This window comes from Lolium perenne, chromosome 3 (genome assembly GCF_019359855.2).
Source record: "Lolium perenne isolate Kyuss_39 chromosome 3, Kyuss_2.0, whole genome shotgun sequence".
NCBI lineage: Eukaryota > Viridiplantae > Streptophyta > Magnoliopsida > Poales > Poaceae > Lolium > Lolium perenne.
In genome coordinates, this window is record NC_067246.2 from 183,111,621 (window position 1) to 183,183,709 (window position 72,089).

The 72,089-nt window shown below is 42.6% G+C and overlaps 1 protein-coding gene and 1 long non-coding RNA gene across 3 annotated transcripts; both read left to right on the plus strand.

The window, feature by feature from the left end:
* Nucleotides 1-3,719: 3,719 nt before the first annotated feature.
* LOC139838520 (uncharacterized) lies at nucleotides 3,720-7,624 on the plus strand. Of its 2 annotated transcripts, XR_011755612.1 has the most exons (3): nucleotides 3,786-4,789; nucleotides 5,925-6,009; nucleotides 7,386-7,624. It is a non-coding gene; the product is annotated as an uncharacterized lncRNA (long non-coding RNA). The 2 variants fall into 2 exon arrangements; XR_011755611.1 differs by having other exon boundaries at nucleotides 3,720-4,789; nucleotides 5,925-7,624.
* Nucleotides 7,625-15,087: 7,463 nt separating this feature from the next.
* Nucleotides 15,088-39,141, plus strand: LOC127342803 (uncharacterized). Its single transcript, XM_051368810.1, has 36 exons — nucleotides 15,088-15,978; nucleotides 16,618-16,762; nucleotides 17,392-17,664; nucleotides 17,790-17,957; nucleotides 18,042-18,254; nucleotides 18,449-18,543; nucleotides 19,103-19,274; nucleotides 19,402-19,784; nucleotides 20,200-20,323; nucleotides 21,039-21,134; nucleotides 21,220-21,291; nucleotides 21,880-22,017; nucleotides 22,321-22,471; nucleotides 22,554-22,915; nucleotides 24,629-25,059; nucleotides 25,132-25,431; nucleotides 25,567-25,791; nucleotides 25,971-26,061; nucleotides 26,509-26,586; nucleotides 26,752-27,042; nucleotides 27,129-27,326; nucleotides 27,474-27,956; nucleotides 29,166-29,327; nucleotides 29,401-29,730; nucleotides 29,812-29,894; nucleotides 30,503-30,607; nucleotides 30,922-31,153; nucleotides 31,331-31,675; nucleotides 31,762-31,863; nucleotides 34,281-34,424; nucleotides 34,641-34,729; nucleotides 35,088-35,170; nucleotides 35,296-35,411; nucleotides 37,103-37,188; nucleotides 37,981-38,080; nucleotides 38,449-39,141. The coding sequence occupies exons 1-36, from the start codon at nucleotides 15,248-15,250 to the stop codon at nucleotides 38,512-38,514; spliced, it is 7,263 nt and encodes a 2,420-aa protein (XP_051224770.1). The 5' UTR covers nucleotides 15,088-15,247; the 3' UTR covers nucleotides 38,515-39,141.
* The last annotated feature ends 32,948 nt before the right edge of the window (nucleotides 39,142-72,089 follow it).

The window sequence follows — 72,089 nt, forward strand, 5'->3', positions numbered from 1 at the left end:
TTTGCGGAAGAAAACATCAAGCAATTCTTTCGGACTTTTAATAGAATTAGGTGGCAAATTATTATACCAAGTTTTAGCGTCATCCTTTAATGAGAATGGAAATATTTTAGCAACAAAGTAAGTACGCATCTTAACATCATCGAGAAAACAAGCTACTAAGAGTAGATAGCTCACCATGTGTTCAACGACACTTTTTTTCAGTACCACAAAAGGGTGTTTTCTCAACAATAGCTATATGAGATAGATCAAGAGAAAAATCATAATCTTTATCCCTAATGTTTATAGGAGATGTGGCAAACTTAGGATCAGGAGACAGCTTTATATCTAACAAAGCATGTTACGCAAGCAACTTTTTAATTTTTCTTGCATCGTAGTAGCATTGCATTTTTCAATAAAATCATCATTAAGCTCCACATAATCTTCCTCAGGATCATCACTAAAATAACCAAGTTCAGGTGAACTAACAGGTGTAGTAGCATTAGGAGTTTCGGTATTTTCAATTTGTCTAGACCTAGCAATTGTAGCATCTAGAAAAGATCCCAATGAACCACTATCATCAAGCACATCGTAAACATTATCAATATTATGAGAGTGTTCAGATTCAGCAGATGTACCCGCATGCAAAGCATGTGGCGGTGAAACAAGTTTATCAATCACGATGGTGAATCAAGAGCAAGCAGAGGTATTCGAGAATTGTACCTTTTCTTGTAGTGGATGGTAATATGGCGATCTTAGTATCGCGAGGTTTACCCATGATGGAGAATTTGCAGCGAACAATATTAATCCAAGTGAACTTCCAAATAAAGCTATGCTCCCCGGCAACGGCGCTAGAAAATAGTCTTGATGACCCACAAGTATAGGGGATCGCAACAGTCTTCGAGGGAAGTAAAACCCAATTTATTGATTCGACACAAGGGGAGACAAAGAACACTTGAAAGCCTTAACAACGGAGTTGTCAATTCGATTGCACTGGAAACAGACTTGCTCGCAAGAGTTTATCGTAGTAACAGGTTTATAGCAAGAGCAGTAGTGAAATAACAAGAAGCAGAGTAACAGAGACAACAGTAGTGATTTTAGTAAACAGCAGGATTAAAATACTGTAGGCACGGGGACGGATGACGGGCGTTGCATGGATGAGAGAAACTCATGTAACAATCATAGCAGGGCATTTGCAGATAATAATAAAACGGTGTCCAAGTACAAAGCAATCAATAGGCATGTGTTCCATATATAGTCGTGCGTGCTCGCAATGAGAAACTTGCACAACATCTTTTGTCCTACCAGGTGGCAGCCGGGCCTCAAGGGAAACTACTCGGATATTAAGGTACTCCTTTTAATAGAGTACCGGAGCAAAGCATTAACACTCCGTGAACACATGTGATCCTCACATCGCTACCATTCCCTCCGGTTGTCCCGATTTCTGTCACTTCGGGGCCATCGGTTCCGGACAGCGACATGTGTATACAACTTATAGGTAAGACCATAAACAATGAATATCATGATGAAACAATAACATGTTCAGATCTGAGATCATGGCACTCGGGCACTAGTGACAAGCATTAAGCATAACAAGTTGCAACAATATCATCAAAGTACCAACTACGGACACTAGGCACTATGCCCTAACAATCTTATGCTATTACATGACCAATCTCATCCAATCCCTACCATCCCCTTCGGCCTACAGCGGGGGAATTACTCACACATGGATGGGGGAAACATGGCTGGTTGATGTAGAGGTGATGGCGGTGATGGCGGCGATGATCTCCTCCAATTCCCCGTCCCGGCGGAGTGCCAGAACGGAGACTTCTGGCTCCCGCGACGGAGTTTCGCGATGTGGCGGCGTTCTGGAGTGTTTTTGGCGACTTCGACTTCTCTCCGTGCGTTTTTAGGCCGAGGCCGATAAATAGTCCGAAGGAGGGCGTCGGAGGCCGGCCGAGGGGGCCACACCACAGGGCCGCGCGGGCCCCCCCTGGGCCGCGCCGCCCTATGGTGTGGGGCCCTCGGGCCTCCACCTCAATTGTCCTTCTGGCTCCGTTAGTTTCCTGGGAAAATAGGGCCTTCTGCATAAATTCCGAGGTTTTTCCCGAAAGTTGGATTTCTGCACAAAAACGAGACACCAGAGCAGTTCTGCTGAAAACAGCGTTAGTCCGTGTTAGTTGCATCCAAAATACACAAATTAGAGGCAAAACAATAGCAAAAGTGTTCGGGAAAGTAGATACGTTTTGGACGTATCAGTGACACTTGGTTAAAACATATGTATTGCGATGATAATCCAGGTAATCCGAGCTAATTAGGACAAGGTGCGGGCACTATTAGTATACTATGCATGAGGCTTGCAACTTGTAGGATATAGTTTACATAACACATATGCTTTATTACTACCGTTGACAAAATTGTTTCTTGTTTTCAAAACCAAAGCTCTAGCACAAATATAGCAATCAATGCTTCCCTCTGCGAAGGGCCCTTCTTTTACTTTTATGTTGAGTCAGTTCACCTATTTCTCTCCATCTCAAGAAGCAAACACTTGTGTGAACTGTGCATTGATTCCTACATACTTGCATATTGCACTTGTTATATTACTTTACATTGACAATATCCATGATATATATATGTTACAAGTTTAAAGCAACCACTGAAACTTCATCTTCCTTTGTGTTGCTTCGATAGCTTTACTTTGAATTATTGCTTTATGAGTTAACTCTTATGCAAGACTTATTGATGCTTGTCTTGAAGTACTATTCATGAAAAGTCTTTGCTATATGATTCATTTGTTTACTCATGTCATTGACCATTGTTTGGATCGCTACATTCATTACATGTGCTTACAATAGTATGATCAAGATTATGATGGCATGTCACTCCAGAAATTATCTTTGTTATCGTTTACCTGCTCGGGACGAGCAGAAACTAAGCTTGGGGATGCTGATACGTCTCCGACGTATCGATAATTTCTTATGTTCCATGCCACACTATTGATGATATCTATATGTTTTATGCATACTTTATGTCATATTTATGCATTTTCCGGCACTAACCTATTGACGAGATGCCGAAGTGCCAGTTCATGTTTTCTGCTGTTTTTGGTTTCAGAAATCCTAGTAAGGAAATATTCTCGGAATCGGATGAAATCAACGCCCAGCATCTTAGGATTGCACGAAGCTTCCAGAACACCCGAGAGTCGCCAGAGGGGGGCCACAGGGCCACCAGATGACACCCTGGCGCGGCCAGGCTAGGGCCCGCGCCCCCCTGTTGTGTGGCGGATCCGTACCCCCTTCGACGCCGCCTCTTCGCCTATTTAAGCCTCCTCGACCTAAATCTTCGAGACGGAAAAGCCACGGCACGAGAAACCTTCCAGAGCCGCCGCCATCGTGAAGCCAAGATCTGGGGGACAGGAGTCTCTGTTCCGGCACGCCGCCGGGACGGGGAAGTGCCCCCGGAAGGCTTCTCCATCTCCACCGCTGCCATCTCCACCGCCATCTTCATCAACGCTGCTATCTCCCATGAGGAGGGAGTAGTTCTCCATCGAGGCTAAGGGCTGTACCGGTAGCTATGTGGTTCATCTCTCTCCCTATGTACTTCAATACAATAATCTCATGAGCTGCCTTACATGATTGAGGTTCATATGATGATGCTTGTAATCTAGATGTCATTATGCTAGTCAAGTGGATTTTACTTATGTGATCTCCGGAGACTCCTTGTGTAACGGCCCAGGAAAATAACCCTAATAAAATTGCTTGTTTCTTTTCTTTTGTGCATCATCATGTCATCATGCATCATATCACCCATGGTTTCACAAAATGAAAATTATTTTTGTAAACCCTAGCTATTTTCCCCCTCTCATAAGGGTTATATAATAAAACCCCTCCCATGTCCTTTCTTTTAAACAAAATCCTCCTCTCTCCTTTTACTTAACTCCAAAATAAACATCTTTAAATCTTGTACACGGTATTTCAAATTGAACAAAATCAAGTTTAGGAAATATTACCTCTAATTTTCCCTATCCTTTTTGTTTCTTCCTTCCTCTAAAATCTTTCTGTTTGTTTTGGACATATCCTACCAATTTTGAACGGTGCATCCTTGCTCCTTCTTGTCCTCTTCTTGCTTTCGGCCTGCTCCCTCATGTTTTCACCTCCTCATCCAGCCCACCTTGTGGCCTTTCCCTCTTTATCTCCAGCCCCAAGCTGGCCCTTTTCAATCTCCTCCGAAACCCTCTTCTTCCTGTACGGACGAGCATCCGCTCTCCTGCCAGTCGCTGTCTGAGCGATGGGACGGCTCACATGCAGCGCCTCTCTCCCTTATAAGCAACACCCGAAGGCAACACCAACCCTAGCTCTGCTTCCTTCCCCTACCGCCGCCGCTCCCATCCTTTTTCTTTTCCTCCGCTCTCAACGTCGACGCCCAGCTAGTTCCAGCCGTCGGCCTCGCCCTCCAGTCCAAGGTCGCCGTCCGGCTCCCTGCTACGCGTCTGTGTCTCGAAGCCCTGCGACCAAGTTTTTCCCGTGCTCCGGCGCCCTCCATCCGTCGGCATCACGTGCACCAGCAGGCAAGGAGCTGCTTTGTTGATTCAATCTCTTGCAGTGCGTTTCCTTGACATGACCTGAGGCTAACTCTGCTGGTTCGTGACCGCGTCCTTCTCCATCCTGCAGGCACACGCGTGTGCTCCTTCCGTTCCTGGACGGCCGTCGCACTCCAGTGTTGTTCCAGCCACAAGTTCGCCTCCTCCGTCGTCTACCCCCCGGCCAACCTTCGTCCCCGTCGCCACCTCCACCTCGTCGAGCACCCCAGGGTGAGCAGCCCCTTCTACATCTCCCCTGCATGTCCCAAGAAATCTGGTTCGTAGAGATTAAGGAAAACGAAAACCATGTGGATGAAAACGCCCAGCTTTCTGCTTCATGGTGTCAACTTCCGACATAGATCCCCGGCGACACAGAGCGCCCCAGCACGAGTTTCTTGTTTCCTTGGATGCACAACATCACCCTCTTTCTAGTGGTCTTTAAATCATCCCAAACGGTGCAGTATCGACGACGCCATCGTCGTCCAAAGATGGCTCCAGAAAACAGTTTCAGTTCATCTGTTTCTCACCGTGTCGCGTTCCGTTTTTCCGGCGAAGCTCACCGGCGTTCCCGACCACTTCATCACGAGCGAATGGTTCCTTTCGATGCTCCCCACAACCAGCTCCATCTTTGCTTTTGGTTCGCGCAAAACCGTGCCCAGTTTTCGTCACGGTCACGACTTTAAAAACTGTGCATATTCGCTATCTACAGGAACGCGCTGTCACGATCTTCAGTTCGTAGTGTCATATTCAGTTAACTTGCTTGCAACACTATACAACGTCTGCATCCTTTCATCTATCAAATTCGAGCTCACAGCACAGTAGCACCACCTCTGTTCCTTCACTTGACCGGCCTGAGTTCGAATCCTCTTGGTGCGGATTAAAGCCAACCTTTTTGCATTTCCCACTCAGTTTCAGAAAATTTGCACAATCAGATGGTTTTCAAATTATTTCATAATTGCACTTTTACAAATCCAAATCAAACAAACTTTATGTTCATTTTGATCAGAAAAATGCACTGAACATGATTATGCCATTCATTCATCTGTTTGCATCTTGTATCATGTCGTGCTATGATAGTTTGGGCATTTCACCTCACATATATGCGGAGTATTTCGGACACCGACTTGGTTTTCCCAGCTCCGTTTAATATTGAAGTAGCTCACCCCTGCCATTTTATGCCATGCTAATCAACCATTAACTTTGACGGTAGATATGCAACTCCAACCTAATTTGATTGTCCGGTGTTCCGACTCCGATTAATATGGATAAGTTGTATTGCACCATATCTGCCATGTCATGCATATCATCTTGATCATGCCGGTTCTTATTCCGTAGTTGTAAGATTTGCATCCGTTGTTTGTTGTAGCATTTGCTTCTTCCCGGATAGGATCGCGAAGTGGTGTGGTGAGATACGACAAGTTCTCCGGATGTTCCTCGGCAAGCTTTAACAGGCAAGCATTTTCCCCTATACTCCTGCCCCTGCAGAAGTCGCTTACCTATTTTATTTTGCCTTCTCCCTCATGCTATCCTTAAGTTGCGTTCTTGTCACGTGTCCCTTCCACTTGTTACCTCAAGCAGCCTATATTGCCTCCACCAACCTCCTACAGCTGTTGTTTGGTTACAGGGTCAGCCATGCGAGTCGTAGGCTTGCTTAGTACCGTTGTTATATGTTGTCACTATTATCGCTATCGCCACTGTTATCTAGTTGGGTTATATCTGTTGGAGGGTTCCGAGATACATGGTTATGGTTATATCTGTTCGATAAGATCACACCTTACTTATTCATGCTAATAATAAAATTGTTAAGTAGAGGCATCGGTGGGTCAGCTGATCGTTTTGTGACGGCTCACTTGTGTTTCCTAAATATCTTAGGATCCCGAGTTCTTGTTATCTTTTCCGAGACTGAGCGCTCTAACCACACGTGGGTATGCTTCTGGGTCTCCCCTCGACCACTGCCGGAATCTACAGCTTTGTCCAGTGGCCACAACTAGTTTCGTAATGTTTTACCATTTGTTGTTGCGTGCATGCCAGCATGTTACTTATTTACTTTGGGAAGCCCCTGGGTGCCTTGTATCCCTTGTTTCTGGTATGCACGTATAGGTTTGCGGCCTGAGCGTTTATCGCATGCTGAAGCGGGTCATTCGCCCCTGTGTGTGTTCTGACCCTCGGAAGCCGTGCACGCAATAGCTAGGTCCGCTTCGGAGATTCGGCCGGACTTCGATACGGGTTTAACTTAATTAGGTGGCTTCCTGGACATTGCTGTCGTGAAGGAGAGTGCGTGTCGTGATATCCTTCCCTTGCTAGGTTGGATTGATCGTGCGTGTGGGTACATTTGGGCAACCCCTGCAGGGTGTACATCTTATCGATAAGCCGTGTCCGCGGTTATGGATGACTTGGAGCTGTATGACTTGACCATAGACAACTTACACCTGTTGTTTCAATCATAATAACTTGTGTAGTAAGTTAGCACAACTCTAATAATAAATGGTTAAAACTTGACAACCGTGTGAGTGCCTTTGTAAGTACTTCCTTGCGAGGGGGGAACGCACCGGCTGTGTTATGTTTGCAGAGTATAGAACTGTTAGTTTGTGCGCTCTCTCACCTTCTCTGATAGACGACTGTTGTAGAGTGTCTCTATAGGTTTATAGTGCTTGCGCGCTGCCGCTTAACCCCACCATATTGCCTATGACGTTCCTCTTGCGTCCTCTAAGTCCCCTGCGTGCCTCAAGTACAAAGGACGACTGGTTGACGAATGCTTATACGTCTTGAAGTCTTGTTAAGTACGAACCCGTACTTATTGCTGCTTCTACGGGATATAACCGGGCAGGTATGAAGATCGGTACGATGAAGAACGACGCTAGCGAGGTTACCCTTCCGGCTTGGCCTGGGCGGGGTTATGGACGCCACTGGTTATCTTCAGGACTCTTAGTCCAAATTTGTATCTTGTCCGTACTCGGATGTATTTGATCTTCTGTATGATTTGGATCTTTGTATGTATCTATTTGTATCTTGACTCGTTGGAGTCGTTGTTGTAATATATATGTCTCTTGTGGGCTCTATTGTAAACATGTTGTAATGTTACTGCTCGTGATTGATTCCACCCGCATCGCGTGCATGCTTCGGCGTGTACGAGGCGCTTGGTGGTGCGTTTCCTAAAATCGATATCGTGCGGATTTCGGCGGATTCGCTGGGATCCTCATGGTACCGGTTTTGGGGCGTCACACCTTGTCCCACGTGTGTAAAGGTGACAGTGTGTGCACCGTGTGGGTCTCTTAGGCTATATTTCACAGAATACTTATTCACTGTTATGAATGGCATAGTGAGGTGCTTATTTATATCTCTTTATGATTGCAATGTGTTTTGTATCACAATTTATCTGTGTGCTACTCTAGTGATGTTATTAAAGTAGTTTATTCCTCCTGCACGGTGTAATGGTGACAGTGTGTGCATCGTGTAGTACTTGGCATAGGCTATGATTGTGATCTCTTGTAGATTATGAAGTTAACTATTGCTATGATGGTATTGATGTGATCTATGCCTCCTTTCGTAGCATGAAGGTGACAGTGTGCATGCTATGTTAGTACTTGGTTTGGTTATGTTGATCTGTCGTGCACTCTAAAGTTATTTAAATATGAACATCGAATATTGTGGAGCTTGTTAACTCCGGCATTGAGGGTTCGTGTAATCCTACGCAGTTAGTGGTGTTCATCATCCAACAAGAGAGTGTAGAGTCTAGCATCTATTTATTTATTCTGTTATGTGATCAATGTTGAGAGTGTCCACTAGTGAAAGTATGATCCCTAGGCCTTGTTTCCAAATATTGCTATCGCTGCTTGTTTACTGTTTTACTGCATTTGTACTGCCTGAAATATTTCCACCATCAACTACACGCCAGTCCTGGACAACAAAGCACTTTTCTGGCGCCGTTACTACTGCTCATACTTATTCATACCACCTGTATTTCACTATCTCTTCACCGAACTAGTGCACCTATTAGGTGTGTTGGGGACACAAGAGACTTCTTCTTTGTGGTTGCAGGGTTGCATGAGAGGGATATCTTTGACCTCTTCCTCCCTGAGTTCGATAAACCTTGGGTGATCCACTTAAGGGAAACTTGCTGCTGTTCTACAAACCTCTGCTCTTGGAGGCCCAGCACTGTCTACAAGAATAGAAGCTCCCGTAGACATCACTATTCTCATCAAACAAATTTTCAGGAACAATCCAACCAAAATTCTTTTCTAGTGCCTCGCACATTCCTAAGAGTTTGCAAGGTATTGACGTTTTAATATCCCCCTCATAATTAACTTTATTAGTATACTTTTGCCTATCTTTTTCCAGCTTTTCAAGGGTACTAGCAAAATTGGTATAAGAACCAAACATCTTATATTTAGTAAAGACTTTTCTAGCTTCTCTTGCTACATCGCCAAATTCTTTAAGAAGGGTTTCTAAGACAAAATCTTTCTTTTCTCCTTCTTCCATATCACCTAGTGTAAGAAACATATGTTGCATTATAGGGTTGAGATTAACAAATCTAGCTTCTAACATGTGTACTAAAGAAGCAACAGCAATTTCATAAGTAGGAGCAAGTTCTACCAAGTGTCTATCTTCAAAATCATCAACGATACTAATATGAGTGAAAAAATATTCTATATTATCTTTTCCAATGATAGACCCTCGTCCTACCGGTACATCTTTCATAGTAAACTTAGGAGGAAACATGATGAAATAAGTAAAGTAAATGCAAGTAACTAATTTTTTTGTGTTTTTAATATGGAGAACGCAAACAAGATAGTAAATAAAGTAAAGCAACTAATTTTTTGTATTTTGATATAAGAAAGCAAACAAAGCAATAAATAAAATAAAGTAAAGCAAGACAAAAAACAAAGTAAAGAGATTGGAAGTGGGAGACTCCCCTTGCAGCGTGTCTTGATCTCCCCGGCAACGGCGCCAGAAAAAACGTTGCTTGTGGCCAGACAAAGACGCGTCCGTTGGGAACCCCAAGAGGAAGGTGTGATGCGTACAGCGGCGAGTTTTCCCTCAGTAAGAAACCAAGGTTATCGAATCTAGTAGGAGTCAAGAAGCACGTTGAAGGTTGTTGGTGGCGGAGTGTAGTGCGGCGCAACACCAGGGATTCCGGCGCCAACGTGGAACCTGCACAACACAATCCAAGTACTTTGCCCCAACTTAATAGTGAGGTTGTCAATCTCACCGGCTTGCTGTAACAAAGAATTAAATGTATAGTGTGGAAGATGATGTTTGCAAAGAACAGTAAGAACGAATATTGCAGCAGATTGTATTCGATGTAAAGAATGGACCGGGGTCCACAGTTCACTAGTGGTGTCTCTCCGATAAGAAATAGCATGTTGGGTGAATAAATTACAGTTGGGCAATTGACAAATAAGGAGGGCATGACCATGCACATACATATCATGATGAGTAGTGTGAAATTCAATTGGGCATTACGACAAAGTACATAGACCGCTATCCAGCATGCATCTATGCCTAAAAAGTCCACCTTTAGGTTAGCGTCCGCACCCCTTCCAATATTAAGTTGCAAACAACATACAATTGCATTAAGTATGGTGCGCAATGTAATCAACACAAATATCCTTAGACAAAGCATTGATGTTTTATCCCTAGTGGCAACAGCACATCCACAACCTTAGGGGTTGCTGTCACTTCCCCAGATTTAATGGAGACATGAACCCACTATCGAGCATAAATACTCCCTCTTGGAGTTATAAGTATCAACTTGGCCAGAGCCTCTACTAGCAACAGAGAGCATGCAAGATCTTAAACAACACATATATGATAGATTGATAATCAATATAATATAGTATTCCATAGTCATCGGATCCCAACAAACGCAACATGTAGCATTACAGATAGATGATCTTGATTATGTTAGGCAGCTCACAAGATCCAACAATGATAGCACATGAGGAGAAGACGACCATCTAGCTACTGCTATGGACCCATAGTCCAGGGGTGAACTACTCACACATCAATCCGGAGGCGATCATGGCGATGAAGAGTCCTCCGGGAGATGATTCCCCTCTCCGGCAGGGTGCCGGAGGCGATCTCCTGAATCCCCCGAGATGGGATTGGCGGCGGCGGCGTCTCTAGAAGGTTTTCCGTATCGTGGCTCTCGGTATTGGGGTATTCGCGACGAAGGCTTTAAGTAGGCGGAAGGGTAGGTCAGGAGGCATCATGAGGGGCCCACACACTAGGGTGGCGCAGGCCCCTCCTTGGCCGCGCTGCCTTGGTGTGTCGCCACCTCGTGGCGCCACTTCGTATCCTCTTCGGTCTTCTGTAAGCTTCGTGGAAAAATAAGACCCTGGGCGTTGATTTCGTCTAATTCCGAGAATATTTTCTTTGTAGGATTTCTGAAACCAAAAACAACAGAAAACAACAACTGGCTCTTCGGCATCTTGTCAATAGGTTAGTGCTGGAAAATGCATAAATATGACATAAAGTGTGTATAAAACATGTGAGTATCATCAATAAAGTAGCATGGAACATAAGAAATTATAGATACGTTTGAGACGTATCACCGACCACCTCCGGCGCCCCTCGCCCCCTCCCCTATACACTGGCCGCCGCCGAGCAAGCGATAGCTCCGTATGGTGCCCTCCACCGCCATCCACCGTCCCGAGCTCGCGCCAGCGCCCTCCCGTGGCCGTGAATGCTGCAGATGTAGCTAAAGGAGGCACGAGGACCCGAATGATTTTTTATTTAGTCTGTTCGAGGACCTATTTGCAAAAAGGCTACATAATATTGAATGAATGTGTATTTTATTGAATATTGATTTAGTGTGTATTTTATATTTACATATAGTCTATCTTTGTTTAATTATTAAATTAGTGCTAAAATTAATTGAGGTGGTGTCGTCATTATCTCACCTCATACATGTCGTACCAAACAACATCTCATCTCAACTCATACATGTGCTACCAAACAACATCTCATCTCATCTCAACTTGGTTGTACTCATCATGTATGAGAAGAGATAGTTACTCTCGGTTGACCCGGTCTACCAAACAGACCCTGAGTGTCGACGTCCCTCTCGATTGCAACATGAGGTGCAGATCCAAGGTTTTCATCAAACTTAGGCACACTATAAGTCTGATAAAGAAATTACAATTTTATTTTATTACAATAAGCTATGCCGCTTGCCAAAGCAAAGGCACTTAAGGATGGTTGGGTCCGCCACTGGTAACGTGTACTCTCTTCTACGATCATTACGTCCAGGCCAAATTCTATTTGCAAGTACAAACTGTGAAATATCTTAGCGATAGTAAATTCACAATACAGCTATATACAAAACTAGGTCGCTCGGCAGGAAAATACTGTAAAAAAAGTCGTTGGACGAAACTTTTAGTTCCACACCCGTAAGACTGCATGACCAACACGACATAAAAATGGATTATACGTCGGAACTCCTAGTTCTTTTATGGAGGTTTCACGTTAGTCACAATTCTTCAAAACTGCATATTTGGATATGAAAGTTTATCTAGTGCGCTTCTAGTGGATTTTTTAATATTAAATGATTAAGGACAACACGGTTAAGGGACTAATGAGCTTATCTATTTTACATGGGAAAACAATTCGGGACGTTGATTTTACCGGCAGGAAGGCAACACCTCAAAAAGACCAAATACACCCGCAAAAGACTTAGATAGCTTGAAACAAAATTTTATCAGACGTTCTTGAGGACTAAAGGGCAACATTGAAGCATGGTACCGGTTGAAGCATAAAAGACGTAGATGCTGCCCTAAAGCAAGGAGCGTTTCCAGCGTGCTTGAAAACTCGAAGCGGAATCAAGGTGAAGACCATAGTGTCTTATTTTATAGTTTTGAGTTATATAGGAACCATCATACTATTTTTTTTAAAAGGGGATGAAGCCCCGGGCTCTGAATTTTGTCAGTTAAATTATTACATCTCAAACATCACATAAGGTCAATACAGAAATCAACCATCTAAAGATAACAAGCATACAAAAGCTAGACATCTCTCAATCTAGTAGGAACAACCGTACTATTAAGAGATGTTTGATCTTCATGGATGAACACAAAATTTGTGTGCTCAATCCAATCCAAAACATATGCCACAACACCTACATTTCCATTAAAAATCTCTTGAGGTATCAATCTGCTCTTATAGTCTGAGACCGTGGTTTGAACACATGTGGTTGAAGAAGAGGTCGTCAGACTAGTAAACATGTGTTGAGTCTAGTGCCTCATATGGTGGTAAGTTGGTACATGTGAGTTAAAACTTCATGGACATGATTGAAGTCCATGGTGATTGGTGCACAACACCATATAACGAGGACAAAAAACTAAGAAGGTCTAGAAGTAATATTCCTTAACAATCTAAGGCCTTAAGCGACAAAGGTTTATTTTAGTGTGGTGACCTAGGACACCACCACCTGTCCTCAGCTCAAAAATAATAAGAAGGCACACAAGGAGGACAAAAAAGGAAGAAGATTCAGGAGAGACCAGGATGAAATGAATAACAAGAAGGATATATACAAGTACCGAGCCTACGTTGCACAAGAATGGCCCTCTAACTCGGATACCTCATCCTATTCCATCCCCGAGTCTTCATCCTCATCCTCATCTAAAGAACTAGCTTTTTCTCATGTCATTATTACTACTCTTGATAATGCTAACCCCTCATCCGAGGAAACAACTGATCTTGTGAATGAGAATTATAGACAATAAACAATTGTTGAGGCTGGTATCCTCAAGTGTGGCCAAGGGACCAAAGCCCTTCAACAAATCTTGCACACATAATCAAGGTACCCAAAAGATGAAGGCATAAATATGTTTCATGGGGAACAATGGTGTTGGTTTATTCTAGAACCGTGAGCAATATCCCAAGACAAAGTTTGTTCTTGGAAGAGGGAAGACCTTTATGCCATTCTACATGCAAACTCTTCATATCATCAAAATGCATCAAGATTCATCATAATTGATAAGATTTCTCAAATCAGAGAAGACAACAACTATAAAGTCTCTGTAGTACGCGGTTTTCCTAGGGATCGGGGTGAGGTACTTAAAAGGTGTATATGGATAGCGAAATCCCTCATCAACAACCTTGAGTGTAATGCTCTTGTCATGGAACCAAGAAAGTATGGGTTCGTAAGAGAAAATGATCTCAGATTCAAGACTCTTCTCTGAAGAACAACATGGGATGTTTGGCAACAAAGGCATAAATTTTATGCCTAAAGAAGTGGAAGACACACACTTTTGATATGTTTTTTTTCTTCAATGCATCTAGGTCCCATGAAGCACTAAATGTAACATTGATTATCCCCAAGTCTAGGGGTTAGTTGTAGTTGTAGCACCTCTCAATGTGAAAGTAAAGGGCATCAAACTGCAACAACAAGAAGGGTAAAGCCAAATATTTTCTTAAACTAGAGTGTCACAAATCTAGTTTTCTGTGCCCAACGAAGATTGATTTGATGCTTGAAAGTAAAATAGAATAAAAAGTAAATAAATCTCTTTTCAGAGGGGGGCAAATCCCCTAGGATGCAAGAGGATAAGCCAAAAGTTTATCTTATGTAAGAAGGTGGAGCTGGTTCATGGTTTCAGTTGATCTCTCTTTCCAACAATGATGTCATAGTTATGAGAAATAAATCATGCACAAATGTTAATGCAAAACATTCATATGGGAAACATGTCCAAATATCAAAACACACCTGGTATGCTAAGCACACATTGCTAATACTCTCCAAGTAAGTGGATTTCGCAAATTTTGATTTAAGTGATTAAACATATAGTATTGAACTAGTTTTAAGGACATGCTATTGTGAACTACAATACCCATAATGAACACGTCATGTCATGAGACATGTTCTTCTTTCCATTTTCATCCCTAGATTGCTTCTAGCAAATATGTGTTTACAATTTATGTCACATAGCTAATAACATCTATGTTTTAGTACATCTATAACAGACCATGATGGTTCTTGAAGATTGCCATTTTATCATGAATTTATCATGGTAGACGGGCGAACACGCGTCATGTTCTAGTATTTCGTGTAGCTGCTATACAAAGATACTTTTTCAGTAGACATAAATTGATTATCGATTTTGTAAGAAATATTTTCTCCATGTTACAAGAAACAACCGAGAATACCAAGAGCTCATTGATCCATAGGACTTTCAATGCACATGTATATTTTGATTTGTTGAATCTTGTAGCTAGCATTGAAAACTACATTATTTGCGTTACATGTAGAAACAACAATGAAGAAATTGTAGGTTTTGTAGTGGATGAAAGTTTTTTCAAAACAATGCGATGCAATCCTCATGTAGGTACTCTCTCTGATTTAAATTAATTAACTCACCTTTCAAGATACGCATGTATCTAGAGCTAAAATATATCTAAATATATTTATATTATATCTTTGCAAAATTGAGCCAATTAATTTAAATCAGAAGGATTTTTGACAGTTCGAGTCACATCCATCCGTTCATCCAGCCTCACCGAAAAGATTTTGTTTTCTTTCCCCTGCTCTCGTCATCTTCTTCCTCCTCCTTCCCCCAAACCGCAACATCAGCAAACCCTTCTCAAAACTGAACTCCCACGAACCACCGCGCCGCGCTCCAATTCCCGCACGCCGCGCCATGCTCACCGCCAGCTCGTGATCCCTGGCCCCTAAATTCGCACGCCGAGTTCGCCATGGCGGCGTCGGAGAGGGAGGCCGCCCTCCTCGCCCGCGTGGCCGCGAACCACCTCTTCCTCGCGCAGTTCGAGCCCCTGCGCGCGGCTCTACTCAGCCTCCGCCGCCGCGCCGACCCCGATCTCGCCGCTGATTTCCTCCGCGCGGTCGTCGCCTCCGGGGGGCGCGTCCCCGGCGTGCTCTGGTCGGCGCCCCCCGCCTGCCCCTCCCCCTCCCACCTCGCCTGGCTCGCCGCGCTCGAGCTCGCTGCCCTCCCCTCCACCCCCAACCCCGAGGCGCTCCGCATCAAGGCTGAGTTTCTCCTTCTTCTCCAGACCGTCTACGATGACCCCGCCACCGGCGACGAGGCCCGGGGGACGCTCGCTAGGCTGCTGGATTTGGGGGTGGCGAGGCTGAAGCGCGAGGTTGAGAGCTGCAGGGAAGCGACGGTCAGTGTGGAGGAGGTCCCGCTCTCCGAGGAGGTCCCTCTCTCCGAGGAGGATCTGAGGGGGCTGTGGGGAGTGATCCTCGATAATGCCGAGCTGTTTGATGCGCTGTGTGCGGGCGTTTCCAAGCAGATTGGATTGGACGGGGGTTCCGGGGCAAATGTGCTTACGTGGCTTCGACGTAGCTTGCAGCTCGCTCACTTGGACGCCATGAAGGCGCTTGTCGTGGCTGGTGATTTTGAAAGTGCTACAGGGCATCTCCGTTTCCTTTGCTTGGAGAATGGCGTAGATGAGGACAGTTATAAGTAAGTTCTATATCTGCACCCTTTGTTAAATTCGAAATATGAATCCAGCCATGAAGCTGCTAAGTTTGCAAGCTGAGAATTAATGTGCATCTCAACACATGTGGGACATGGTGGGGTCTGTTGTAGCTTTAGATACAATCTGTATTTATAGCGTCAACACCCTTGGTTATTCTTTTTAGGAGTTTAATGAAACATCGAGCTAACCCTTCAGTCAAGGTCCATGTGTATGTCATGGACGCTCCTTAGTACTAGTTCCATTCCATATTAGTATTTCGATCAAAACAGTGAGGCCCTCTACTCTGGTTGCAATCTATGTTTTTACTGAAGTTTGCAATTTACAGATATTATTCTTAAACATGCTTGATTACAGTAAGTCAGTTCAATGGGCACAAGTAATATAAACCTTGGAAGTAACATGACATAGTATTACAGTGTTTAGTGAAGTGCTTGCCACCAGGTGTTATGCAGAGCAGAGTTGTCGATTTTTCAATGTGGCATCACGATATTCGTGTTTGTAGTTTCGATCAACATGTTCAAGTGATTAGCTGTTGGTCTCAGTTCCCCGTCACATTCTGTTTGGTGATAGATCTGGTTATGCTCAAATGTTCGACAAACTTTGAATATGATTTCTTCATACAGGGTTGTCGTAGGAGATCTTGTCAAAAAGGGCTGGGAGAAAGCATCAAATTATTGTGGAACATGGTTTGAATCACGTAATAGAATTATTAAAGTTTATGGAGCAGCTCTTCAATCTAGCAGTCCCCAGCTTGTTCAACTAGTTCAGGTAATTCCAAAATTGTCATTTTTTACTGGCATGGTTCTTCTGTTGAAATTAGCTGCATTTTCAATTTCGACCAGATTGTCCTTCCATGTTGACAACATGTAGCCTACAACAGGGGAGATTTGACTTACTTTTGTGGTGCACAGAAACTCTGGGCCACTTAACACTCTGAATCCCATATTCTGAGCTTATTTCCATCTGTTGCGATTATTTTGTGCTTTAGCGAATGCCCCATTGTACCTTCCCAGGCTACTTCCTTCTCCATTCTGCCTAATAGCATCCACATCTCTTTATCACTTAATATAGGTGCTAAGGTGGACACATCAACCCTCTCTGTAATAACAATTGTAGGTTATACCACCTGCCTTGCACCACTTATATAGACGCCAAGGTGATGCTTAATACTTCAGATTTGATTATTTCGAAAATAATTTTCGGAGAAATAAGAAGCAGCATTGCCGCTTTTTTTTTTTTTTTTTTTTTTTTTTTTTTTTTTTTAACTTGTACTGTCCGATCTTTGGTGTCAATGATGTGGATACCCTAACATGTTGAAAGTACTTAGCATTAATGTATCATACATATTTGGTTTTAGATGGTGGTATCTGGTGCTAATATTTTTTTACTATTACCAGACTGTCCTGGATGACATTCTTTCTGAAGAATTTGAAGATCACAGTGTCTCTGATGCTCATTGGATGCCTGTTCCTTTCAAAAAGTTTCTGGAAACATTGTGGTTGGATAGGGATGCTGATTCAGATGACAGGACCATCTTGACTGAAGCTATCATATCCTGCAAGAAAGATTTGTACCATTATTCCCGACTCTCTGGAAAACATGTCCTCGAAGTTGTTATGGAAACTGCTCTATCATTAATCAAGAGAGAACAACTTCAAGAAGCTGTTAATGTATGTCATCATTTTTCGATGGGATACTGCCAATAATTTATTTTTGGATATGTTATGAGCACCTCAGAACAAATTCTTCTAGTTTTCTGCCACACTAATATTTTCTGGCAACTCGCTTTCTGCAGGTTGTTTCTTTATTTCCCCTTCTGCAGCCATTGGTTGCTGTTTTGGGTTGGGATATCCTGAAGGGTAAGACAGCACTGCGGAGAAAGCTAATGCAGTTGTTCTGGACAAGCAAATCCCAAGCTCTACGACTAGAAGAATATTCACATTATCGGATGCAGACAGATGAGGTACTTTCTTTGCTCTTATATCATCTTGCTTCCGTGGTACTGTTTAGCAAAAAGGGTGAATGATTTTGACTTCCCCATTTGCAGACATCATGCGAGGAGTACTTGTGTGATCTTTTATGCTTTCATCTGGATCTAGCATGTTTCGTTTCCAGTGTGAATTCTGGGCACCCCTGGAATTTGAGGAATTCATTGTTGTTCTCCCAACAAGAGCAAGATTCAGTTGTTAATGCAGAAATATTAGATCCTTTTGTTGAGAACATGATACTTGAGCGGTTAGCTGTTCAGACTCCCATGAGAGTGAGTTCTTTTATATCTGAACTTCGTGGTCTCATTTCTCTATGCTACATGTGGCTATATTTTTATCAGTCCTCTGCACCTCTTACAGTTCTCTAATATATGCATTTTTGTATCTCATTTTGTGTGCAAAAGTAAGATTTTCTTTTATTTTTGATAGCTTGATTCTCTTCGGATATTCTTTTTTTTACTTGCAGGTGCTGTTTGATGTAGTCCCAGGAATAAAGTTTCAAGATGCAATTGAGCTTGTTGGTATGCAACCACTCTCTTCGGCAACTGCAGCTTCGAAGAGGTCACAACCATCTTTTTTTTTGAAAGCATGCATGTATATATGGGTTAAGATAGAAAAAGGTCTTACACCCTGAGGGGAATGACCGACAACAAGTTCTAACAAAACAACAACAAAAACACACTACACAAAAAATGAGAAAACAAGCAACCACTCGAACCAAACACTTTTACAACTGAAAACTGCTTATCTCTCTATCCCCAGCCAAGCTCCAGGGTTTCAGAGTGTTCTTGCAGTTGCATTGCTTGATGAGGCTTGTGAAAGTGTCCTTCACAGCCATCGATGGCATCACTTTTTTAACTGCTATGTTGTATTCTTAACTTCTATGCTTAATTAATGCTTCCTGCTGCATAGGGTCCTGTCTTCTTTAATTTCTGGCCTGAGTATTCCTTAGCTGCCTTATGCTACTTTGCTGATGCCTTAAGCCTTGTTAGAAGATTTCTTAACACTACTATACCAAAATACACAAGAAAATTCTTGGTGTCTATTTATCATTCTGATGAATTGACATTATTTTCTCATGAGCAGTTTGTTTCATGTAGCCTTCTTGTACCTATGACAGGATGCATGACATTGAGCTGATGCACATGCGATATGCTCTTCAGTCAGTTGCCCTTGCTTTAGGAGAGATGGAAAAGTGTGGTGATGGGAATGAGCACCATTATCACATAGCTCTGTCATATTTGAAGGAGATGCAAAATTTTATGGATGCTATCAAAAGCATTCCACGAAAGGTTGGCAGTTCTTTATCATATTGATATTATCTGGACTCGTGCTAGAATGCTAGTCTTGACTCTTGAAATCTTCAGAGCCGTCAATTCCTTACGCAGTTAAGCTTTCATTTGGCTACCCTCTTTGCAGATTTTCATGGGCAGCATTGTACTATCATTATTACATATGGACGACAGTATCAAGTTGCCGCAAGCTGTCCATTCAGACTGTGATAGTAATACTGAACCTGAAGGGAAGAACATGGTGATATCTTTTGTTGGGCTTCTACTTGACATACTTCGTCAAAATGTCCTATTAAAAGGCCCTGATATGGATCAGCTGTCAAGTACTGGTCTGTCACCTGCTGGCAGGCAAGCATTAGAGTGGAGACTCAAACACGCTAGACATTCCATTGAAGACATGGATTGGCGTCTATCTGTTCTACAACGCCTCCCACCTCTGTCTGGACGACAATGGAGTTGGAAGGAGGCCTTAGTTGTTTTACGTGCTGCTCCTTCTAAATTATTGAACGTGTGAGTTTGTCTGTCTCTATACACATGGCACATTGGTTTCTTGCTTTATTTCACCCTGCCCACTTGGTTATGCATCCTAAAGACCAGGCATTGATCTTGGCTCATTACCCAACATAATTGTATGCCTAGTTTTTGCTAGAAGTATCTATGCATGTACATTAGTATCTTATTACATCTTTATTCTCTAAATTAAAGTCGCATGGTGGTAAATGTTGCTAGTTATTTTCTCTGCTTTCTCATGAAGCTTCTGTAGTTATTTTTCTCTTTTTCTCTCTCTCAAGAGAAGAGAGGGAGAAGGAGAAAGAGATGGCGAGGGATCTAATGTAATAACATGCATTGACACTTCTAGCAAACTCTCTCTCTCTCTCTCTAGCACATAGTCTGATGATGAGTTTGTCATTGAATTTCTTCACAGATGCATGCAAAGGGCAAATTATGGTATAGGAGAGGAAGCTGTACAACGATTTTCGTTGCCTGCCGAGGATAAAGCTTCTCTTGAATTAGCCGAGTGGGTAGCTGGTGCATACAGAAGAGCATTGGTATGCTATTTCTTGCGTATGGCTTGATCCCCTTATTATCCTTGCACATTAGCCCTTAGCACATAGAACGTACACTTCCCTATGCTCTCTCTCTCTCTCTCTCTTAGCAGGAAAGTGTGGAAGTGACTGAAGTCTATGATTTTGAAGGGGAAAATACACGATAACCCCCCCAGTTCGCGCGCCTTCTATTATATGCCCCCCTTTGTGTCGCTGACATGTGGGGTCCGGCCCCACATGTCAGTGACACAAGGGGGGCATATGATAGAAGGCGCGCCAACTTGGGGGGGTTATTTTGAAGTGCCTTATACTACCTCCAGTTCATAATAAAGTAGTGACTTCGACTTTCTGTTGATATATATAATGACCAACTTAAATGTTTGACTGCACACGTTCTAGGATGTCACTTCTTCTTTAACCAGACAAGTGCATATTAAACTATTTTGCACTGTAATAGTTGGCAAATTTGGAGTGGCAGATATACAATCTTGTGATCTGTAATCAATCTCCCTGGAGTGAATACTTGATAGTGCCACAATCGAAGGGAAAATGACAAAATGGTTGTGTGCAGCACCTTCGCCTCATTTTTTGCTTTCATCAGAACAATCAAATGATGCTTGATATTATAAAATATTTTCAATTTGTGTCATAATACTTGTTCAGTTATTTTCCTTGTTTTATTGCCTGAAGCTAAGCAAATGCTTTTGGTTTTCTCCAGGTCGAGGATGCTGTAAATCGTGCCACGGACAACACAAGTGTTGCACATGAATCAGATATTTTGTCATTCCGTGCTCAGCTTGGTCCTCTAACTACAGTGAGGATTTCTTATCATGATCTGCATTGGATGTTAATGATATTCATTCGTGGTATTTGACCTGACAATAAATCTGAACTTTCAGATTCTGCTTTGCATTGATGTCGCTGCAACTTCTGCTAGGTCAGGGGATATGTGTCGATTTCTTCTTGATGAGGTAAGCATTGACGGTTATGCATTCCTACATCTTCAAGACTCACGCTTTTAGCACAGTATCTATTTTTTCGTGCATATATCTTCGCTCCCTTCCGTTGTAGAATTTATAGTGGAGAGATGGTTCACCACTGAGAAATTTTTGGCAAGCTTTCCGGAAATATTTTTAGTGGAACGATAGGCTCTCTTATTGTTTTTCCTTGTTTTGGTTGCGTAGCGGTCTTCCGAGTTCAAATTTTTGTGGGTTACGGCCCAGATTGAGTCACTTCCTGCATTGTGAACTTGCGCCAGTAAGAACACTGCCCCCTGTGACCCACATTCCTAGCCACCAGCTTTGACGTCATATGGCCCGTTTTCTCGATCTGCCTGGTGACTGGCTAGAACATTCTTTGTCTGTCTCCATGTTTTGTCTTTTTTATTTGGTACCTGAATTCTTGCTACCACAAATGTTTATGCCATCTATGTAAGTTCTAGGTGTTCAAGGTAGCCAAGTTCAACTTCACAACTTATTGCTATTAATATAGAGTGTGTGTGAACTGTCAATTTTGCAAAGAAAATATGCAAGATGACATTTTCTTCTTCTCACGTACAGGCCACAAGCTTGTTATCTGAAATATTTCCTGGAAGCTCTCCAAAAATAGGCCCGACCTATTGGGATCAGATTCAAGAAGTTGCTATCATATCAGTAGTCAAGCGCATCCTTCAGCGCCTGAGTGGCATCTTGGATCTGGTGAGCTCTTATTTTGCTTGTGCCCATGAAGCATGCACAGATCATTTTACTATAGAACTTCTTCCCCTTGTTTACCATCGTTTATTTCCCGGAGCTTAGTATTCACAAATTTTGACTTACAATATCGGCATTGGAGGATGTGTACGGAAGGCCTCTTTCAGTTCTTTGCATGTTTAATAGGATAATGCAAATATGTAACTAAGAAATGTGTGATTATCATGTTTCTACTGCTCCATGTAACTAAGAAAAACAACTATGTATTTTTTTAATACCAAGAGTGGCATACTTTTTGGTCTCATATAGGAAGGTCATCCATATCTTCAAGTAGTTTTTACCGAAGTGAGTGCCTCTTTGTCAACTGAATCTAGCAGAGTTGGACAAAAGCAACGTCCACTTGGACTCCTGCATCAGATGATTGATGATGCCTTCAAAGGAAAGCGACAATTCTTAAATGGTAATGCCTAGTTTATTCATTTGAACTGTAAATTGTTGTTGCCAGAATGTTCTAGAGGCACTTCTGAACACTTGTGTTTCAGGTAAGCTTCATAATGTTGCAAGAGCTATTGTTGATGAGGATTCAGATAAAACTTACTCGAAAGAAGGTATAAAGTTTGAAAAGAAAGATGTTCTGATGTCTGAAAAAGGTGTAGTCCTTGGTCATGGACTAAGAATCCTGAAACAAGCGTCAAGGACTGACCCAACAGCTTCAAGTGTTCACGAAAGCAGTCCAGAACACAAAGGTTCCACAAATAGATACTTGGGTCCTGTATCTACCAAGCCATCGACATATTTATCAAACTTCATAATATATGTCGCAACCATTGGTGACATAGTTGATGGAGCTGACACTACTCATGATTTCAACTACTTCTCATTGGTGTACGAACGGCCAAAAGATGTAAGATCCTTAACAAGTCAGCTCAAATATGTACTACCTCTCTTCACTATTATAAGACTTATTAGATTTTTTTTAAAAATGCATGTATCTAGACGCGTTTTAGTGTGTAGGCTCACTGATTTTGGTCTGTATCTAATCCATATTGAGATATCTAAAAGGTGTTACATTAGTGAACTACTGAAAATTTGACATGAAAGTCCTTAGCAGTTGTCCTCTTTAGAATGACATTTACTACTTCTGTTTGGAACAGAGTGCTGGTTATAAACTTATAATTAAGCTCTACTTTAGGAGATTCACTCCACCTAGAGATTTATTTAATTTAGTTAACCTAATACTACACTCTCGTAACTCATTCCCCTATTGTTAGGGAGTGAGAATAAGTAGGACGAACTACCTACTTTTGATTTAAGGAAGAGTGAGGACTGGCACCCAAGTGCTCAGCAACCACAATCTTGTCTGTTACCTTGCCACTAGATCATATGGTGCTCCCTGATTACCTATTTAAATTAGCTTGATTCTGTTGCAAGGAGGTATATGCTGTAATATCCATCCAACATGAGGATAACATGTAGGGTCCAGGGTCACAATGCGATTTATGAAATTTTCTCACCTGGTGATCTTTGCGATAGTGCAGTAATTTTAGTTATGGCAAACGCATCTGAGTTGTTATGGCAGTCCATGGTTATGAGTTCCTATGTTTACTGGGACATCTTTGGCCGCAGTGAACCGTTGAGCCTCATGTTTGAACAAACTAAATAAATACTACCTCTGTTCCATAATGTAAGCCGTTTTGGCAAACTATTTTGGTTTGCCAAAACGGCATATATTATGAAACAGAGTGATATTAGTTAGGTATCACTGGGATTTTTTGTGTATGTGGTTAAATACTTAGAACACACATGTTAGTCTATCTTGGCAATGGCCAGCTCTGCTGAATGCGACAATTTCTTCGACAGCACTAATAATCTTATAAAAACCCTGGCTGCATGGTGTAAGTTGTATGGCTGGAGAGAAGGAGCTTCTTAACTGGAAGAAGGTGCTTCAGGGCCTTGGATCATATGCAGTTAGGGATGAAAATGGAGCGGAAACTTTCCGACTTCTCCGTGAAACGGAAACGGAAACAGATTTTTTTTTTTTTGGCGGAAGTGGAAAGAGAAACGGAACTGCGTTTTCTGGCGGAACAGGCACGGAAGTGGAATTTCCGTTTCCAACTAATGCGGAATTTCCCTTTTATGGTCGTTCTGCATGGCCAATCTAGCAGGCACAATATGTGACCTCAAACTGAACTGCCTAAGCAACTCATCCCCTACTCCCCATTACACCGAGCAATCCTGCTTGGGCTGGGAAACAAGCTTGTCGACTTACTTGAATTGGTTTAGTTTTTCTGCATGATTCAACGTCTCTTGGTTCCGGTAATCATCCGCGTTGTGTCCATGTCCGCACCATATTTGGTCCATATCTGTTTTTGAAATTATCTGTTTCCGGGGTTTCTGTATTCGTTTCCGCTTTCGCAAAAAAAATATGAAAACAGACGTGGCACCAGTCAGTTCCCTGTCCTTTTCCGCTCCATTTTCATCCCTATATGTAGTGGTTGTTGCGTTTTATCACTGTTAGGTCTCTGATTTTTTTCACTTGTATGTTCGATCTTCTTATTTTTTTCCATACTGATTCCGAAATTACTCAGGACTCATATGATGATTGTCTGTCATGCAGCTTTTAACTCGTTTAGTTTTTGAGCATGGAAGCACTGACGCAGCTGCGAAAGTAGCTGACACCATGGGCGTCGATTTTGTGCACGAGATAATATCAGCTTGTGTACCACCAGTTCTTCCTCCACGAACAGGACAAGGATGGGCATGCATTCCCATTTTAACCACCCTTTCAAATACTACTTCGGGAAATAGATCATCAGTTCCACATGATTCATCATTGTCTTCTCGTCAGGACCCCCTCTACCCTCTCCAGCTAAATTTAGTGAAGCATTTGGCCCAGTTATCATCAGTACGAGCAGTTTTGGCATGTGTTTTTGGAAGCAGCATCCTATCTAGTGACAATGAATCATGTCCTACTTACGTGAAAGATGCAATGCAAGCAACTGAAGTTGAGAGGTCATTCTATGAATTTGCTCTTGAGCAATCAGAGAGGTAATGAATGGTCTTTTCATGCAATCATGCACCAAACAACTTTAGTTTTTTTATTATCTAAGTTATTTGCAGATATCCAACCTTGAACCGGTGGATACAGATGCAGTCTAATCTTCATCGGGTGTCTGAGTCTGCCGTGACAGTTAAAACTGAAAATGAAGTTGCAGTGCATCAATCCAAAGGAAAATTTTCTATCAAGCGAGCTCGTGAACCTGACAGCGATGCTGAATCAGAGCTTGAAGATGTTGCCATAAATGGCAATGCCGCTTCAAGTACACTAGAATCTCCTGAACATGATGCTAAACTAGAGCCAACAGCTTTTATTTCATTTGACTGGGAGAATGAAGGACCATATGAGAAAGCTGTTGAGAGGTAGTAGGATCTTACAACTTTTGTCTACCATGCTTTTTGCTCTACAATTCTACATACACTCAGAGTTTCTCGCTTGCACTTGGCCATTGCTACTGACCTACTATTGTTATAATTGTATTTGCTTTGTCCTTGCAGGCTAATTAATGAAGGAAAACTAACTGATGCTCTTGCTGTCTCTGACCGCTGTTTGCGCAATGGAGCTTCTGATAAATTGCTTCAATTGCTGATTGATCAAAGTGAAGAAGTAAGTCTAGGCACAGGACAATTCCGCTCATATGGATCCCGTAATTTGGGGAATAATACTTGGCAGTACTGCTTGAGACTGAGGGACAAAAGCCTTGCAGCTCGGCTTGCTCTGAAGTACGTCAAACAATTTCAGTTCAACCTTTTATTAGCACGATAAGCCTTTTGTTTGGCATAGCTAAGGCATTCATTCAGTTTTACTATATTTGACACATGTCCATTTGGATATCTGCATCACAATAGTTTGTTCTGCAGAGATGCATACTGAGTTACTGAGTATATATGATCATTTCTAGGTACCTTCACAGTTGGGACCTTGATGCTGCAACTAATGTTCTAACAATGTGCATCTGTCACTTGCCTGAGAATGATCCTGTACGGAGTAAGGTAGCTTGACTTGCATCCATTTACATTTGAAGTTCATACATTATATCTTGAAAGGTCATATTGTTATTGTGTGCTTGGTCAAGCCATGACTTTACTGGTCTAAACAAAACTTAAGTTTTATGCAAGTCACCTAAAAGATATCACCATCCAAGCCAACACTACCCAGAGCTTGCTGGTTTGTGCTGACACCTAATGTTTAAATGAAACCATATGTTCTTGAGTGCTTAAATTTGTGCGCCATTGCGTCATGTTATGATGTAACATGTTCAACTTCTCAAAACTTAGCATTTATGACCTAGTCTAATATTTCTTGGTTTGTTACATTTAATCAACCACCAATTCCCAGCCCTCTTCAACTCAAATTTGGTTTGCCTATTGTTCTTAATTATATTAATACCTAGTTCCTCTTGGCATCCATCTTTTTTTTCTTGTGTCATTTTGTAACAGGTGCTACAGATGAAGCAATCTCTACAGCGGTATGGTCATATTATGAATGCTGATGACCGTTACACCAGATGGCAAGAGGTAAGCCAATGGCTGGCATATAATTTTGATTGGTTCAGGCCAACCCTCCCTCCCACTATTCTTGATTTTGAGACATTACAGGCTTCAACTGTGTTCCTTATGTGTATGTGCCACTTCTTAATAGTAAACTTTTCCATGTTGGAAGACTGACGTTCATCTTATTAGGTCGAAATCCATTGCGAAGATGATCCAGAGGGCTTAGCACTTAGACTTGCTGCCAAAGGAGCTGTATCTGCTGCTCTACAAGTCGCTGAAAGTGCCTCTCTGTCAATTGATTTGCGGAGGGAACTGCAAGGCCGCCAGCTTGTCAAACTTCTTACCACCGATCCACTTAGTGGTGGAGGCCCAGCCGCAGCATCACGGTTTCTGTCAACCTTACGAGATTCGAATGACGCTCTTCCTGTTGCCATTGGCGCCATGAAGTTATTACCTGACTTGCGTTCGAAGCAGCTTCTTGTATGTTGCCAGATCTGACAACATGAGTTAGTTGCACTAAGCTTTTCTGATAAGTATGAAAATAATACTCATTAATTGTATTTCAGGTGCATTTTTTTCTCAAACGCACAGTTGGGAATTTATCAGATGCTGAGATTGCTCGACTTAATTCATGGGCCTTAGGTCTTCGTGTTCTCTCCTTATTGCCATTGCCATCACAACAGCGTTGCTCTTCTCTGCATGAACATCCTCATTTAATTGTGGAAGTACTATTAATGATGAAGCAACTCGAGTCTGCTTCTTCGGTATTCTTTCTCAAATCTCAACTAATTTTGTGCATGTTGACTCTCATCCCTTGAAATTTTTGTTTTAGCTGCTGCTATACTTGCATTTTGCGTATGTTGGCATGTTTAACCTGCTGCACTAATGGACAATTTTCTTTGCGAATCCAGGTTTTGAAAGAATTTCCATCCTTGAGGGATGACAAGTTAATTATTGCTTATGCTAAGAAAGCAATCTCCGTCAATGTTGACTCTACTACTAGGGAACCTCGACTGACCATCTCTGCGTCACGAGCAAAGCAAAAAAAGGTTGCTGCACCAGCTAAAACAAATTTTGTGCAGAGTTTTGGCAACTTTCAGAGAGAGGCACGCAAAGCATTCTCATGGGTGCCCCGCGATGGTGGTGCCAAAACACCCCCAAAAGATATTCCCCGGAAAAGAAAGAGTTCAGGTTCAGGGGGTGATAGATCCTCTTGGGAAGCGATGCCTGTTGTACAAGAGGAGCAGACACCTACATACCCGTCTGAAGGACAAGATAGACTTCCTTTTGTTTCTGCTCCTGAGGAGTGGGTACTTACTGGAGATCCTGACAGGGATAACACGACCCGTGCATGCCATAGATATGAATCTTCTCCAGATATCACACTATTCAAGGTGTGTCATTTGTGCACTTTCTCCAATGTATCAGGCTTAATTTTCTGTGAATGCTACTGATTTTCAAGTTCTTCTCCTGCATTATTCCGACTTGTCTGTAGTTGCTCTTTTCCCACCTTATGAGTCAAGGGCCTTGCTAGCTGGTACCTTGGAATTATGATGAACCTATCCATATTTCTTGATGGGTTATTTTTAGCAGTTGAATTCGAATTTTGCTAATTGAACTTGGCTTTAGATTAGATTGTTTGCGAAAATGGTTTTATATTTAACATTATTATTTAAAAGCAAACTTATTCCTCAGTTGGTGTTTGGTCAATGTTTAGTTGTGCTTTTATGATTTAGCATGGTTTAGTTTAATTTTGTTCAGTTATGGTTTATCTGATTTGAACCTTGATGTTCATTTTGGTAGTCATAAGATTCATATGGCATGGAAAAACATTAGTTTGATGTAACTCATGCAGTTGATACTATGGAAAAAGCTGAAGTGATAATAAGCATTAAAAGATCAAATTTGAACTCAATATGTACTTGTGTTATGAATATGTTTGTTCAGATAGGTTGCTGGCGTCATTTTCAGTTGTGCATTACTGATTCCTAAATGCCGTTCTTCATAGCTAGTTAGAATTTAGTACTTTCTTTTTACATTTATATGTCTCCAACAAAATTTGTAGTTTGTCCAGCAGTGGGGTAAAGTATTGTTTCAGCCTTGTGCACTGGAAGGGATTTTTGAATCATCCAGGCTTCTAATTCATCGATACCTAACACAGGAGGATAGAGTTGAAGTGAATCTTGAGTACCGAGCCTAATTGCCAGCAAATAATTGAATAACTTTAGTGCTTGAAAGTGAATCCAGAATTTGTGCTCCTTAGTTTGTCAGATGTCAAAGTGGGCAAGATAGTGACTCACCGATATACATGCTAATGTTTTCAAGTGTTCTTTTTTGACTCGTGTACTAGTTCTCTTGTCCATATGGACCGTTACCATGTGTGGCCTATGATGTGACTTGTTCTTCAGACTAGATGATTTAGCAATCTCTCTGTCATATACTTCATTTTTCAGGCATATTGATAAAGTGAGAAGAATGGATGCATTTTTACGATGTTTCTTACTAGCAAATCTTACAAATGGTTTAACTTATAAATTTTATACGAGAAGTAGTTTCATCTTTCTGTTTTCCATTTGTGTAAATTCTTTGCCAATCATTTCTAGGCATTGCTTTCACTGTGCACCGATGAGTTGGTAGCTGGAAAAGGTGCACTTGAATTATGTATGAGTCAGATGAAGGTTGTATTAAGCTCCCTGCAATTGCCTTTGAATGCATCTATGGACAACGTAGCCCGGGCTTATCACGCGACAGAAACTTATGTGCAGGTATGAAAAATGAGTAGCAGTATGGCACTTTTGATTATCATAATTTTGTATATTAATATTAGTGATTTATCAGGCAATATCTTATGCAAAAAATCGTATAAAAAGGCTCATGGGGAGTAGTTATTTGTCAAGTGGCTCTGAAAGAAGTAGAGATGCTGATGATATATCTGTGGACGCTGGCAGTTCAAGCACTGGGAGCCAACATCAAGATGAGCTGTTTGATCTTCTTGCTCAAGCAGATATGTGGCTAGGGCGTGCCGAGCTTCTTCAGAGCCTGCTGGGATCAGGTATTATTGCATCACTTGATGATATCGCTGACAAAGAATCTTCAACTAGTCTGCGTGATAGGCTGGTCAGCGATGAGCGATACAGCATGGCTGTATATACTTCTAAGAAGTGCAAGGTACTGCTTGTTTCTGTTCTATAATTTATATTCTGTCATAACAGTGACGGTAAGGTAATTTAATGACGTGATCATTTTCAGATTGATCCTTTTCCAGTGTGGGTTGCATGGGGGCATGCTCTAGTCCGAATGGAGCACTACGCTCAAGCCCGCGTGAAATTTAAGTAAGGGACATCTCTTTTCTGTTGTTTCTCGTGTAATTGCCTGCCCGCAGAAGAAAGGGAAGATTCGGCTAGAGGTGCAAAATAAATCAAGAAAACAAATACACAAATTCCGCATTTAGAAAAAATAAATAAATTAGAGGATTGAGGAACTAATAATTGTTTCTCATTATTTAGTTCTTCAAAGTTTCTAATTTAACAGTGACCTCGCACTTGTTGCTAAAGCTTTACTAGTACATGATTTCCGATGGAGTGGTATGCCTCTAGTATGTTCTCTTATTATAACCAAGGATATGCGAAGCCCAGTGGTTAATGGAACTTCTTTTACATAAAATTACACATTTATTTCTGCTATCGTCTTTTATCAGTTAAAGTAGGTTAATTATACTCCATTTGTCACAAAATTAGATGGCTAAAACTGTTGCAATCAGATTGTGCATTGGAAATTTTGTAGGAATCGGTAGTTCATACATGCAAACTGTCAGATAGGAGTTTGCAAAAGCTGACCTTGGGGACACTGAGTCTTTGCTTTATGTTTGTTTGGTTAGTCATATAACTTGTTAACCAAGGTGATACTTTTTGTTGTATAAACCTTCATGTTTATTGCACAGGCAAGCTCTTCAACAGTTCAAAGGCGATGCACCTCCTGTTGTCCTCGATATCATTAACACAATTGAAGGAGGTCCTCCTGTTGATGTTTCTTCTGTCCGCTCTATGTAAGGGATTAACATCAATTGGTTTACATCTTTTGGAACATTTAATGAAAGTCATTCTTTCACAGAGCAAAGTACAATTGCATATTATTAACTCAGCAGTTAACCTTAGTTCTTCTATGAGTTGTATCATTAATCTGTTTTAATGTTTAAGGTGGAGAGCTGGTTGATCGTATTACCCCTGATATGAAAACTTACTTGCCAGTTACCTAGCATAGTTAGTTTTAGTTAAATGAAATGTGTTTTTTCTTCTAGTAAAATAAATTTGTTGCTTGGGACGTTGTTTTAAAATAACTGCTACTGAACTTGTATTGCAGGTATGAACATTTAGCAAAAAGTGCAGCAACCATCTTTGATGATTCCCTTTCTGCCGATTCTTATCTTAATGTTTTATATATGCCATCCACATTCCCACGATCTGAGAGGTCCAGGCAATCCAGAGATTCTCTAGATAGCCAAATTTCATCTGCTAGCTCGTATCTTGAAGATGGACCTCGCAGCAATCTTGATAGCATTCGCTATGCAGAGTGTATTCATTACTTGCAAGAAGTAAGATTTGTCCTTCAAATATGCTCTTATGTTTCCTTAATAGCCCAAATTCTGGTCTACAGGATTCGCCCTATAGTTTTCTGCACTTTCTAGACTCTGCAGTTCCACTGCTGTTGTAATTGTAGACACCTTAATTGTCTTCATGTTTAGTAACTAATGTTTTTCTTATACTTGCAGTATGCTCGCCCACAAATGCTTGCTTTCATGTTCAGGCATGGTCATTATGCGGAAGCATGCTCTCTATTTTTCCCATCCAATGAGCCAACCGTAGAAGGGGAAGCATCTTTGTCTTCAGTTCCACGAAGTGATCCTTTAACAACTGATTATGGAACAATTGATGACTTGTGTGATCTATGTCTTGGATATGGCGCTATGCCGGTATTGGAGGATACAATATTGGCAGTAACTCAATCACCGACTTATAATGACACAGCTGTGATTCAGTACATGAATGCTGTTCTCACTCGCATTTGTAACTATTGTGAAACACATCGGCACTTTAACTATCTTTACAGCTTTCTGGTACTGTCATCAATTATTCCTTTGCACCATTCCTTTGGAGTCAGTTTTTGGGCCAATTAATATTTACAACGAAACATGGTGTACAGGCTCTAAAAGGTGACCATGTTGCTTCTGGCCTTTGCTGTATCCAGTTATTCGTGAATTCAATGTCCCAGGAGGAATCTCTGAAGCATTTGGGACACGCCAAGGTATTGATGATTTCATTGTTTATTTTTTGTTATAATGCACTAGTTGGTCTCTGTGCAGTACTGGTATCATTAACAATATAGTTCACTATCGGTAAGTACCAAAGTGTCCCCGTATGGTTCTGTGACCACCATATATACCGAAGTTAATATTGCAATGGCTTCTAGTCTCTATTCTAGAGAAAATCATTTGGCATGATTACATATGCGCTTGAAGTCATGAACTGGACACAAAATGCTACTAGTAGCTCATGATAACAAGCAAGCAATCTGCCAACTGAAAAAGTGAGCCATCTGGGAAATAGTTCTGGACAGTGTCACAAACCACTCAATCATGGTTTTTCGAAGTATTAGGCTTCTAAAAAATAACCATTGATCATTAATTATTGACCAATGACCACAGAGCAGCAACCAGCTATACGACAGTTGGCAGATCCAGTTAGGCAATAACAGTAGAAAGAACCTTTTAGGCAGCTATATTGAAAGTAGCACAAAGTGAGTAGTTTTTTTTTTCCGCGAAAACGCAAAGATAGTGCTAGCGTTAAAGAATTGGGCTGTTAGGGTGGTGCGCGGGGACCAAAGCGGAGTCAGTACGCCGAGTGTGAGTGATGGGCTGGGCTTGATGGGGAGTCTGTGAGGTTGGTTATTTTTTCCTGCAGTTTGTATCGATTTTCGTTTTTTTACCAGAAAGAATGGAGCATAAAAACCGCAGTTCTTTGTACAGTACCAAAAAGGTTTTGAAACCAAGTTGACCGGTTTGGCTTGGTCCCCCCTCTCTCCCTCCCTCCCTCAGAAAGTGAATCATTGGTACAATCATACAGGTGAGTCTACAAAGCCATAGAAAAAGTATGACCATTTGTGACCTAGACAAAAAATGCGAGAAAATGCCAGAAGTGTGTCTTTTCGTACAAGTCACAGGGATCATATTTTTGGATGAATGTTTCCAGGTGCACATGATATGGCATGACTTACATCCATGAATATGTCCACATTTTGTGGAAACTAGTGAAGTGGTTTAGTATGATGGAGTGCAAGTGGCGACTAGGTGCAGAACATCCATGTCTCATGGTTCAACCTTCATGTTATGCCACCTTGAAGAAGCACTGCTTGGACCCTGGGTCATGTCTAATGTGGCGAAAATTCCAATATGAGGCAACAGATTTAGTCATATGAGGGTCTAGAAATGCTAGCAGTCAGTTCAAGCTTTGATGCATGTATTTCTCTTTGCAAATTCTGAGGGTGCACATAGCATAGCAATCTAAAGTTCTCGTTACAGTAGTATCATACTATCATGTTTCTGCGATCTCAATTTGCATTTACTTGAATGATGCTATAAATCTCCATTAAAATGAGTCATTTCATAATTGAATTAGCAGTAGAAGTGTGTAGACGCCATAACAGATTTGACTTCTGTTTTTATTTTATTTTCATTTTTTCTACTGTCCCTCATCACCGCCTTAGCGCCTCCTAGCATACTGCTGCCTGAGCTGAAGTCTCCTGCTTATGTGCTGTTAATATCCAAACCATCATGCCTGCTTGCCAAAGAGATTCTATTGCTTCGGATACCCCGTCTTGAAGTGCACTCTATATTGGTTGCAGCTGAGTGGAGTAAATTTCCCCTGCCAAGTACTAGTGCGCATTCTTGTATGGTGACCGCCACTCCTCAAATTCAGGCTGACTTAATTCACACATAACAACAAGAAGAGTTCTTAGGTCAACTGATGAATATTTCTGGAGATGTTCCTCGTTAGAAAGAACATTGTCAAGCTCGATAATTCAAAACATTGAAGTGTCTGCACCTTTGACATATTGAACGTGTTTCTGACTGTCCCCACCTAAATGGTAGAGAGATGATGGAATGGCAAAACTGAGGAGTGTTGTAACGGAACAGTGGCAAGATTGAGATTTTGACCAGTCAAATGGAAAAACTGTTAAGATCAGTCATAGCAGGAATGATAAAAACCCTACTATCATTTGACAGCATAGTTGCTTTGTAATGCACTGATTTAGGTGACATTACGCAAAACTACTATTTATAGAATAATGCCCAGGGAGATGTGTTGGTCCAGAACTGACTGATGACAGTGAAAAAGGAATCTAATAATAGAAAAATGTTCAAAATAATTTGTGCTCTCTAGAAAATTAGATGTTGAATTTGTTCATAGATATCATGGAACAACTTGCATAAACTTCTTTTGCAGTGAAATACTCCCATGGCATATCTCTAGTTCTAAGTGTTACAGTTGACTACTTTATGTACTGATGTTGTTTAAGCCAAAGTCTTATCTGTACGAGATTCTTTTGGGGTTATTTTGGACCTGATTGTGCCTAACTATTCTACATGGTACTTTTACATGATGATAGTAATTAATAAATAATGGTCTGTGGTGTTTCTTATGCTCAGCTTCTTCTGAATGCAGACACATTTTGAGGAAGCCTTATCTGTACGAGATAGAACAATTGAGGCTACAAAATTGGTATCGCGGACTGCGCGCAATAAGAGTGCATCGGAGAAACTAACTAGAGAGATGATAATGAAATTTTCTACTAGGGTCTCCTATCAGGTTAGTAAATTGTGAAAGCAGATAAATTTCCAGGCGAAGATGACTTATTCTCTTTTATCATTTTTTGTGTACATGTTTGTGGCTGGTTCTCTGGGATCCAGCTGGATATCATTTGTAGACCAACATTCATGCAGACTTTTTTAGCTGTGCAATAATTTGATGTCTGCAATTTTAAAGTTTAATAGGCTAATCCAGTTGCATATGCTGCTATCGTAGATGGATGTAGTGAAGGCCCTGAACAGTGTAGATGGTCCTCAGTGGAAAACCTCCCTATTTGGGAATCCAACTGACCCTGAAACTCTGAGGTTTGTACCTCTCTTTTCCTTTTAAGGCAAAATTTCTTTTAATTGATCTTAGAAGAGGCTACACAGCTTAACATTTTGCTGTCTGAAAGATACTCGTCTCCTGGATGTGTCCAGTTCACATTGCTTGTGTCATGGTTTAGCTTTAAATGTATGTTTATTAAGCTTTTCTAAGAGTCGGTGAAGAGTTATCGACTATACATTGACACTTGCAGTGACTATTGCTTCTTTAATTTATTTTTATCTATTGCATCGGAGTCATTACTGATTTCTCCTTTTAGTTTGCACCAGTAGTTGACTAATCCATTTCTTATTGCCTGATGTACTTATTTGTTTTAATGTAAGCTAGCATTCTTTGCAGGCGAAGGTGCATGGTTGTTGAAACTCTGGCTGAAAAACATTTTGACTTGGCTTATAGAATGCTTCACGAGTTTGATCTTCCAGGTTACTGATATTTCATTCCATTTGCTCTTAAGTTTGCGGAGTTGATATAAAGTTGATTATTTGGGAATGTTGTTTGAGAATAGGATCTGTATACTCGGAATTACTGACTGCCCATTTTTTTTCAGTTGTTGGTATCTATGCCGGTGTAGCAGCATCGCTTGCAGAGAGGAAAAAAGGTGGCCAATTAACGGAGTTCTTGAAGAACATAAGAGGAACCATAGAAGATGATGAATGGGATCAGGTGATGTGTACTATGTTTTTTTTTTTTTGCAGCCTTCAGCTTTGCTTACAGGCTATGAATCTCAGAAATAATAATATATTTTTTCTGCATTTGATTATATTTTGGAAGGGTATTTTGGAAGTTTGATTTTTTTCTTGTTATATTACCTGATCAGATGCTGAGCTAGTATTTAGCCATATATACATATGCACTATGTTGATGCGATATTATTTGTCTATGTAGTTCTCATCTTATCCAAGTGTTTAGATCTGTACACCAACACCAACAAAGCCTTTATTCCCAAACAAATTGGGATAGGCTAGAGGTGAAACCCATAAGATCTAGCACATGGATATCAAGCTTCCACGCGGCTCTTTCCATGGCTAGTTCTTTGGTGATACTCGAGTCCTTCAGATCTCTCTTTACGGACTCCTCCCATGTCAAGTTTGGTCTACCCCGTCCTCTCTTGTCATTATCAGCACGCTTTAGCCATCCACTATGCACTGGAGGCCTGCGCTGAATATGCCCAAACCATCTTAGATGATGTTGGACAAGCTTCTCCGCAATCGGTGCTACCCCAACTCTATCTTGTATATCATCATTCTGGACTCGGTCCTTCCTCGCGTGGCCACACATCCATCTCAACATGCGCATCTCCTCCACACCTAACTGTTGAACATGCCGCCTTTTAGTCAGCCAACGCTCAGCGCCATACAACATTGCGGGTCGAACCGCCGCCCTATAGAACTTGCCTTTTAGCTTTTGTGGCATTCTCTTATCACAAAGAAAGCCAGAAGCTTGGCGCCACTTCATCCATCTGGCTTTGATCCGGTGGTTCACATCTTCATCAATATCCCCATCCTTGTGCAGGATTGACCCCCAAGTATCGAAAGGTGTTCTTCTGAGGCACCACCTGCCCATCCAGGCTAACCTCCTCGTGCCTAGTAGTACTAAAACCGCACATCATGTACTCAGTTTTAGTTCTACTAAGTCTAAAACCTTTCGATTCCAAGGTTTGTCTTCATAGTTCTAACTTCCTATTGACCCCCGTTCGACTATCATCGATTAGGACCACATCATCCGCAAAGAGCATACACCTGGGATATCTCCTTGTATATCCCTTGTGACCTCATCCATCACCAAATCAAATAGATAAGGGCTCAAAGCTGACCCTTGGTGTAGTCCTATTTTAATAGGGAAGTCATTGGTATCGCCATCTCTTGTTCGAACACTTGTCACAACATTATCATACATGTCCTGTAAGCTATATAAATATATAGAATGTTCATACGACATTATTTGACTATGGAGTTCACTACTTATCCAAGGTGTGAGAGATCTGACTTATCATTAGTTCTCACTCCGTTCCATAATGTATGTAAGACGTTTTAGCAAACTATTTCAATTTTCCAAAATGTCTTATATTATGGAACAGAGTGATACTATATAAATGTCACTCTGTATATCCAGTTATATTCCTATGTTCGAGGCTTCGAGCATGTTTCATTGGCCATACAAGAACAGCAAGTCATTACCAGTACAAAATGGGTAGATGATGCTTAGATTTTCTTTTCCAATAGAAAAAGGGATATGCTGTATCATTATCCCAATATATAAAAACTATATACGATCCCTTTTCTGGTTGAGATTACTCTATGAGAATTATCTAGGTGAATGGTCGTCTGATGTATTTGTTCACTTGCTTTTAATAGGTTCTGGGCGCTGCTATAAATGTCTATGCTAACAAGCATAAGGAAAGGCCAGATCGACTTATTGACATGCTAATCAGCAATCACAGGTACTGGTGATGGTGTATTTTTTCATATAGTCCCGCTGTTCACAAATATAAGATGTTTTAGACACTTCAAAATGAACTAGATACACACCACAATGAGTTAAATCTACACGCTAAAAGTAGACTACATACATACAAAAATAGATGAATGTACTAAAAACTAAAACATCTTATATTAGTAAATGGAGGGAGTACATTTTACTAGATGTGATCAGCAATTGCAGTTTAAGTGTTGAATTATGAATTCATTGTTTATTAGTGATTGGACTATGTCCTTTTGCTTTCTTGCCGTTATCATGAAATTTGGTCCTCAAGTAGGGCATGTTAATTGGTGCTGTATGGGAAGTACAGGCAACACCCCCCACCCCCGCCCCCTCTCTTTACTTTTGGATTTCAACTCAACTGCATTTGCACAATATTCATGTACTTTGTGTTTCAACATAACGGCAACATTTGTCTATGCAAAAGAGAAGAGAATGAAATTCATAAGTGTGTCTGCATGCTACCTTTTCCACTATAATCATCGCCAAAAGTCATTATAGCAAGTACATGTAACGAACCCACATCCTCAGAACTGTTACATGCTCCAGCAAGCAGCACATTGGGTGCCTCTTGCATGCTCATGGCAGCCTGTCCATAAGCGTTACCTTAGACATAAACGCACATGATTCTGTACTAAACAACTCTCTCTGACCCTTTCTAAAGTCCATAAGCGTTACCTTAGACATAAACGCACATGATTCTGTACTAAACAACTCTCTCTGACCCTTTCTAAACTGTTTCTAATTTTTACAGGAAAGTACTTGCCTGCGTTGTTTGTGGCCGTCTAAAAAGTGCATTCCAAATAGCCTCACGAAGTGGAAGTGTAGCTGATGTTCAATATGTTGCCCATCAGGTCAGTTATCTACATATGCATTCTATCTAATGAGCAAATGAATTTATATGTGTTCCTTTGCAAGCGTCCATTAGAACCAGAGGTCAATTCTGTAAATAAATGGGAATGTACTGGTTTGGTCCCTTAATGTCAGGATTAGGTCTATTTTGGCCTTGAACTTTCCAGTGTTACTTGATTTGGACCTGTCTTCAAGCCGAACTGTATCCTGAGAAGTTACAACATATAACAGATGTCACCTTTAAATTCGAGGGACAACACACAACATACAACAACCACATGACTGGATCAATGAAAGTGCAATCAGTGCTCCTGCCCCCTTTGCACTTTAGTTTGCTCTGTTTCCTGACTTTTGTGTCCTTTTTTGACAGGCATTACATGCGAATGCATTGCCGGTTCTTGATATGTGCAAGCAATGGCTGGCTCAGTACATGTAACTCAAAAGTGTTCTGACCCAATGGATGCCGAGGAGAATTTTGATCATAGCAAAGAAAACAAAGCGTTGACCTCACTGAACGTAATTCTCCTCTGTGCCTAGCTGGGTTTGTGCGGAGAGCAAAATCAGAACGAGAAGCAAATTACGTCAAGGCGTACAGTTCTTGCTCGTATCAGCGCGTGTACTGCATGCGCAGGTGGATGTGCTGTGTATATATGTTCTTGTGAGTGGCTCTTGATGCATTCATACATGGGAGTGCATGCATGCTTGATGTGATGTAAATTTTGTAGTTCCATTGCCTCCATCGAAGTATGATGGGCAATTCTACAACTAGGGTTAGGCAAACCAGAAAGGGGCTAGTTCTTACTTTAGTGAATGTTTCTTGTAAAAAGTTTTGGCTGATCCTCTTTATTTTTTGCGGGGCAAGTTTTGGCTGAACCTTAACCCCTGACCGTTTGGCTGCTTATATGCTCAGCAGTTCGAAGAAATCTAGGTACATGTTTGTATAGCAAAATAGTTACATTTGAACCGTGCCTGCCATCTGAAGCAGCAGCTGTGAATTCATGATTTTTTTACCACATGAGAAGAAAAAGAAAGTCTCAATATATGGTGTATCAGCTTGTATTTAGTTTGTTTACTCCCGAAGCTGGGATTGACTATACAGTATACTCTATTTCTGTTGGACATGAGCATACTTTGAGAAACCAAGCTTTGAAGTTGTGGCTAGCTATAGCAAAGAAAGCTTGGTAGTCTTGTGATTTGGATCTGTTTTAAAAAAATGTTGGGCTTCCTCGTCTGGAGTGGCACGTTACTGTTTGGCCAGCCCAGTAACTCATTCGTGGGAGGCGCAACTAAGGGCCTGTTTGGTTCTTGCCAAGCCTAACTTTGGCAAGTGTATTGGCAAGAAACACGCCCTAGTAGTTAAGACAAGCCCCTTTTCCTCTCCCTTCCAAGTCACTGTTTGAGAGAGGCGAAAAGGGAGTTCGTCTTCATCCCTCGCTCCGCCGACGGCCGATTCGTCGGTCCCCTCCCTCTCCGGCCGCCGTTGAGGTGGTGGGAGAGTGGGGGGACCCCGGATCCGTGCCTTAGGCGTGTAGATAGTAGGGTTAGGTCTCTGGGCGGCGCTGGAGAGGTGGAGGCTGCGGCGTCTCCGTGGAATAATGGTGCTGGGGTTCGATCCCCACCTCGGCGGCGCTCTTTGGGGTGTCGTCGGCGAGCTTCCAGCTTGGGTCTCGCCGGTGTGGTCCTGGCGAGGGGGGCTTCACCAACTGGCGAGTTTTTGTCCTCCCGGCTTCTTCCTCGTGCGGTCGCTGGTGGCTCCTGCGGCGGCGACGGCAAGCCCGTGGAGGAGGGGCATGGGGGCTTTGGTTTTCCGGGCCCTTGTCGTCCTTGTACAGAGATCGGCTTCGGCCGGAGCAATCTGATGCCGTTTTGTTATGGAGTGGATCTGCGGGAGAAGGTGGCCGTCTGCGTATTCTGCTCCGGCTTTGGCTGGAGGTGGCGTGGGCGTGGCTGCGGTGGCTCGGGGGAGTTCCCCCGCCGATGTTCCTTCATCGTCTTCAAGTCTGGCGTGATTGCCGGATGGATACTGCGGTTCTTCTAGGCAGCTTTGCTGCGGTCGAGCCTTCTGTGGCTTCTAGCAGGTGGTGGCCTCGTCGTCTTCTTCTCCGGCGGCGTCTTGGCGGTGCTGGAGACGGGAGCTGGCGTGCGATGCGGTGGTTGAGTAAGGGGATCTGCGGCGTTTTTTTTGTTTTTTATTTTTTTGATCGGGTCCTTCTTGCTCTTTCTCCAGGACAGATGTGTGTCTGGTTGCTTCTAGAGTTTGGTGGCGTGTGTGTTCTTTGTAATCGTTGCTATCTCTGAACACGTTGCTTTTACCTTAAAAAAAAAAAAAAAAAAAACTTTGGCAAGTGTGGCAGCCACAAAAGTGTGGCTAGGATTTTGGAAGCCACAAAGTGTGGCAAAAGTTGGCAAAAAATTCACTCTATGACAAGTGGGTCATATGATTAGTGAAATGTGGCAGCTCTAAAGTGTGGCAAGAACCAAACACATACCAAATTGCCAAACTTTGGCTTGGCAAAGTGTGGCTAGAAACCAAACAGACCCTAAAATCATGATGGAGGGATGGTAAAAAAGAAGAGGCGACGGGTAGTTTGTGGAAGGAATTCCGGGAGCGACGGACGAAGTAACCTGGTGCGTTCGCCACGCCAACCAAGCGGAAAAGTGCGGTTTTGTTGGGTGGTGGCCTTTGCCTCCCGCTAGTGCGCCACTGGCATGCCAAATTGTGGCGACCGCACTCATCGCGACGCAAATGGCAAAGCTGCTTTGCATCCGCTCCCTCCCTGCCTCAAAAGACTAAACACGGAAAACCAGAGTCCATTCGACTAGTTTTCTTGCCTCAAACAAAAAGAAGAGGCCTTCCTTCTAGAACGAGCACCGCAGCATAAAGCGGGTTTTGTTTTGGAAAACGCTCGTGTTCCCCCGGAGGATCGTGGCTTCGATCGTCCGCCTAGCTGGCTCGCAACGTGGGATACCGAACGGTGGTTGGGGCCCACCACAAGCTTCGACGGACCACCACGCGTCCAGGTGAGGCCAACCTTATCGTTTGAGGAGTATTTTCCTCCATTCGTTCCCCACCTCCTCCCCCATCGCACTCTTCTTCCCCGCACGAGCAGGGCTGGAGCTCTGCGCCGTCCCCCGCGCCGCTGGCCGGCCCAGCTCTTTTCCTCGCCGCCGGTAGGGCGACGCGCCGCCACCGGGCTCATGGCCGGCCTCCGCGCCGCCGCCATCGGTGCGTTCCAAGCCGGCGCGCCTCCCTCTCAACCTCATCTCTGCTCGCCTAGCTCCGGCCACCCTCTCAACCTCGGAGGAATTCTATCTCCGCCGCCGCTGCTACAAGCTGCCAGGCGGTGCTGCTACAATCGCTGTCTGTCTTGCTACAATTGCTTGTGTGCCCTGCTACAAATGGCCGGCGGCGCTGCTACAAGCTGCAGGTGGTGATGCTACGAGTGGCCGGCGGTGCTGCTACAATCGCCTGCTACAAGCTGTCGGCGGCGCTGCTACAGTCGGCCGTCGAGGCTGCTACGAGTGGCCGGCGGCGCTGCTACAATCGTCCGTCAAGGCTGCTACAAGCTGCCGGTGGTGCTGCTACAATCGGCCGTCAAGGCTGCTACGAGTGGCCGGCGGCGCTGCTACAAGCTGTCGGTGGCACTGCTACAAAAGTACGCTGGCTCTGCTACGGAAGGCCGCCATGGCTGCTACACCAGGTCGTCGTCGTTGCTACAAACGGCGTCGGCGTTGCTACAAGTGGTCTTCTCCGACGGCGTCCTTCCGGCGGCGTCTACTCGGCTGCATCCACTCCGGCGGCGTCCTCTCCGGCGACGTCCTCCCCGGTGGTGTCTACTCCGACGGCGTCCACTTCGGCGGCGTACTCCCCGGCGGCGGTGAAGCCATGGCTTTCAGATGCGATGCAAATTTGGGCATGTGGATGGTGGGGACCACCCACGTGGTGGAGAAAAGCCTCCCGTGCATGATGGACATCGGACGGACGCGCGTGACGTGTTGACTTGATCAGACGGCTGGCGATCCGGGGGATCTGATTTCGGATCCCCCGGGGGACGCTCAGCACGCCCACGATACCGTGCGTGCCCGCGCGGCCGCATCGCACCGACGGACGGGCACGTGAAAACAGACCAGCACTTGGTTTCACGCCATACCGGTCATCGTGTTTCGCCCCCTGGTCTTTGTGCGACCAGGCCCGGTTCTGAGATTTGGGGTGCCCGGAGCGAAATTAGATTACGGGCCCCTTAGTGTGAACACCATATTAGGAATTGGTTTTGTATAAAAATTGACAATAATATAATGTTTCTAACATTATAAAATTTATAAACATTATATTAACGTTTCTAACATTATATTAGAAAAAGGCATATGTTAGCTAAAGAAAGAAAAAAGCCCAAGAACAAGCCCACCAAAAAGATGTACGCTTCGGCTGTTCCTCCTTCGTGTCTATGAAACAGCCGCGAGAAAAAGCTTCAGAACTGTCTCTAATGGCACTCTTCTCTTCCAACGCCGCATATGCCATCCCTAGATAGGGCCCCCTTCGTCTCGGGGGCCCAGGGCGGCCGCCCCTCGCGTCCCCCTCCGTTCTATCTAGCTCTAAATTTTGTCCATAAAGAGTGTACTTATATCTTCGTAATGCAATTTAATTGCTTTTCTCTCATCGTACGGAAATTAAACCCAATAATATTAAGCACATGTTCTTCTTATTTTCTATATGCACTTAGCTTATTGGAAATGAATTTTTTTTTAAAGAAGAGATGCACTTCCCAATGTATTTTTTATTCCCTTTTATAATTTATCTTCAAAAACCCGCATGTACACGACGGAGGGAACGCATGGTGGTCAACAACACTGTGTATATGAAGAAAATAAATCCATGCTTGTGGATCTTTCATAAGAAATTTGCCAACTACTCCCTCGTTTAAAAATGCAAGATGTTTTAGGTGCTTGTAATGTATACTAGATATAACCTAAAGTGAGTGAATCTACATACTAAAATTAGACTAGATATAAACTAAAGTGGGTGAACCAAAAAAAAATTGCTTCAATATCTTACATTTCCAAACGGAGGAAGTATAAATCAAAAACAAAAACCTGATCTTACAGAGCAATGCGCACAAGATGCATCAATACCTATATGCTTGGTAGGCTCGTGCATCACCGGGTCACACGCAAAAATGATAGGATCTAACAAATGAGGAGTTGGTGTAGTAGCAGAAACACCCAACATTGTGTTTGGAGAGAAGAAACCCATGCTTTCGGGCTTTCGTGAATTCAGTTGGATATGTGTCCTAGAGGCAAATAATAAAGATGTTTTATTATCATATCTTCAATGTTCATAATAAGTTTATGCCATGCTATAATTGTATTAAGAGGAAACATTGGTACATGTGTGTTATGTAAACAAAATAATATCCCTAGGAAATTAGTCCATTGATTAATAGATGATCAAGGTTTCTGATCATGGAAATTTATGTCAACTGATAATGAAGTCATGTTATTGGATGAATGATGTGATGGACACACACCCAACATAAGTATTAAAATGTGATCTAATCACAAAGTTCAGCATTGCGATAACTGGAAAATATTGTAACCTACTCCTTAGATCGTGCAATCATATCTAATCGAAATCACCGGAGGCTGCCTTGACTTCATCAGCCGTCACACCGTAACATGGTGATCATAAAGGTGTCTATCAGGTATTCTGAAGGGGTAGGTAGAGGCGTATGTTTCAAGAATTGGATTTTTCCATTCGCATATTGGATATATACTCTGGGCCCACTCGGTGATATTACATCCATGAAGCTTGCAAGCATGTGACTAGGTCACGGGAATGTGATATCATAGGAATGAGTAAATGTGCTTGTCGGTAACGAGATCAGACAAGGTATGAAGATATCGAAGATTAGATCTCAGACAAACTAAGGATCATGAGACAAAGGGAATAGTACTCAACGTTTAAGGTTCAAATGACAAGGTTAATTCATGGAAAGCAAAGTGGCCATCATGGGTTTCCAAATCCTGTTATTGGTCATTGATCGAAGAGATTTCTCGATCGTGTCTGTGCATTCCTGAACCGTGGGGTGGCACGCTTAGGTGTATACAATGCTTATGGTTTGATTGAGGATTGTCGAAGTAATAAGAGATAACTCCGGGATTGTTCCGGAGAGGTATCACATGAAGTTCCAGAGTCGATGAATTGTTCGAAGACTTAAATAGCATGTGTTAGTATTTCATTCTGAATTAAATATGGCTAGCCCCTAATGGGATACCATGTGGCGGCCCATTAAGGGGGCGCCAGAAACCCCAAAGGAGAGAGGGGACCGGCGGCCCAAGATGTGCCCCGTCTAAACCCTAGAGGGGCGGCCCCTTGATACGTCTCCAACGTATCGATAATTTCTTATGTTCCATGCTTGTTTTATGACAATACCTACATGTTTTGTTCACACTTTATGATGATTTTATGCGTTTTTCGGAACTAACCTATTGACGAGATGCCGAAGTGCCAGTTCCTGTTTTCTGTTGTTTTTGGTTTCAGAAATCCTAGTAAGGAAATATTCTCGGAATTGGACGAAATCAACGCCCAGCATCTTATAATTCCACGAAGCTTCCAGAACACCCGAGAGGGACCAGAGGAGAGCCACAGGCCCACCACACGTGTGGCCGGCGCGACCCAAGGGGGGGGCGCCCCCCTATTGTGTGGCGCCCCTGTCAGCCTTCTGACTCCGCCTCTTCGCCTATAAGAAGCCCCCTGACCTAAATCTTCGATACGAAGAAGCCACGGTACGAGAAACCTTCCAGAGCCGCCACCATCGTGAAGCCAAGATCTGGGGGACAGAAGTCTCTGTTCCGGCACGCCGCCGGGACGGGGAAGTGCCCCCGGAAGGCATCTCCATCGACACCACCGCCATCTTCATCACCGCTGCTGTCTCCCATGAGGAGGGAGTAGTTCTCCCTCGAGGCTAAGGGTTATACCGGTAGCTATGTGGTTAATCTCTCTCCCATGTACTTCAATACAATGATCTCATGAGCTGCCTTACATGATTGAGATTCATATGAGTTTTGTATCACTATTCATCTATGTGCTACTCTAGTGATGTTATTAAAGTACTCTATTCCTCCTTCATTATGTAATGGTGATAGTGTGTGCATCATGTAGTACTTGGCGTAGTTTATGATTGTGATCTCTTGTAGATTATGAAGTTAACTATTACTATGATAGTATTGATGTGATCTATTCCTCCTTTCATAGCCTGATGGTGACAGTATGCATGCTATGTTAGTACTCGGTATAATTGCGTTGGTCTATCATGCACTCTAAGGTTACTTAAATATGAACATCGAATGTTGTGGAGCTTGTTAACTCCGGCATTGAGGTGCTCTTGTAGCCCTACACAATTAATGGTGTTCATCATCCAACAAGAGAGTGTAGAGTGGTTTTATTATGTGATCAATGTTGAGAGTGTCCACTAGTGAAAGTATGATCCCTAGGCCTTGTTTCCGAATAGAAAAGCTACACCACAAAGATTCATATCTCCCACATCAACTGCACGCCAGCAAGTATTTTCTGGTGCCGTTGCAGGGGAGGACACCGTTTATTTACTGTTCCACTGCATGTTTACTCGCTGCCATATTTTATTCAGATTGCTATTACCACTCATATACATCCATACCACTTGTATTTCACTATCTCTTCGCCGAACTAGTGCACCTATACATCTGACAAGTGTATTAGGTGTGTTGGGGACACAAGAGACTTCTTGCATTGTGATCGCAGGGTTGCTTGAGAGGGATATCTTTGACCTCTTCTTCCCTGAGTTCGATAAATCTTGGGTGATTCACTTAAGGGAAAACTTGCTGCTGTTCTACAAACCTCTGCTCTTGGAGGCCCAACACTGTCTACAGGAATAGAAGCGTGCGTAGACATCAAGCTATTTTCTGGCGCCGTTGCCGGGGAACGAAAAGCTTCCACACAGAGATTTCCTCCCTCGTCAACCACGCGCCAGTTGTAGACAGTCAAGCTATTTTCTGGCGCTGTTGCCGGGGAGGAAAGGTAAAAGGCACTCACACTCCGGTCCCAGGTAACTAAGTTATTTTCTGTCGCCGTTGTAAGTGCTCGAAGCTATTTCCTTTAGATCCTGCAATTGCATCTTTTTGTTTCTTGTTTATCACTAGTTTGGCATAATGGAAAGCAACATGGAGCTTTTTAATCTTTTTCCTGAGTTAAGACATGGATGGTTTGATGCGAAAATTAAAAAACCCATGGAACATATTAGTATGAACACTTTGAATACCATTGTTGCTAATGATATGGAAAATTCTAAGCTTGGGGAAGCTGGTTTTGATGAGCATGATATTTTTAGTCCCCCGAGCATTGAGGAGAAAATTTTCTTTGATGATACTTTGCCTCCTATTTATGATGATTATAATGATAGTAGTCTTTTGGTGCCGCCTGTTATGGAGGATAAATTTGATTATGATTACAATATGCCTCCTATATTTGATGATAGCTACTTTGTTTAATTTGCTCCCACTACAATTAATAGTAATGACTATGCTTATGTTAGGAGTAATGATAATTTTATGCATGAGACTCATGATAAGAATGTTTCATTTGATAGTTGTATTGTTGAGTTTGCTCATGATGCTACTGGACATTATTATGAGAGAGGAAAATATGGTTGTAGAAATTTTCATGTTACTAAAACACCTCTCTTTTTGCTGAAAATCTTGAAGTTGCGCTTGTCTAGTCTTTCTATGCTTGTTGCATTATGCTTCATGAATTTGTTTATTTACAAGATTCCTTTTCATAGGAAGTGGGTTAGGCTTAAATGTGTTTTGAATTTGCTTTTTGATGCTCTCTTTTGCTTCAACTCTTATTTCTTGGGAGTGCATCATTGAAATCATTGAGCCCATCTTAATGGCTATAAAGAAAGCACTTCTTGGGAGATAACCCATGTTTTTATTTTACTACAGCAATTTTGTTTTATATTTGTGTCTTGGAAGTCGTTACTACTGTAGCAACCTCTCCTTACCTTTATTTTATTGCATTGTTGTGCCAAGTAAAGTCTTTGATAGCAAGGTTGATACTAGATTTGGATTATTGCGCAGAAACAGATTTCTGTCTGTCACGAATTTGGGCAGGGTTCTCTGTAGGTAACTCAGAAAAATCTGCCAATTTTTGTGTGTGATCCTCAGATATGTACGCAACTTTCATTCAATTTGAGAATTTTCATCTGAGCAAGTCCAGTGCCTCTAAAATCTTTACGGACTGTTCTGTTTTGACAGATTCTGCCTTTTATTTCGCATTGCCTCTTTTGCTGTGTTGAATGGATTTCTTTGTTCCATTAACTTCCAGTAGCTTTGTGCAATGTCCAGAAGTGTTAAGAATGATTGTGTCACCTCTGAACATGTGAATTTTTGATTATGCACTAACCTTCTAATGAGTTTGTTTTGAGTTTGGTGTGGAGGAAGTTTTCAAGGGTCAAGAGAGGAGGATGATATATGATCAAGAAGAGTGAAAAGTCTAAGCTTGGGGATGTCCCCTTGGTTCATCCCTGCATATTTCAAGAAGACTCAAGCATCTAAGCTTTGGAATGCCCAAGGCATCCCCTTCTTCATCGACAAAATTATCAGGTTCCTCTAGTGAAACTATATTTTTATTCCATCACATCTTATGTGCTTTACTTGGAGCGTCTGTGTGCTTTTATTTTCGTTTTTGTTATTTGCATTCTCTGAATAAATGCTTGTGTGGGAGAGAGACACGCTCCGCTGGTTCATATGAACACATGTGTTCTTAGCTTTACTTTTAGTGTTCATGACAAAGGTTGAAACTGCTTCGTTAATTGTTATATGGTTGGAAACAGAAAATGCTACATGTGGTAATTGGTATGATGTCTTGAATAACTTGATACTTGGCAATTGTTGTGCTCAAATAGATCATGTTTAAGCTCTTGCATCAATACTTTGCACCTATTAGTGAAGAAATACATAGAGCTTGCTAAAATTTGGTTTGCATGATTGGTCTCTCTAGAGTCTGGATATTTTCTGGTAAGGTGTTTGAACAACAAGGAAGACAATGTAGAGTCTTATAATGCTTGCAATATGTTCTTATGTAAGTTTTGCTGTACTAGTTCATACTTGTGTTTGCTTCAAACAACCTTACTAGCCTAAGCCTTGTATTGAGAGGGATTACTTCTCATGCATCCAAAATCCTTGAGCCAAAAACTATGCCACTTGTGTCCACCATACCTACCTACTACATGGTATTTCTCTGCCATTCCAAAGTAAATTGCTTGAGTGCTACCTTTAAATTTCCATTCTTTGTCTTTGCAATATATAGCTCATGGGAAAAATAGCCTAAAAACTATTGTGGTATTGAATATGTACTTATGTATCTTATTTTTTATTAAGTTGCTTGTTCAGCGATAACCATGTTCCTGGGGACGCCATCAACTACCCTTTGTTGAATATCATGTGAGTTGCTATGCATGTTCGTCTTGTCTGAAGTAAGGGTGATTTATCATGAGTTGAATGGTTTGAGTATGCATATTGTTAGAGAAGAGAATTGGGCCGCTAACTAAAGCCATGATCCATGGTGGAAGTTTCAGTTTTGGACAACAATCCTCAATCTCTTATGAGAATATTATTTGTTGTTGAATGCTTATGCATTAAAGAGGAGTCCATTATCTGTTGTCTATGTTGTCCCAGTATGGATGTCTAAGTCGAGAATAATCAAAAGCGAGAAATCCAATGCGAGCTTTCTCCTTAGACCTTTGTACAGGCGGCATAGAGGTACCCCTTTGTGATACTTGGTTAAAACATATGTATTGCGATGATAATCCATGTAAATCCGGGCTAATTAGGACAAGGTGCGGGCACTATTGGTAATCTATGCATGAGGCTTGCAACTTGTAGGATATAATTTACATAATGCATATGCTTTATTACTACCGTTGACAAAATTGTTTATTGTTTTCAAAATAAAAGCTCTAGCACAAATATAGCAATCAATGCTTCCCTCTGCGAAGGGCCTTTCTTCTACTTTTATATTGAGTCAGTTTACCTACTTCTCTCCATCCTAGAAGCAAACACTTGTGTTAACTGTGCATTGATTCCTACATACTTGCTTATTGCACTTATTATATTACTTTATGTTGACAATATCCATGAGATATGCATGTTACAAGTTGAAAGCAACCGCTGAAACTTAATCTTTCTTTGTGTTGCTTCAATGCCTTTACTTTGAATTTATTGCTTTATGAGTTAACTCTTATGCAAGACTTATTGATGCTTGTCTTGAAAGTACTAAAGTCTTTGCTATATGATTCAGTTGTTTAATCATTGTCTTTACCATTGCTTTGAATCGCTGCATTCATCTCATATGCGTTACAATAGTATGATCGAGGTCCTGTAAGTAGCATGTCACTTCAGAAATTATCTTTGTTATCGTTTACCTACTCGAGGACGAGTAGGAACTAAGCTTGGGGATGCTGATACGTCTCCAACGTATCGATAATTTCTTATGTTCCATGCTTGTTTTATGACAATACCTACATGTTTTGTTCACACTTTATGATGATTTTATGCGTTTTTCGGAACTAACCTATTGACGAGATGCCGAAGTGCCAGTTCCTGTTTTCTGTTGTTTTTGGTTTCAGAAATCCTAGTAAGGAAATATTCTTGGAATTGGACGAAATCAACGCCCAGCATCTTATAATTCCACGAAGCTTCCAGAACACCCGAGAGGGACCAGAGGAGAGCCACAGGCCCACCACACGTGTGGCCGGCGCGACCCAAGGGGGGGGCGCCCCCCTATTGTGTGGCGCCCCTGTCAGCCTTCTGACTCCGCCTCTTCGCCTATAAGAAGCCCCCTGACCTAAATCTTCGATACGAAGAAGCCACGGTACGAGAAACCTTCCAGAGCCGCCACCATCGTGAAGCCAAGATCTGGGGGACAGAAGTCTCTGTTCCGGCACGCTGCCGGGACGGGGAAGTGCCCCCGGAAGGCATCTCCATCGACACCACCGCCATCTTCATCACCGCTGCTGTCTCCCATGAGGAGGGAGTAGTTCTCCCTCGATGCTAAGGGTTATACCGGTAGCTATGTGGTTAATCTCTCTCCCATGTACTTCAATACAATGATCTCATGAGCTGCCTTACATGATTGAGATTCATATGAGTTTTGTATCACTATTCATCTATGTGCTACTCTAGTGATGTTATTAAAGTACTCTATTCCTCCTTCATTATGTAATGGTGATAGTGTGTGCATCATGTAGTACTTGGCGTAGTTTATGATTGTGATCTCTTGTAGATTATGAAGTTAACTATTACTATGATAGTATTGATGTGATCTATTCCTCCTTTCATAGCCTGATGGTGACAGTATGCATGCTATGTTAGTATTCAGTATAATTGCGTTGGTCTATCATGCACTCTAAGGTTACTTAAATATGAACAACGAATGTTGTGGAGCTTGTTAACTCCGGCATTGAGGTGCTCTTGTAGCCCTACACAATTAATGGTGTTCATCATCCAACAAGAGAGTGTAGAGTGGTTTTATTATGTGATCAATGTTGAGAGCGTCCACTAGTGAAAGTATGATCCCTAGGCCTTGTTTCCGAATAGAAAAGCTACACCACAAAGATTCCTATCTCCCACATCAACTGCACGCCAGCAAGTATTTTATGGTGCCGTTGCAGGGGAGGACACCATTTATTTACTGTTCCACTGCATGTTTACAAGATGCCATATTTTATTCAGATTGCTATTACCACTCATATACATCCATACCACTTGTATTTCACTATCTCTTCGCCGAACTAGTGCACCTATACATCTGACAAGTGTATTAGGTGTGTTGGGGACACAAGAGACTTCTTGCATTGTGATCGCAGGGTTGCTTGAGAGGGATATCTTTGACCTCTTCTTCCCTGAGTTCGATAAACCTTGGGTGATCCACTTAAGGGAAAACTTGTTGCTGTTCTACAAACCTCTGCTCTTGGAGGCCCAACACTGTCTACAGAAATAGAAGCGTGCGTAGACATCACCCCTCCCCCTCCATTCCTATATAAAGGAGAGGACAACACCTCTCCTTATTCATCCCCTTGGCACTTTGCCTCTCTCCCTCTCTCTCACTCACGTGTGGTTCCCGAGCTTTGTAACGTGGATACGAGGTTGAGAACTCCACCATACGCACACCATCGTGCTGATGGATCCTCGGTACGGATCTGCTTCTTCCGCTGCTTTGTTGGACTGAAGCTCGGGGTACGTCGTCGACATCGTACATGTGTAGAACTACGGAGGTGTTGCCAGTTTTAGCACTTCACCTTGTACATATACTCGACCTTGAGGTCGGCGTCTCCATACATCTTCATCAACAACGTTTCATTCGGAACGTAACACTTTCGTTTGTCAAGGGTATGAACACCGAAACTCCTTCGTTACCTTACATCTACATAGAATAGATCTTTTCTATATCATTCTCATTGGTATGAATTTTTTCTGTTTTTGCTGCGTGACCCTTCAATGGTATCAGAGCGATCTATGAGTAGATGTGTTGCTATGATTAGAACACATGGTATCAGGCATTAATTTTCTAAATGTCACTCGACTCACGTGCACATGTTCGTGTCGTGGCACTATTTGATGAAGCGGCCCCAAACCGATCATATGTGTGACATATGACTTGTACCATATAAGTGGCTGGTGGGATGTATGTCTCTCTTACTTTAGTTGATGCGGCAATTGAAACAGAGGGTCTTGAACAAGGGATTTAAAGCGATAACTAGTCAATCAATGTTGTGTTCCGGAAGTTCGTAGGTAAGAAACAATTTTTTTCGTGATAGCCCAAACAAGAACGTAAATACTGCAAATGATAAAAGTAGAGGAGTCTAACTTTGTTTTGCAGAGGGACGTGACATGATGTGGTCATGGTAAGTTTTATGAATTGTTCAAGGCTGCCAGCATGGAGGCGCCGTGTACCTAGTGCCGTACTGGAGCGCTTGATGGAGATCAAGGAGCAATGACCATATCATGTCACACTTTTAATTTCATATGATGTTATTACTTTATGTATCTTATTTTGCTTGTATTAGATATATGACGGTAACATTATAAGATGATCCCCTCAAATTAATACCAAAATTGTGTTCTTCCTTAGTGTCCACCACCAACAAAGTTCTCCGTTATGAAGCACGTCGTGACGATCGGGTGTTAGACATCTCGGCGTTCGCATACGGTGGCTGAAGCCATGTTACACAATGAAAACACTAAGGTTGCATTAGCGAGCCTAGCATGTGCAGACATGGCCTCAGAGCACAAGTGATCGAAAGGTTAAGCATGAGTCACATAGTTGATGTGATTGATATGTTGATGTCTACCATTGAATCTATGCCATCGGCCGTGATGATGAGGGGTGGTGTAGTGAACTAGGATTGTGTAATCACTAAACAACGATGAGGGGGATATTCGTTTGAGTGGGAATTCTTGTAGTTTATCTGAATTAAACATGAACTCATATTATGACTATAGTATTGATGTACTTTTGCAAATACCATTGTAGATGTCCCACCCCGCCTTCAACCTAGACCAATTCCTTGAGAAAGAGAAACTTAAACTGATGAATCAAACTTCATGTCCTGGTACTGCATCCTGGGGATTCTCGTTGTACCCCACAAGATGACCTATGTACTTGAGGTTGCACTAGGTGACAGGCCCACCGACCGCCTCTAAGGATGAAAGGAACATGTTCCAATCCAAGATGGATGATTCCACTTTAGTCCAGATTGGCATGTGATGAGTGCATTTTTAGCATGTTTTTACGCCATTATTTTATAAAGATATCTCTGAGTACTAATAGGATTTTTCTATTTTACTGCACTACCGCGCCCTTTTATGCTTGTCTACCCAGATAAGACAATGATGAAATATCAATAAAAACTATCATTTTTATGGTATTTTGACGTGATAAAATTATTTAAGCACTTAATTATCCACCTGGGTGAAAGGGGAATGCGAGGACAAGTTCTAGTAGGTTTAGCGGGCATTGGTATGGGGGGAGCCCAGCCGTAGAGTCCGCCCGTACACCGTGCCAGAAGCACCTCCTCGTCAAATACTTTCATCTCGCGTAGACAACAGAGAGATCCGAGACACACAACTTCGAAAAACACACGGGAGCAGCTGCGACGACAGCGGTAGCTGCGGTGAAGATTGTCGCGGCCATCCGCACGAAAAACACCACCCTTGGTGCAGGCACATCCAACACAGGTTCTGGCGCCAATCCAGCTAGGCAAGGTGTTGGTGCAACAAACTAGGGGGTTGCGACTACTAGGCCCATCATGCGTGCTAGCATGCACCGCCAATGAAAGAGCATCCACTCCCAAGCGAAGCGCCACCACAACCACCTCCGCTTATTCATTTTCCATATGACGAGGGTGCTCCTCGGCAGTGCCCACCATGAGGGGCTAAGGGTTGACGGAATCCTGCAGGCTAGCACGAGACATCATATACGAAATAAACGGGGAGAGAGATTTACCCAGGTTCGGGGACCTCGATGAGGTAAAACCCTTACTTCCTTCTTGTTTGATCTTGATTATCGAATATATCGGATTACAATGGGGTAGCCGATAGGCTTCTAAGGTCAACTCACTGAGAGGCAAGGATTCTAGGGTTTGTGCTCTAAGTTGCGGCGGTTCTACGTACTGTTGTTCTGTTGTTTGGCATTCCCTCTCATGCCCTTTATATAGCAGGCCAGGTCCCGAGAGTCCTGTCTGAACTCGACTAGGTTACAATGAAATCTAATCTAGTCTTTCCTTTAACTATGTCTTCTTGCCTTGTTCGTCAAGAATCCATCTTCTCGTAAGTATCCTTTGTTGGAACCAATGTATGATCCCACCCTAGTCTTTGAGCAATCTTCATGGGCCCCTAGTATGGCCAAAGGAGGTAGACTAATGTTGGGTACCCGAAGGGTAATGCCCACATCAGTAGCCCCTGAGTGACTGGACGAAGTAAAGCTTTGGGCAAGGACTATAATTGCCTTCATCCGAATATCCTTAATTGTCGAAAATAATTGAACCTTCTCATTTGCCTTGATGTTGAAATTACTTGGCATCAGGTGCGCGTCCGATGCTCCCGATGGGAGTAGCCCTCGAGTCTAAGGACGGATGCTTGCAACCGTGTGTAGACTCAAGTTGTACTACTCGAAGATTCTGATGTCGATGTTTTCTAAAATTCTTTTGTCATCCGATATGTTTTAGTATATCGGGTCTTCAAAGACTTAGGGTGAAGTCATACAGTCTGATAGTACGTAAGGGATAAAAGTAACGAGCTCAGCCTTATTCGATAAATTGATGATGGTTAACTACCAATGGAAAAACAACGTTACCCTACTCAGAATCAACTCCCCAGGCCCGATCCTGGATCTTCTGGAACCTTCGGGTCTGTTCTTCTTCGGATTCATTCTTTTTATCGGGTGCGCGTCCAGCGCTCCCGATAGGAGTAGCCCCCGAGTCTAGGGACGAATGCTCGTAACCATGCGTAAACTCAAGTTGAATAGATTCCGTCGAATGCCAATTTTACTTCGTGTGATTTTTCATCAGGAGCCGATAACTTTAGATGACATCATCAATGACAAAATAACTACAGCAGCGAGTTTGATGGGACGTGACCTGTCAGGCCCACCCCTGTCTGAGCAGTCTGCTTGGGAAATGACCGAACATTACACTCCATCCAAGGCGTCTCCTCGATTTCTACGTGTAGTGGAGGTAATAGTCCTTTGGCTTGCTTGTTATTTTTACACATGGTGAGCCAGATCTGCGCCCAATATTTGCGGCACGAATCCACCAGTCCAGATCCTAAGTAGTTTTCTCTTTATAAAAGGAGGCGCAAATTTTACTCCTCTTTCTCTCCCTGCCATCGTCTTCTTTTTCCTCCGTTCTTGCAACTTACAACTGATGCGCCCTTACCGCCGCCGTCCCCAAACCACCACAGTTCCCAAAGAAACTTCACCAAGATGGTTAAGAAGAAGGGTGTCGCCGCCGCAGCCAGTTCTGCCACGAGCGCCACCGGCCCCAAGGCCGCTGACAAGGTATTAACTTGTCAATGCCTACGGGTTGTAGACTAGGGTTTAGTTGGAAGTAGAGGGCAAGTAGATCTCGAAGGTTTCAGCCGAAAAGTTGTGGTGACCCTGCATACCACTGCATGTTGTAGTATGCCAGTCGTTGATATAACATTCACGAAGTACCATTCCGCAATTATTACATCCCTCAGAGTAGTACAACAGAACATAGCAGGTCCATAACTCATTCATTTATTATTACAACTATCATACACATGTCATCTCGGAGCTCCTCTTGGGTCCTAAGAGGAATACTCCTGGGTTCGAGGCGAACCCAACATAGCTTACAATATAAGAGTCTCATTAAGTTATACATTTATTTCCTCGAGCAGCTAAATACTAAGAGTTCGGGCTGCTCGGTTACTACTACTACTGGATTTCTCTAGGCTTGATCTCCTCCGGAAGCCTCCCCGGATCCGTAGACGATGAGGTAGTCTACGCCTTCTATACCTCCAGAGAGGTCTGGTTCTTCATAGCCGATGATCTCGGCTACTTCATTGTTGTCGTAATCCTCCTCCAGTCGATTCAGACAATCTAAGCATGGGATTTAAGAGTGGTATGAGTACGAGCGTACTCAACAAGTTCATTATAGATAAGAGGTGTTTAATGCTCTAGCTACAATATTAGACCAGAAAGTCTAATACCAATGCAAGTTTTGATAAACATTTCTTCAAGAGATTGCTTTTATTCGAAAGAGCTATGTCCGTCAGCCTTCACCGGTTTATTAGAACTTCATGGAGCTCCTTTCCGGCCGCGTTCGCAGTTCCATATCCCGGAACAGGGAGTGACAGGTCACAGTTATTTACACTCTGCAGAGGGGTGTTGCTTTACCCATAAGAGATCTTAACCTTGGTGCCAACCGGGCAGCTTTCCCGTCCACACTTCCTTCGGTGTGAGGCCCGGTATAAGGTCATAGTCAATCATATTCCTCCGCTACCTCGGGCACCCACCCTTTGTTGCAAACCCCGACCCTGGGTCCTCGCCGGTCCCATTATTCCCGTAATTTCAGGGTGGACCCCGACCACGACGACGATGCAGGATTGAACCAAACTCCTTCGCCGGTAGCTGCAACCCATCATAGACCACATTACCGTGGGGAATTAGAAGGGGATCCCCACCCACCAATTGTTCCGCAAGCAGCAACAGCTACGGTAAGCAACAGCTATACCGTGGGGAATTAGAAGGGGCTCCCCACCCACCAATTGCTCCGCAAGATACAACCGTCTACGGTAAGCGCATCCGTTGATGTACAAGATGTGGAAATACAATTGACTATTCCGTCCCACTCCAGATCTTATGGTTAACATGATTATTACGGCACAAGAATCACTAGCGACATTTGTTGTTTAATCCTAGATGGATATAAACCCTTGCAATGGAACCTCCACCATATCAACACAATCCATGGTTCCATTGCCCACCACATAGTCATATTCATAGTTATGAAAGTAGTGGTTTTGGTTTTTTATGCAATAGTGATAACCATAGTACTTTGCAAGTAATTTGATAGAAATACTCAAATGGCATGAGCAAGTGATGAACTTGCCTGAACACTGCAAAGTTTTGCAGTTGGATGGTGTGGACTGACCCTTGTCCTCTGTCTCTGAAAAATAGCATCATTGTCCGATAAGGGCAATGGTTAAAGAAGCAATTATGCATGATTCCAGTTTTAGGGTTTGTTCCCCCCCTTCCGATGTCGTTGTTATTTCATGTGAGAGGTTAATACTAAGAACAACTTGGAGATACTTGCTTTAGGGTAAATACAACCTTGAAATATTGTCAAGGTGTTTTTAAAGTCCAAATGCATTAATGGACTTATTTTCTTTATTGAAAATAATATGTGTGATTTAAATGATTATTTAAATCATCAAATGAAGACTTATTCCTAATTGTCTTCAAAAATTCACTTTTGTATTTTATTATGATAGAGAATTTTATGCTGATCTATTTTCATATTTTTAATTATTTTTTTAGAGCTTTTAAACATTTCTTATGTAATTTCAAAGTTTCTGTTTTAATTCATTTTGTGAAATGACTATAATGCCCCTGGGCCCACCTGTCAGGGTGGCCCAGCGGGTTAACCCTAACACGAGCCACACTTGGGCTCGGTCGGCCCACTCGCCCCTTTCTTCCTCGCGCAGAAACCCTAAACCCTCTCTCTGTGGCTCTCGCGACGCCGTTGTCGCCTCGCCGTCGCCGAATTAATCCGGCCAACTCCGGCGGTCGCCGCCGGCGAGATCAAGTGGATCTGATCCGCCTTTCGACGGCGGACACGGTGGTCCGCGTCGATCTGACGCTGGCGTCCTTGTTCGCTCGCCCTCGTCGCCTCTGCTCGCCTGCTGTGGGGATCCATGGCGATCTCCTCGCCGCCGATGCTCCTGGTGCTGTGGCGGTGCTGGGGCGCTCGCGCTCGGCGGCGACGTCGAGCGCGGCTTGGCGCTGCCGTGGTGGCCCGTGCCACCGTGCCGCCGTGGCACGCTATGGTGATCCGCTCCAGGTACGTGCGCCGCCATCCTCTTCCTTCTTCCTTCTCTACTGCTAGTTCATCCTCCTCTCCTGTTCTTCTGAGCTAGCTCTGGCCACTGCCTGCTGTCCCTTGTGCCTATCTTTGTTACGTGGCTGTGCTCATTGCTGCTGCCTACATGCGCCATGGCTCCTAGCTAATGTGCTTGCTCTACTGCTATGCGTATGCTGCTTGCTGTGCTGTTACTGCCATGCTTCTGTGCTTCCTAGCTACTTCTGTTCATGGTGATCTCCTGCTGTGGCCCTCTTGTGATTGCTCATGAGCATCCAGTGATGCTCATGGCCTACTGGCTTGCTCCTATTATTTTTACTGTCACTTGGACATATTGTGTGTGCATAATCCTGTCCCTGGCTTGATTATATTGTGCAATTTCTTGCAAATTTGCAAGAACCAGTGCACTTGGGTGCTCTTCAGTGTGCTATCATTCATAGTCTTGCTCACTTGAGCATGCCTGTGGGCTAAACAACACCATCCCTTGATGATGTGCTTCTGTATACAATTATATAACATGTATTTGATTGTCTGCTAGGCCATTATTCCTGTTCTGTGACCAATTAATTTATAGGGTGCATGTGTTGATGCTAGGCTTGGCTCTAGCATGCTCTGCCAAGCTCTGATGATCTTATAATCATCAGATGCTTGGTGACTGGCTGATGTTTCATGCTTATGTTTAGCTGGTGCTCTCCTGGTGTCTGTGTGATGCATACACTTGTGCTAGTGAATGGTAATGCTTGCTCAAGCATCATCTGATGCTTGCAGTGAGCCATTGGTTCACTGGCAAGGAGTTGGTGCTTGGTTACTGGTCTGTTTCATTTATCTGTAATTCCTTGCTTGGCTAAATAGATAAATGATGTGAGCTGTTTATCAGTAATGATCATCTTAATATTAATAAGATTGAGCTAGAGGGATGCCAACATCTATTGGGAACCCTAGCTCCTTTTTGAACCCATCTGGGTGATGATGTTTGTGCATGGCTTCTCTGTGGGATTTGGTGAAGTGGTTGAGGTGGCCCTGACAGCAAATCTTTGCTGTTAGGGTAGCTCCCACCTTTGTTGGCTGGCTGTGATTTGGTGAATATCTCACTGGAAGAAACCATGTTGGTTTTCCAGTATCTTTGCTGTTGACAACAAAAATAGACATGATCTGTCTAATATCTGATGGCTTGCTTGGCTTTAGGTGCTAGATGATTTTGAATGGCTAGTTAGGGATTAATCCAGGTTGGATTTCTCTGTTATGTCATCTTGTTGACATGCCAATGTTCCCCTTGGAAATCTCCCACTGTCTGTTCTCTAGTTTTCTTGCACCAAAAGGCTTAGTAGCCAGATGATGATACAAACTAGTTCTCACACCCTTTTGCTTGTGTGTGCTTGATGCATATGCTTATTTATGAACAAAACCATCTGGTTTGTTCATGATGATTTGTATACCTCACTCCAGCTCCTAGAAATATTGTTGGTGTAGAGGGTTTGCTTCTGTGATGATCTTTTGCTTGCCCTGCTCCTCCTAGCAAGCTTGTGGTCTTGGTTTAATTTCTGGTGATTGTGGAGTGGATGAAACAGCTTTAGATGTTCATCTGTTCTTGGTGTTCTTGAGCTATTCTTGCTGTTCTTGGTGGCTTACCACTTGTAACACCCCAAATTTCAAAACAAACAGAAAATAAATTTACTTTTCCAAAAATGAGAACCAACAAAAACTTTTCTTATATAGGGTGCTATGCTTAATGCTCCTACCTATTCCTTGTGTTTTGCCTTGATGAGTGTTATTATGCTTAGGTGATAAAACCTAAAACCCTAAAGTGATCAAGTGAAGATCACAAACCAAATAAAATTAAAAGAGAAAGAAATCAAATAAGAAAAACCTTAAACCCTAACCTTCTCAAAAATCATTTGGATCTATTTTGAGAAACCTAAATTAAAGAAAAAGCCATATGTGGGCCTATAGCCTTAATAGGTAAATTCTGAATTCTACTTTTCTTACTTTGCTAAAATGGTGGTGAACCATTGCAAAACTTATTAAACCCTAAACCACATCCCTCTTGTCATCAATCTTTGAGAAATAAAATAAAAAGGAAAGATCTTATTTAAGAAAAAGGCATATGCAAGCCTATGGATACTTGTTGAAAATGAGGAGCTTTGCCTTATCTACCTTGAGTAGATGAATTGAAATACCTCAACCCACTCAACAAAGCACTTACCAACCAATTCAAGTGTGAAACAAAATAAAATTAAACATATGCATAAAGGCATATGTGCCTATGGCTATTTTTGTAAAACTTTACCCTAGGCCTTTCTACTTTATTTAGAGGATTGGAAAACCTTCATAAACCTTATCTAGTACTTCTCAAACCCAATCCAAAGTGAAACAAAAGATTTTTAAAAAGAAAGTAATAATGCCATAGAGGCATATGAGAGCAAAATATCAAATTTGTGAAATTGAGAATCTTGACCCTAAGACTTCTAGTGAATGGTTGGATCACTCCTATATACCATTTCAACACTCAACAACATCAATTGGGTCAAGCCTAGTCAAATTAAAAATCAAATGCCACATATGCATAGAAGCATGTGTGACACATAGCCATTCTCACCAATTCTTGTCCTATGCACTTCTACTTTGACCAAATAGTGTGAAACCATCTCTAAACCAAATCTAACCCTAAATTGACCGTCAACCTTGCCCAAGTGAAGCAAGGGGAGCACATTACAAGAATCAGAAGAATTGACATGTCACCTCTCATGTGTTTTGGCCAATTTTACAAATCTTTGAGCAAGACCATTTGAAATGGTTTCAATGGTTTGAAAATGTTCCTAAACTAATAAGAATCACATTAGAGTCAAGAAAAGTCAAACCAAATGGAGAGAAATCAAATAAGTGAGATTATTCCATTTTTCACTCACATACACATTTAGCCAATTATCAAATCTTGACCTAGGCACCAACCTTGTCTCAAAATGGTTGGAACCTTTTATCCAACTCAATCTAGCACTAAGTAAACATCACTCTTGTCAAATTGAAGCAAAGAAAAATAAAAGAATAAAAGTTAGAAAATCCCAAAACCCTTACATATGGTGTATGCCATTTTTATAAATCTTGACCCTAGACCATTTTGGCCTTCACCCTTAGTTGAACAATGTTACTACACACTTATTACAACTATTGGAATCAAAGAAACCCAATTCAAATCAAATTCAAACTCAAATTAGGCTCACATACAATAATGGTCAAATCTGCCATTTATATTCTGGTCACTACTTTGAGCCTCTCTATTTCAAGTTTTTCAAACTAAACTTTCCCAACTCTTTGCATGTCATCCAAGAGCACATCAAGGTGAACAACTTTGGTGAAGAGCACCATGCCAAAATCATCTTTGATCAATAACTAGGCTCATGCAAAGTTGAGACTTTTTATTATGATCAACAATCTCACCTTGTCATCTTTTGCAATTCTTTGATTTTTAAAATTCCACCACCACACATAGTTGTCTCTGGTCATTTGCAACTCAACCAAACCAACCACTCTCAGTTTTTGAAACTATTTGAGCTCAACCAAATTTGGACAAAATTTGTGAAATGCAAATAGGGAACTATTTGACACTATTTCAAATAGTGTCCTACACCCAACCCTAAGTCCCTAAACTCCTCTACCCTGTCCCCTTGTCCCCTCTCTGCCTCACCACCCACAGAAACCCTAAAGAAGCAAGCCTAGCTTGCATGTACATGGCCATGCCGGCCATGTTCTTCCTCCCCTTCTCCCCTTCGACTAACCCTCTGGCCACCTTGTCCTCTGGCTCCACCTCACCTCCCTAGTGCAGCCTATGCCAACCCTGGTCGGAGAAGATGCCGAGGATGGCCGGAATTCGCGCGCCCAAATCTCCCCAGGCATGCCGATCACGGCGTGGACACGCCCCAGCGCGCGCCACGGAAACCCACAGAGCACGCGTCGCCCCATCCCTCTGCGCCTCCCCTGGACCACCGCAGAGCACCTTGAGCATCACCGTCGCTGCGCCAACCCACCAGACATGCTCCCGTGCTCTCGCACTGCCTGTCGCCGACGACCAGCTCGCCGGACCCCCGTGATCTTGCCGCCAGTACCTCGCCTCTCGCGAGCTCGCCAGACCGTCCCCCACCTCCTTCTCTAGCTCCCTAGCACCGCCTGGACGCCGCCTAGCTAGCGCTAACATCGCCAACCCGATTCCCTCGCCGGAGCCGCCGCGATGCTGTCACCCTCGCCGCACCCCACACGGCCACCTCGCCATTATAAATAGAGCCATCCCCGCGCCTTCACCTCCACACCAAACCTGCTCGCCTCCTTCTCCTCGATCTCCTCGACCCATTTCCCCTCTTCAATCTTCACCGGAGCTCGCCAATTGCTCCGTCGATCGCCGGAACCCGACGCAGAAGCCGCCGTCGATTGACGCCTCCCTGAGCGACGCCGCTGGTACCAGCGCACTCCTCATCGTCGACAACGCCGTCCTGCGCCGCCGCTGACCCTCGCCAGAGTCCCAGCTCGCCGTCGACCCCCTTCCTCCACCGTGCCAGCGCCTCCCTCGCATCGTCGACGACGACGACTCTCCGCCGTCAGATCTGCTTCTGATCCAACGCCTCTCAGCCCCCGTACCGATTCGGTGAGTTTCACCCACTGACGGGTTGGTCCCCCTGTCAGCTGGCCCGCTGCGCTGGACGCACTGCTGGGCTGGCCTTGGGCCGTCTTTTAAACCTTTCAGCCCACCTAGCTTTCCCGCCGGCCCTCTTAATTTAAATCGAGTTTAATTAATTCCAAATGAATTTCAATTCAGCACAAACTTTGAAATTCAATAGTTGCAAATCTACTGAACCAAATTTGATGAATTTGATGTTGTTGGAAAGCTTATGAAATGCTCTAACCAATGGCACTGGTTTGAACCCTAGATCTTGTGTAGAATTAAAATAGTAAAAATATCAAGACAGGGACTTTTGTGACTTCAAATAATTCTTAAAAATCAACCAAAATAGATATTGAGTTGATTTCAACTCTAATAGCTCACATTTGACTTACACTAATTGTTTATGCAATAAAATGGTGTGGTCACTTTGCATGATCATGCCCTAGTTTAAGTAGTGAATAATATGGCTAGTTTAACTAGTTGATATTGTCCAAAACTATTAAGTAATTCTTATGAAGTCTTATACTTCATTGAAACTTTGTCTCAAATGAATTCATGTGAAGTTTGGACCCCTGGTCCAAACTCTCTTATATGAAGTACTTAGAGATTTAAATCATATGTAGTGATATTAAATAGTATGAGGTACTCTACCTCATTTAAACCAATTTCTCAAATGATGATGATGAATGGTTGACTTGGGTCAACAGGAATTCATGTATGATTGTTTGAGAAATTAAATCTTAAGGAGATTTCCATGAGAGAAAATTATTTCTCAAGAACCATATGGAAATTATCATTTACATATGTAAGGAGAGGAAATTATTTTTCCTCAAGCAACACAACCAAGGCACCCTAATTGTAGTAATTGTGAGAATAGAATAGTTGGTGTGAATACAAGTGATGTTTGGAATAGCCAATGAATTGTTGATGATGTTAAATCACCTCAATGGTAGTTGTTAACCTAGTTACAACTATGTGATAAAACTTATGAGAGGTTTTCCTCTCATTTAAATCTTGGTCTCAAGTAATTCAACATGAGGTAGTGACCATGGTCTATATAATCTCATATTGAGTATTTGGTGACATTAAATCACTACCATGTTAGTATTAAATTGCATGAGGTATGGAATCTCATTTAAATCATTTTCTTAAATGATGAGTATGAAGAGGTTGACTTTGGTCAACCTAGGTCATATATTGTTCATGAGAGAAATTAAATCTTAATAAGATAATAAGAGGAAATTATTTTCTCTAAGTAATTAAAAGTAACACCTAAGTTAGTATGAGAGGAAATTATTGTTCTTAAATAAGAGGAACACATCCACCCACTTAATAGTAGTGTGTGATGCTAGTTTAAGTTGTGTAAAGCTTGTGTGTGCTTAGTTTAGTAGGTAAGTTTGGTATGATGATTGTGTACCCCGTATTCGTATTTTAGACGCTAGTACCGGAGACTATCAGGAGGAGGAGGACTTCTACAAAGAGGAAGGAGAAGAAAACTTGGACCCCCACTTCAACCAAGGCAAGCAAATATTCTTGCAAGTTACCCAAGTGCAAAGCCCCTTTGGGGCAAGGCACCATGAATCTTACCTTTTCTTACATAAGCCTATCCCAAGTTTATACATTACAAGTTCTTACTTGTTTTCTCAATAAGTTGCTGTTATAGTTAACTGTGGTCAAAGTAAAGAAGTTTACTAGAGTAGTAAAGTTAGCAAGCTATCACCAATGCAAGCTAGATTGGTGCAACCCATCTTAGTTGCAAGATAATACTCTTGCAAAGTGCAAAGCTCACTATGAGCAAGGCATTATCCTATTTACTTTATGCTTATGATCCTCTTTCCCAGTTTTACCTTACAAGCTTTATTTTACTTTTGGTTCTATCAAAGTACCTTCTTTGATTCATGATTCACTTGGTTAGCATTGGATTAGTGCAAGAGTATCAAGGTTATCCTAGAAGCAAAGCAAAGTACTTAGCACCCCATCATACTTAGATGCTAGTGCTCAATTAAAGATGACTAGTCTAGATGGGAACAAGTGTGTATGAAATGACTTTGAAAACCTTGGAATGATGAGTCATTCTATTGAAAGATTTTGAAGGTGAATATGACTGGTGAATGACTTGGTGAATTGTACAAAAACCCTGATGGTTGAGTTCGGATGCGATACCATTCCAATTTTACAAGTACCCCCACAATACCTGAATCTGGGTAGGGCTTAACCGGAAGTTTGTGTGTCTTAGTATGGGTTCCCTCTAAACAAGCGTCATCGGGGTTATGCCGAAAGCTGCCTCTACAACAAACGAAATGAGATGATATGATATGATGCGAAATGAGGTGAATGTCCGGCCCAAGCCCTGTGCAGTTCCCAGGCTGACAGTTTGTCTTCACTGGGAGGCCAAGCTCATGGGGAGAGGTGCCTATACTAGGGTATGTAAATGAAAGGTTAGGATTAGTAGTTCGCGTACTGCGTACGATAAATCAGGGCCAGTTACCCCTGACGAGCTATTGCAATTGTTGTGGCACAAGTGTACAACCTCTGCAGAGTTAAACCTATTCGAATAGCCGCGTCCTCGGTTATGGACAGTTGGAAAGGCCATACTGTTCCGTCATCAGAATTCTTTTGAAAACTATGAATGGTGAAGGGTGACTTGTGGATTTTGAACTTGAAAGGTGACATTGTTTTGGAATCACAACGGAGTTGTGGGAATGACACTAATGTTCCCACTTGAGTTAGTTAGCACATGAAGAGTTGTTTACAAAAATGTTTGTGAACTAAAATTGGCTTTATGCAAAATAAACTAGAGCTTAGCACCCCTTACTAGAATTGTTAGCACTTACATTAGTATTAGTTTGCGAGTACTTTAAAATACTCACGGCTGTGTCCCTGGCTATTCAAATGGCCAGACTATGAAGAGGAGCAGAACTATCAAGATGACGGCAACCAGGATGTCTACGACAACTAGGGAATCTTCTGACGTCAGACGTTGGCCTGTGGACTAGAGAGTCTCTTCTATTTACGCTTCCGCTATGAAACTATGAACTTTGTGTATATTGATCAATAGATCAACTATTTGTGTAATATGGATCATGTGATCTCTATTTGTAAGACGACTATGGTATGTAATGAATGATGACTTATGATATTCAACTGTTATGTCTCGCAACAACAATATTCCTGGGATTGCGATGTATGGCATAACAGGCATCTGGACTTAAAAATCCAGGTGTTGACACCACTGCTGCCTGTCGATGGATGAAGCAAATGACTAGGGTTTTGGCTGGGAAAAGCTTATATGTGGCCAGCCATTGCATCCCTGGTCGACAGCTCCACCTTTCCCTTTGGGTGACTCACTGTGTGTGTGTGCTACATGCACACAGCCCTGTGAGCAGGCTGTGTGTGTGTGTAGACAGGTGCTGTGCACTTGGACCTGGAACTTGACTGTGGCATGGATCAGCTCGGCCACTTTGGTCCTATCTGCTTATTTCATATTTTCATTTGATTTCTAACCTGCCAAGTGGCTATGCCACTTGGCATAACTTTTATTTGTTGTGATTATCTGCAGGGATCAACAATTGATCAAGATGAATATGGAGGTCATCAAGTCCAAGATCAAGTGAAGATGATCTTGTAGTATTTAGGATAGGATCCATCCTTGTACTTTTCTTTTTATTTTCTTTTCTAATTTTTTTCCAATTCTTGTAAAGTGTTGTATATTCCTTTTTCTAATTATGGATATTGTAAATGACATTGTATTTTGTGTGTATATCAATAAAGCTCCCATTTTCCTTAATGAGCTTTATATAATTGTTGTATTATTTATATTCTTGATTACTTTTAATTATTTATTGAATTATCTTAAGTTTGAATGATGTGGTATCAATTTGATGTTTGAATATGAAATTCAAATTCAAATTTGGTTTGAATTCAATCATGCAACTTAATTGAGAATTCAATCATGCAACTTAAGATTGTGATGCATCATCTCTTCTCTCTCTTCTCAAAACCCTAATCTAGCTAAGTAGGAACAAGTTCATAGCTCTCTCGAAACCCTAATCCTGTAAAGTGTCGAGAGAGAAACCTGTCCCCCTTCGATGCAGTTTTTGTTTAAAAGCGCGAAATTTCCCCGTAAATTACAATGCAATGCACATCCCTTTCTAAAATCTACCCCTCGATCGTCTCTAAACCTGGGACATTACAGCCTTTCCCCCTTAAAGAAAACTTCATCCCAAAGTTGTGGTTGTAATACCTGAAGAGTTCGGGGTATGTTTTCCTCAGGTCTTCCTCCTTTTCCCAGGTAGCTTCCCTCTCGGGGTGATGCTTCCATTGTATCTTGCAGTATTTGATAGCTTTATTTCTGAGTTGTTTCCAGCTCTCCTCGAGAATCTTGGCTGGTTTCTCAATGTAAGTCAAATCTGGTTGTAACTCGAGCTCAGCATGTGATACTGGCTCATCTGGGGTCTTTAAGCATTTCCTGAGTTGTGACACATGGAATACATTGTGAACTTGAGCTAGCCTTCCCGGTAGATCCAATTCAAAGGCTAAACCTCGGTTCTGACTCAGTATCTTGAAAGGTCCGATGTATCTAGGGCTCAACTTTCCTTTTACTTCGAATCTCTGAAGTCCTTTCATCGGGCTTACCTTAAGATATACCATGTCTCCAACTCGTGGCTCCCATGTTCTCCTCTTCTGATCGGCGTAACTCTTTTGCCGACTTTGGGCTATTTTCAACCTATCTCTGATAATGTCAATTATTTGTTGCTTTTCCTTGACATAATCAGGGTTGAACTCTTTGCTTGCTCCGGCTTCATACCAACATATCGGTGATCTACACTTTCTTCCATAGAGAGCTTCAAACGGTGCCATCTTGATGCTGCTTTGATAGCTATTATTGTATGAAAACTCTGCTAGTGGTAAGTGCTCCTCCCATGATCCTCCGAAGTCTAGGGCACAAGCCCTGAGCATATCCTCTAAGATCTGGTTGGTTCTCTCGGTTTGTCCACCTGTCTGGGGATGGTAAGCGGTACTATAGTCCAACTTGGATCCTAAAGCTTCGTGTAGTTGCTTCCAGAAGGCTGATGTGAACACGGATCCTCGATCCGACACTATCTTCTTAGGCACTCCATGCTTACTCACGATCTCTTTGATGTAAAGATCGATGAGTTTCTCTCCTTTGTCCTGCTGATTTACCGCTAGGAAGTGGGCACTCTTCGTCAACCGGTCCACGATTACCCATATCATGTCCTTCTTTTTATTAGTCATGGGTAGTCCGGTGATAAAATCCATCCCTATTTCCTCCCATTTCCATTCTGGAATAGGTAAAGGTTGTAACTTTCCTGCCGGACTTTGGTGTTCAGCCTTCACTCTCTGGCAGGTATGGCATTCCGCCACATATTGTGCGATCTCTCTCTTCATATTATTCCACCAGAATAACTCCTTTAGATCCATGTACATCTTTGTACTTCCCGGATGAATGGAGTATGGTGTTTGATGGGCTTCCCGGAGTATTACTTCTTTGATTTCAGCAATATCCGGAACACAAATTCTCTTCTGGAACCATAATGATCCAGATTCTCCGCGATGAATTTCTGATGGTCTTCCCTCATCTATTCTTCTCATCTCCTCCACGATGAATGGATCGTCCAGTTGACCCATCATGATCTCATTCTTCAGGTTAACAGTTAACTCATCGGCTACTTGCAACGCCGATAATCCTTCATGGGCTTCCTTCTCCCAAAGTTGTATTTGGGCTTGACTTATTTCCTTTCTCAACTCCGGTGATATTCCTTGTTCCACTCCGCCGGTGCTCTTCCTGCTCAAGGCATCTGCTACCACATTGGCCTTTCCTGGAGTATAATTGATGGTTAAATCATAATCCTTGATCAATTCTAGCCATCTCTTCTGCCTCATGTTGAGTTCCTTCTGAGTGAAGAAATATTTGAGACTCTTATGATCTGTATAGAGCTCACACTTGGCTCCATAGAGAAAATGTCTCCAAGTTTTTAGTGCAAATACGACTGCTGCTAATTCCAAATCATGTGTTGGATAATTCACTTCATGAGGTCTGAGTTGCCTCGATCCATAAGATATCACTTTCCAATCTTGCATGAGTACGCAACCCAATCCATGCTTGGATGCGTCACAGTACACGGTGTAATCCTTGCCGACTTCCGGAACTGCTAACACCGGTGCCGTGGTGAGTTTCTCCTTCAGAGTTTGAAAACTCTTCTCACACTCCTCTGACCACACGAATGGTGTGTTCTTTCTTAACAGCTTCGTCATTGGTCCTGCTATCTTGGAGAATCCTTCAATGAATCTCCGATAGTATCCTGCCATTCCGAGGAATCCTCGGATTTCCTTGACGGTCTTGGGTGCTTCCCATTCTAGAACTGCTGCTACCTTGCCCGGGTTAACAGCGATTCCATCTTTACTAATGACATGACCTAGAAATTTCACTTGATCTAGCCAAAATTCACACTTGCTAAACTTGGCGTAGAGTTGATGTTCCCTTAGTGTTTGCAACACTAGCCTCAGGTGTTCAGCATGTTCAGCTTTGTCTTTGGAGTAGATCAAGATATCATCAATAAATACGATGACAAACTTGTCTAGATATGGCATGAAAATCTTATTCATGAGATTCATGAAAATTGCTGGGGCATTGGTTAATCCAAAAGGCATTACTAGGTATTCATGATGTCCATACCTTGAGACAAAGGCAGTTTTCGGAATGTCATCCTTCTTGATCTTTATCTGGTGATAACCGGATCTTAGATCAATTTTGGAAAAGACTCCCGCGCCTCTTACTTGATCAAATAGATCTTGTATTCTTGGAAGTGGATACTTGTTCTTGATGGTCACATTGTTCAAATTCCTGTAGTCTCCGCACATCCTTCTTCCTCCATCTCTTTTATCCAGGAAGATCACAGGTGATCCCCATGGTGAAACACTCTCTTGTATGAATCCCTTTTGTTCTAAGTCATCCAGTTGCTCCTTAAGTTCTTTCAACTCCTTGGGCCCCATCTTGTATGGTGCCTTAGCAATCGGAGCTGTTCCTGGAATTAGGTCGATAGTGAATTCTATCTCCCTATCTGGTGGCATACCAGGTAATTCCGCAGGAAATACATCCTGGAATTCATTCACTACAGGTATATCCTCTAATTTCACTTCCTTCATGCTGTTCAGCTGTAGCTCCACTTCAATCTGTGTATGTTTGTCGCCTTGGTAGATCATTCTACTTCCATCGGGGCTTTTCAAAGACACTGTCTTGTTCACACAGTCGATCAATGCTCCATTAGCTTCCAACCAGTTCATACCAAGAATGACATCAATGTCCTTCATCGGTAAAATGAACAGGTCCGCGTTAAACACGCACTTATTGATCATGATGACTTGTTTTTGTTTGGTGTGGGTTACTACTATCGTTCCCCCCGCAGAAAGTATGGTTATGGGTGTGTCTAGCTTAGTGCAACTAATCCCATGTTTGATGATGAATTGTTGAGAAATGAATGATGTAGTTACACCAGTATCAAAAAGTACTTTGCCAGGATGAGTGAGTATCTGGAGCGTACCTATCACCGCCTGATCGGAGTTGACCACCTCCTCCAGACTGGTGCAGTTCAGCTTGCCGAAGGGCTTCTTATTCTTCCAGTTCCCTCCGGTGTTTCCTCCTCGGCTTCCACCTCCTCCAGACTGACCTCCTCCGGTGTTTCTCTTGGGGCAGTCCTTCAGCATGTGCCCCTCCTGACGACACCCAAAGCATATTATCTTGGGTTTCCGGCAATCTTGTGAAAGATGCCCTCTAAACCCACAAATGCGGCAAACAATCTGGTTTGCGGCTTGGTTTCCTTGGTTCCTCCTATTATTGTTGTTGTTGTTGTTGTTGTACCTTGGTTTGAAACTCAAGCCAGTATTAGGCTTGTTACTGACATATCTCTTAGGCTCAAACTTGGCCTTTTTCCTCTTCTCCTCCTGCAGTTGTTTGAAATCATCTTCCAGAGTGATGGCAGCATCCACCAACTCTTGAAACTCCGTAGCTCTCATCATACGGAGCTGAACCTTGAACTGGGGACTTAACCCCCTCAGAAACCTTTTCTTCTTCTTGTCCTCGGTGTTGACTTCTTCAACAGCATACCGGGACAGCTTTGAGAACTCCCTGACATAAGTCAGGATTGCCTTATCCTTCTGCTCGAGACTTTCAAATTCTCGACGCTTCCGTTCCACAATACTTTCAGGGACATTGGATTCCCTGAACTTCCTTGCAAATTCCTCCCAGGTAAAGACCTTTCCAGCCGGATAAACGGCTACTATATTGTCCCACCATGATGCGGCAGGTCCACACAGCAGATGGGTAGCGTAACGGACCTTCTCTTGATCGTTACATCCAACGGTATTGAGCTTTAGCTCAGTATCCATAAGCCAATCTTCCGCGTCCATTGGCTCGGGCGCGTATGCGAAAGATATAGGCTTGGTGTTCTGGAAGTGTGCTAAGGTGACTCCCGGATTCTCAGGTCTCTCCACCCTGTTCTGTTGCAGCAATTCTTGGAAGAATTTGTTCTGCTGCTCCAATGTTACACGTTGTCTTTCCTCCACTAGCTGCATGTACTGAACAAAATTCTGCTGCGTCATGGGTGGTGGTGGTGGTGGAAACTGATCTCTGGCTGCTCCCTCAGCCTCTTCCTTTTGTTTTGCTTCGCGCTCCATGCGCTGCGCTTCGGTCTCCTCTCCTAACGCTCCCGACATAACCCCCTAGTTCTGCAACACAAGATGATACTCATAATTACTCCATGCGCAAGTTTTCTGAGCTCAACTTTGTGCACAGAACTAGTCACGCAATGGAAATCAAGAAGCAAATCCAAATCATACAAAACATATACCCTGTATATACATACTTAAGTGGTCTTATTACAATACTCATGTCGATGTGAGTATGCAAACTCACTTATTAAAGTATATGTACAAATTTATACAAATATTACATACTATAATACACGTGGTACTTGTGTATTATAGCCTCGCCTCCCTTGGTGGACTCTAGTCGATCTTCACTCCCGGTACATCCCAGGCTTCCATCCGGTCGAACGTGTCGTCCTCCTGATAGACCCTGGAACATAAGGTCTCCCCGTCGGCTGGTAATCAGAATCAGATGATGATCCTAGGGAGAAATCAATGTTCACAAACTGATCGTTAAGTGCATCATAGTCCACCCATCGAGTGTACTCCCCTGTAGCTCCACCATAGGTGTTTCCAACACTCGTACCCGACTCAACCTGTGTCGGATACCCTCCATCAACTCCTTCATTACTAGGATAACTCTGGTTCTGGGTTGTGGCGTCATCCTTCATCTCCCCATCATAATACACAGAAGTACTATGAGTTCCAGTATCAGATCCCCAACGCCAACCCGTGGAATTTTCTATAGGAGTCTCGGAACGCTGATTGTTTCCGGATTCCTCTCCGCCCTCATATCCCCCATAGGAACTTCCCAGATAGTTCCCAGGTGTAACAGGTGTAGTTTCACGCTCAAGAGGGTCAATACTAATGTAGTCACCAGCTGAGTAAACTGGTGTGTGCACCACATTCTCCATAGGTTCTTTCCCCCTAATCTCCTCCTTGGGTTCAGTAAACTCCTCTAGCATCGTATCAATTGCTCCCGTCAGATGATGGTTCAACTGAAAGAGTAATGATATGAAGTTGCGGCTATTATCCATATATTTTGCAGCTGCTATGGGTTTG

Coding starts and splice junctions, on each gene's coding strand:
- LOC127342803 (XM_051368810.1), top strand. CDS start 15,248: ATGGCGGCGTCGGAGAGGGAGGCCGCCCTCCTCGCCCGCGTGGCCGCG. Junction 31,154..31,330: donor GTATTCATTACTTGCAAGAA/GTAAGATTTGTC, acceptor TTATACTTGCAG/TATGCTCGCCCACAAATGCT. Junction 35,171..35,295: donor TCACGAGTTTGATCTTCCAG/GTTACTGATATT, acceptor ATTTTTTTTCAG/TTGTTGGTATCTATGCCGGT.